General features: G+C 36.2%; 2 protein-coding genes and 1 long non-coding RNA gene across 5 annotated transcripts; 1 reads left to right on the top strand and 2 right to left on the bottom strand.

Annotated features, from left to right (window-relative positions):
* Positions 1-12,257: 12,257 nt before the first annotated feature.
* LOC139693722 (zinc finger protein 62-like) lies at positions 12,258-23,265 on the bottom strand. 3 transcript variants are annotated; one of them, XM_071591983.1, is made up of 4 exons: positions 23,071-23,265; positions 19,009-19,101; positions 17,557-18,899; positions 12,258-13,771 (listed from the first exon to the last, which is right to left on the bottom strand). In XM_071591983.1, exons 3-4 carry the CDS (start codon positions 18,875-18,877, stop codon positions 12,396-12,398), a joined length of 2,697 nt encoding a protein of 898 aa, XP_071448084.1. In that variant the 5' UTR covers positions 18,878-18,899; positions 19,009-19,101; positions 23,071-23,265; the 3' UTR covers positions 12,258-12,395. The 3 variants fall into 3 exon arrangements, with proteins under 3 accessions (XP_071448084.1, XP_071448085.1, XP_071448086.1); XM_071591984.1 differs by lacking the exon at positions 19,009-19,101; XM_071591985.1 differs by lacking the exon at positions 19,009-19,101 and having other exon boundaries at positions 17,557-18,889.
* Positions 23,266-23,326: 61 nt separating this feature from the next.
* Positions 23,327-32,842, top strand: LOC139694418 (uncharacterized). Its single transcript, XR_011702133.1, has 3 exons — positions 23,327-23,354; positions 32,438-32,522; positions 32,627-32,842. It is a non-coding gene; the product is annotated as an uncharacterized lncRNA (long non-coding RNA).
* On the bottom strand, positions 28,680-66,776 carry Top2 (topoisomerase 2). Its single transcript, XM_071592959.1, has 29 exons — positions 66,760-66,776; positions 66,546-66,634; positions 66,298-66,463; positions 64,073-64,253; positions 63,748-63,991; positions 60,396-60,608; positions 60,072-60,245; positions 57,419-57,658; positions 57,209-57,314; positions 55,928-56,118; positions 55,537-55,668; positions 55,029-55,239; positions 53,052-53,161; positions 51,763-51,993; positions 51,361-51,608; positions 50,114-50,345; positions 49,817-50,019; positions 48,042-48,177; positions 46,460-46,617; positions 44,587-44,728; positions 38,419-38,640; positions 37,002-37,223; positions 36,569-36,704; positions 34,436-34,579; positions 34,170-34,242; positions 33,582-33,682; positions 32,895-33,119; positions 30,891-31,033; positions 28,680-30,789 (listed from the first exon to the last, which is right to left on the bottom strand). Exons 3-29 carry the CDS (start codon positions 66,455-66,457, stop codon positions 30,631-30,633), a joined length of 4,737 nt encoding a protein of 1,578 aa, XP_071449060.1. The 5' UTR covers positions 66,458-66,463; positions 66,546-66,634; positions 66,760-66,776; the 3' UTR covers positions 28,680-30,630.
* Positions 66,777-72,089: the final 5,313 nt, after the last annotated feature.

Here is a 72,089-nt window from a genome sequence, read left to right as displayed (position 1 = left end):
TGCAAGAGTATCTGTGCAAGAGTATCTGTGCAAGAGTATCTGTGTGATTCTGGGGTTACTTCCGTTACGGAATGACTCTTATTCTGTAAATATTAATCAGTGGGAATATTACTCACTGGCTAAGGAAATTGAAATAAATTTGAAAGCATTCTGAGTCTCCCCTCATTATATTATGATAAGTTTAGGCACTAGACCTCAAACGTAAGTAAAGAAAATTATGATTGAAGGACAGTCTCTTAGATTACATATATGTGTATACCCTCTCTACTGTAATAACTATTTCTCTGATTTAAATCTACATTTATTTCTTGGCTTTCCAATTGACTCATTGGTTGATGCGGCTCCTCACAAAGTATCCGCATGTGATTGTACACTTGATACCATCCGAGGTGATCGATGAAGACGGGGGATGCAAGTCGATTGATTTAAAACTATGAGAACTTCTGGTCGAGTCCATGCAGTGAATGATGTGCTCACTGGAATTCTGATTGTCTCGTGGAGAGAATTATAAGTGAAAGAACGACGTTCCTTCACTTATAATTCTCTCCACGTCGGATGAAACTTTTGTAATCTCCTAGGTGCATTCTATTTACTAACCCGCACAACTCTTTTTCACCCACATGTATTTTTTGGTGAAAATAAGGAGTGCTATCGCTAAAGGAGAAAAATCCACTTAAAAAATTATCCATGCGCAATACTTCATAAGCTTTATGTGTTCCCTTGTCGATAGTAAATAAAACAGCAGGTATTCACTAAAACCGTTTAAATGCTGCCTTAAATTATGTTTTACCTTTTCGCTTTAAGTTTGACCTATTCAACATTTAGCAACAGGCTTAGGTAACAGAGGACGATATTAAGCCCTTTTGAAAGATTTTGCGGAATTTGGCTTTCCCATTTGCACCAAAACGCCTCAAATGAACTCGGCAAACAGTCGCCTCCAGACGTTTATCTAAGGCAACAATACTAAGTCGTTCCTGACACGTCGTTTTCGTCGTGGATTAGAAGGGGGATTTTTTCTTTATTTTCATTGCTTTTTAAAATGCTGTCGCCATATTTTTTAAATGGAACTTTATTCGAGATTATTTGGAATTATTTCCTTCGATTAAATTCACTGTTATTTCCTATGTCCAGTGCATTAGTCGGAAATAAAACAAAAACACCCAGATATAAACCTTAAATGTCTGCACAACACTGGTTTACCAAAAGATAATACCACCGCTCAGCATTCAAGTCGTTCAATTTTCACGCGGTTCACGGGAAAACAATTCATCTACATTCACACAGTACCCCGTATGCGACCAGGAGACGCGTGGCAGGGAATGTTTGGTCACTAGCCTTTAGTAACTTAAAGGATAAGTTTTAAAGGTAAGTGGTTCGCAGCTAGGTAGATTGGCCGAAGATTTTTCGTTGCTAACCTTTGTTTTTGTTGTTTTCGCAACTCGTACGATAAATGAAATGAGTCACTAAGTCGTTTGAAGCTGCAGTCTATAGCTGCTTCAATGATTCCTTCGGTGTCGTAAGTTAAATCGAGAACGCTTATGGGGGAAACGTTTTCCGACTCTGATAGTTGGACTTTATGGAAGCGTCTCTCGGAATTGTTTAAAAAACATTAAATCCATTAACGCACCTTCTGGGAGGGATGTGCCTCGCGAAGTGGAAATGGGGGAGAGGAGACCCTTGGTAGGCGGTGCAGACGACGAAACCCAGTGCCGCCTTTACGGGAGATACCGGATGGCACAGTGGCTGACATTCTCGTGCCCTTGAGGAGAGGGGGCGCAGGGTCGACGGGACGGCCTTGCCCTCGACGGTGGCGCCACCCCGCCTCCGCTCCTCCCGCCTTCCGCAAGCCATCCCCCGACTTCCAGGAGGTCGAAGCGTGAGGGGTCGTTTCCCGCTAACCGGAGATAAGAGGTGTGGGGCATAAGGAGAGGGAGGGGATCGACGCCGGGAGGTAGGGGGAGGGGCGCATAGCTCGCATTTAGCTGTTTCCTTAAGCGTTGAAAAGGTTCATAAAGCTGTTAAGTTTAATTTTATCTGATTAAGTCGTGTACGCCGATGAGCGCGGATCATGGTAGAATTAAGGCTTAAGCATCGCTATGAAAATGTATAATAATTAATTAGTTTAAAATTAAATGTAATAGAAACAGATACCGGTTAGCCAGTTGGTTTATCAATACCTAATCATGATATTGCCAACCCGGGAGCATTTTAAAATAATTCAAAATAAATACGATCGAAGAGCCCAGGAGTATGGCTCGGCGCGAATTCTCATCTCTTATCGAGGAGAAAATTTCCATTTGGCTTTATGATACCGATACATTCGCGGTCGCATAAATATACATTACATAACGTGATGTTTTCGTGCCCTTTCCAGATTGGGGGTTTCGCTTACAAGTTACCCCACAAAAATAACCGCAAATGAAACATTAAACATTGTATGGTATATTAACAGAAGGACAAGGCATTTTGTCTCGCTCGTCTTGCAAGAAATAAGGAGTAATGTTGACGTTTAAGGAAGAGGATTAGTAAGGGCCGACAATTCCATCCCGCCTATACCACCCACCCCCCGTCCCTCGCCCCAACCCGAGGGATGCGAAACTGGAACTGATTACGGTAAACACACACCGTCATCTAGGTGAGGGCTGCGATGTGAGCAACCCCTTTTGCCGGAGATGCGAGCGTGTATATGTACATACACACGGACGCAAGCATGCAAGGGATAAAAATGCAACGAGGCGGATGCCAGGTTGAGCAGATGATTCCACTCTTTTTTTACGCTTTTTCGGTGAATCTGCTGATAGGGACGAGGGGGGGACGGGAGAGAATACACGCCGTCGCGTGTGTGTGCCAAGTCGTCCACTAGTTCACTGGAGTAACGAGTAAAACGCGGAAAAAGTGAATCACTCGCCAAAGCCGACTTCTCCGGGGCGTGATGATAATTCATATATCCTCGCGGATGTAGTTATGTATGGTGGGAAGGGGGCGGTGGCACTGTGCTGCGCGCGGATTCTGACTGCAAAATCTTCTTGAAATTACGGGGTGAGATAGCCATGTGCCAAGAGTGGCTGCTGTTTGGATGTTTCACGAGAGCCTGCGATTAGCGATGTCAATTAAACTAAAGCAAAAGCGTAAATATTTTCTTTGATAATAATTACAAAAGTGCTTTCAAGCGATAATACATGATTTTAAAAAAAATGAATGTGGCACTTTTCAAGCGAAAAACAAAAGTTAAACTTCCTAACCTACCGGATTGAATCGTACTCGATTCCCCATTCAACCAAAAGGAACTTGTTTGCATACCTTAAAAATCAACACTAAAATAGCTATACTTTATCTTAACTTTTATCCTATTCTATACAGTACTCTCCAAGCCATCGCTAAGGTGTGTGGCACGGGGTGATTACACACTAGGCTTGCAACATTCAAACATACACGCATACGAGAAGAGCTGTTGGTAACAATAAGGTCAATGTCTAAAGCTAGATGAGATAAAGACAACATACTAGACTACTTAGAATGAAAAAAGAAAAATAATTTCCCTCCCTATTTCCCTCTCCCGATACTTTTATTCTGATACCTTCTCATTCGTGTGGATAATTTTCGCTTGGGTATTACCGAAATTTACCGAAAATAACATAAGTTGCGTAATATAATGCGAGAATGATTTGCTTAGTCTCTTTCAAACATAGCATTTTATTCCTTGTCCATATTTTTCTTAAGCGTTGGTACGGGATGTCCGTAAATGTCTTACAATAGGTGTCCACAAATGTCCACCGCAATTCAATTTAGCATCATCGAACCTATCCCAAAGTTCAACCCGAAAAGTGATTTTTGCGATCCCAACAAATAACCTATCCCATAAAGAAGAAAGGGGAAGAAAACTCCAATGGCCGTAAGGATTAGTTGCCAATCTCTCGTCAGACCAATTGTTGTGTTGGTGTGACGGGAATCACGTCAGGGACCAACCACAACCTCTCGACCAGAATACCCTCTGTGGTGGTTTACGGGAGATTAATCCGCGTCAGGGACCAACACACAGCCACACGCACACTATCCTGCCTGAAATCCTTCACGAGGCTGTGAGACCCTGTTAAAGAATTTCAGATGGAGATGGAATCCTTCACGAGGCTGTAGAGTAGACCCCGTTAAAGATTCCAGGATATTCTCAAGCACACACTCTGTGGCTGGCACAGACCAAACACACACACAAGCACTCGAGAAACGCACACACACTCAAAAGGGCCCAACTTCTGGGAGAATCTGGACACAGGTAAAAAAGCAACTAGGAAGTGCGTCGAACACGCGTGTTTCGGCCACAAAGTGGCCCTCTTCAGCGAACCGAAGGGAAAACACCTCCAACACAAGGTTGAAAGTAAACCTCCCGTAAACCACCACAGAGGGTATTCTGGTCGAGAGGTTGTGGTTGGTCCCTGATGTGATTCCCGTCACACCAACACAACAATTGGTCTGACGAGAGATTGGCAACTAATCCTTACGGCCATTGGAGTTTTCTTCCCCTTTCTTCTTTAATTGAGAGGCCGTAGAGCTCATTATTTCTTGCTAAACCTATCCCATAGTTCAACCCGAAAAGTGATTTTTGCGAAAATTAATGGTTATCCTTATTGTAGCGGGTATTTGCAGATATGCAAGAGCAAATTTAATGGCACATATTTCCTATTCACAAAATTAACGCCACTTAAAATTCATCCACACTTAATATAATTCCAAGAAAATCTTATATTCGACTGCAAGTCAGATGCGACACATTAATGTGTTGAGGAGAGGGAAATGATTTATCACACGATAAGTCTCTCTTATGAGTGCAAACTATTTTTAAAACACACGTATGAACGTAACCAAACTTTGATAAATCGGGGATCGAACGGTTTTTCGAGGGCGCTAATGGTATTGCCATTAACCAATGAGCGCAGTTATTTATGAATTTTAAAACTCTTCCGTTACACTTCACCAGTTTTACCTAATTATTACTTTTTGCTTGAAACTATATTCTGGAATAAAAAAGTAATATTTTAGAAATTTCTAGGTCGAAACTATTGCATAAACTGATTCCACACGAACACAATCCCTGTGGCACCCTTTTGGGCACAAATGCATGTCCTATTTACGCTGGCATACTAATTGTGCAGTTCCATTCCTTCACAACGTAGACTGTTTAAAGGGTCCTTCTAAAAACAAAATTCATAAATCCCAAGGCTTCTACGAACACCCCTTGAAAAGTGAGAATGCCTCTTCAGTAGCCGAGGGGCTATTATTTTATTTTCTATTCTAAATGCTATCCCGCGACCCAGTACTAGGGTGCGTGACAGGAGGTCATTGCACACCAGGCCTGCTACATCAAATATTACTCACTTTGTAGCAAATGATAACGCTACGAATCGATCATGTTCGCCTTCCACAACAACACGCATAAATATTCAAAATTGATCAAAAATTACGCTTTTCTTAATTGTTAGTTATTCAAATAATTCAAATAAGTATTGAATTGTATTAATATAATTATCGGATGCAGAATTTTTTTCAATCGGCACATTACTACCGTAAACATGGACCGATTAAAGAAAAGAACCGGTCTGATCTAGGATCAAAACGGAATCACGTCAATGCTACAATAGTCTTGAGAGAGAAAGTAGCAAGAGCCAGGTGAAAATAGCCGGCAGATAGCAAAAGGAGCTACCCCAACACCCCTCACTCCTGTAACACAAACATCAACAAACTTTCTCACCCAGATTTTTCTTCATTCGTAATAAGGAGATCTGAAGATAATCCAAAGCTGAAGACGAATTAAATTTTTGTGCCAATGATTTGGTACCGGACGAATTTTGTAAGGGTTATTCACGGGTAGGCTAGGTAATCTACTGGTTAAGGTAGGTTTTTGGATGGACGTAATTACTAATTAAATAATTTGTGACCCCTAGAAAAACACAATATCCTACTCTACATCAGGTCCCTCTTCATCTCTGAGTACTTTCTTCCCCCCTTCATCCCGTCCAACATCCCTATCCTGTTCCTTCCCTTTCCTCGTTTGCCAAACATTCTCCCCTCAATTACAGTCTTTAACATCCCGCTGCCGGTCAATACGCCCTTCATCCCTTTTTCCTGCTTCCATAGGATTTCTCCCAACAAATCCCTCTCTTCGCCCACCATACCAAGTACTTCCTCATTTGTTTTCTTCTCGGTCCATTTCACCCTCTCCATTCTTCTCCACACCCACATTTCAAAAGTCTCCAGTCTACATCCATCCTCCTGCTTCAATGACCACGTTTCCGCGCCGTACACAGCTATGCTCCATATCAAAGTTTTTACGAGCCTTTTCTGAACATCCTTACTCAACATCCCTGTCATCAACTCCCTCCTCCTTGTGAAAGCCTCTTTGCTTGGGACAATTCTTCTTACGTCCCTACTACTTTAACCTTGTTGGTCCAAAACACTACCAAGATACGTAAACTGTTCTACCTGCTCTAGTTTTTTCCCTCCTATTCTAATGTTAAATTTAGCCTTTGTCTTCCTGGAAAATCGTAAAATCTTCGTTTAATTGATTCAAAACAAGTAGGCTTGAAAAGAGTCCGAAGATACTTCCTTCCCAAAGAAAAACTCTATAGGCCTACTGCCGCCTAGTTCCTCTTAAAACGGGATGAAACTGAAAGAAAAACGATTTGCAAATTTCCTTAAGGAAAGTTTTGTGCAGCTTATCAAAGGGGCCAAGAAATTGCCAAGCAGCGGCAGAAGTAAGCGCAACGCTCAGAGAGGGTAGGGATAACTCTCCCAAGAGATTATTTTTTGCCTATTAGTGATGTTTTCGGCGCGGAATCCAAGCTAAAGGTTAAACCTTCAGGCAACTCTATTCACTAGACATGAGTTAACTAGAACTTCGCGCGAATCGAAATGTAGGCGCAGGGAGAGCAATTGCCTGCCCTGCCCTGAATGCGTGAATTTCAGCCGCCTTATGGCTTATTCTTTCAAAATTATTACGTCTATTAATTAAAAGAGACGGCCGACGCCTGAGGTCATTTGTGCGATTAATGAAAGTTGGGAGGGGTGGGCTGTTCAGGGATTGACGGAAGGTTGGAGAGAAACCCGAATCAGCATTAGCTTACTCTAATAACGAATCGCGCCAAGGGGTCCGCCGTTCAACGTCCCATCCGACATACGGCTTACAGAACTTGCTCTTGACTTGTGCTCTGCATAACACCGCAAGTAGGGATCGGGATACCACAGAAGAAACCTGCCACCTCCGGGATACCAGCTCGGGAAATCGGCGTGAAAAGCGGGTATATTGCCTTAGTCCGGCATGAACTCTTCTCTGACCTTACCAAACCAAGCTTTGGGTTGATCACTTAGGTTTTCAGCCTTATTTCGAGACCCTTCCTACCCGCGACCGAACGAATCGCTAGCTTTTGGAAAGGTTTATTTATGATGGAATACTTTATACATAATGCATTAATAATTTATTCTTGGTTCCAAAGACATGCATATCTGGTAAATACTGTAAGCAATAGGCTTGTCCTACTCATTTGCATGTTAGTGATCGTATATAATCTTCCAGTTACTCGTTAATCGATCCCTTCTGAAACAGCCAAACATTTCTACGCAGCATCACGTAAATACACATCATGTAAGTTAAAACATATTGGTACGTTTACAGTTGTTAACGCAACGGAAGACGACTACATAAACACAACTGAGTTCTGTAGTAGACAGTAGAACTTAAGTGAAATCATTGGCGTGTTGGTAACTTTTCAGGGCAGGGATTTTCAGCTTCTGTGGTATTGCAAAAAAGATATGTAGGGACAGTTTCTGGCATATTTTATTTATAAAGTCCTTTATTTCTTGCTACATTTATTTTAAAATAACGGTCTGTACGGAAAATATAATGTAACGATATCGGAAGGCAGGAGATAAGCCTAATATTGATGCTACAACTGTGAAAAAGACTGAAAAAATATTTTTCCCATATTTAACCGTAAAAACTGTTATAATATTATCAAAGGACAAAAGCAGGCGACCACTAGTATATATTAAATTGAACCGTATGGCTGGTGAATCAATTCTAAAGGGAGACAAGGACTAGGCACAAATTCAGGGGATATCGCTAGTTTTCCCGACACCAGCAGTCCTAAAAATCTGGAAATTGCTGATACAGGGGACTAGGAATTTTACTTTATCTATGAAATTCAAGGGTTATCAAATGGCAGTGGAAAAGAAACCAATTGATCCCTTTTCATTGATTCTAATTTTAAACAGATATTTAGAAACACCCTAATAGTTTCACAACATTAAGAGGAACGGAGTATTTTTTCCACATGATTTCTGTCGGTATAAATCGTTTTATTGTGATAGCACATCATCAGGTTCAAATATCAAAAAGCTTTGGGGTATACGTTTAAACATTTATAATACCAGGGTCGGCGGCAAGGTTGATTCCAAATTAAAATATTCTGCAGAATCCTTTTTAAATTATGTCGAAGAGTACGCAGTTCCTTTTTATGTTATGGATACACACAACTTACACAAAGTAAAATCTGAAACTATAGAGATTACCCTGATAGTTGTTCATATGTAGTAAATGGGAGTATTCTATATCATTGGGGACAGAAGTGACTTGAGCCTCATGATGATTTTCATCTGTCAACTTTCCATTGTAATCAATATTATTCCGACGGTGACGCGATATTTTAGCCAGTTTGTAATTCTCGCGCAGCTTTTAAACTCATAATCATAAAACTTAGATGGCGAGTGACCCTTTTCTTTCTAAGGCCCCGAGCCATCGCCCAATACCACTAGGTATCAATAAAGGCAGAACCCAAAACCCAACCCTGTACCTTCATAACTTATTCTAAAAATGAGTTTTCAAAAACACGCCACATAATAAATATTTTAAAAATATAATAAATCAGTCTGAGCTAAGTAAACTAACCAAAAGATTTGAAGTAGATTAGGTAGATTAAACTACCCATTCTGTTAACTTTTAACGCCAATAAAAGACAGTAGGTGAATATGATATTTTCCTAATTAAGTTATTCGCACATGACGTAGGGTTAACTACTTAATAACCTCATGTATTTGGCTTAAACATGCAGAGAACTTAAGGGGCAATATTTTAAATCATTGTGATAAAGGTATACTTGATGAACATGAAAGCAGGAGCGTAGCCAGTGGGACCACGACTGCCATTAAACTTGAAAAATATAAGGAATTTTGCAGATCTGGTATTAAAAAAACAGCCTCTGATTTTAGGGTTTTCCTTTATGAGTGTGTTTAAATCCCCCCCCCCTTTCACCCCAATAAAATCTGTCAACTAAAGTATAGAATGCCTAACAATACTATGGAATTTAATGAGGTACTTACATTTAATGAGGTATCCACAAAATCAGCAACGAAATTAATATGCTTCGGAAAATCGAATAAGCTGCCTCAAGATGATAAATTCACATGCAAAAAATGTAAATAAGCGCCCCACGTTCATAGACCCCAACGACCGTCCACCGACAGTTTGAACGAGCGGTAACTAAAAGCAGACCGCTGATTTTCAAGTTTTATGTCAAATGAAAAGCGCCCCAACGGAGTTCCAAGCAAGTTACAACACGCGGTGTGACTTCTACATAGCTTTATAGCGCCATCTTTTGATATATGAATCAACTTAGTCACCACATAGCTTGTTATTCAACTCATAAGTCAACAAAATGAAAATTGTATTGGGGTCCCAGAGTAAATAAATAGGGTAAAGAGGCATTGACACAGCACCAATAATTTCAACAAATAATGTGTAAAACATTCTGTACTATAAAAATGAATAGACGAATTAATTACATTAGGAAGGAATATGAACAAATACATCAAGCGAATTTGCGAATTTCCTTGTTGAAATTTGAGCGCCAACCTCCTATTAATGTTACCGAGCCAAGTATAATGGTATTCCAATATCGTGAGTGTCGACTATTCATTCAAAAACTCACAATGTATACTCAGAAAACATTAGGTTGCCAGATCCTATTTACATTTAGACAGCAAAATTTTCAAGACAAAATTAAAACCATAGTAATCACTTCAGAAGCAAATTAAAGGTAAAACTGGAAATAAACAACTCTTGAGGTAAAATATTGGCATTTAGACCCATAATATGTTACAGCACTAAAAATTAAACGAACTAGCGGCGAGTATGAATGCCTTACTGCCTTCTCGTTGTTTAAAAAGTTATAACGCCAAATAGTTCCCCCAACATTCAAAAAATAAAAGGATTCCCTCCAAGCGTTTTTGTTTTATCCATTTTCATACTTAATCTGGCCAGCGGCGTCGATAATTAATTTATTTTTGAGATTCAATTCTCCTTAAAGCTTACTAATAACTTGTAGAAAATGTTTATCAAGTCGCAATGTTGAGTACGTACTGCATCCCATGTAGTATACCCTTGATCTTGAAATATTCCTGAACTAGACTACAGTTTCTGTAACAATGTTAGGTTTGAATAAAAGTTGGAGCGAATGAAAACAAACAGTATGAAAGCAATGAAAAAATCATTGGCACTAAAATTGAATTTGCTCTATCACAATCTGTTTTCCCCTTCTATGAGTGAGTTATTTTAAAGAATCATAGGTGCTAACCTGAAAAGGGTGAATTGAGAGGAGTACTTAGCCATTTTGTTTTGAACATTACAATGCAACTGTTCATGAAGTGCAGTTCCTGATAGCATGCACTTCTCAAGACTTTGACACTTGCATATAAAGAGACTGAGCCATGAAGGTAAGAACACTATAGGGTGTCTGAATGCAGCTCATGCACAGGAATACAATTGGGATTTGGACGGGAGAAAGTACACAGACATGAAGAGGGGCTTTTGTAGTGAGTTGTGTAATGTTACGAAACAAAATATTTATTTAGTAGTTGTGTCCATCCAAAACCTTCCATAATCAGTAGATTACCTTATATAATCAGTGAACACAGTTTCTACACATATTTTTTTTGTGAAACCATGCTGTGACTGAGAAAGAACTTAATTTTTCATAAGGAATTTTAACTACCTTTCTTCCACCAATTTTTTAAGTATTTTTAACACACAAGCAATAAGCAAGATTGGCCTGCAATTATCTAGTTGGTCTTCGGCTCCCTTATTATGTCATGAATAACTTTGGTTATTTTTAATTCTTCAGGAAACTGTCCCGTTAGAAACAATTCATTAACTATATTTGCAATATGTAAGATACAGGAGCCAGTGAGCCATCATGCCCACTAGATATTTTGTTCTTTGGTTTGTTAATTACATTTCTAACTTGATTACCATGGAATAGGTAAATGAAAGAATCTGATTGATAGAAGTAAAAGACCCAATTAATTTTGTGGTAATTTATGTGAAAATGCCAACAAACACTCAACGGAAGAAAGAACAACATTGTGTATATGATCAGCAAAACAAAACTATGGCCAAGGCACCTAGAAGGGGCACCACTTGAGGAATGCAGAAGTAGGCTTAGGTTGAGATGGAAGTGAGTTAGGGAGTACAGTCCAGGAGAAAGGAATGACCATGGCATATACAAATAATATAGGATTTTTGAGGGATGAATTCAGCAGAAATATGTACTTCCATCGGGTACATATAAGTTCTCTAACCTAAAAAAGGGAAAAGAAGCTATATGCAAGAACTATAAGACAATAAGTTCGATTACTATGGAGCTAAGTTAGTCCTTTAGATCATCAATACAAGGACATAGAAGAGGGTATTGATTACTAAGTAGAGCAATGCAAGGGCTTCTGAGATGTGGGCATGGAGAATGGGAATAGCATAACAGATTAAAAGGAAAACAAACAGAGAAGCACCAGGTGATAGGGAGGGAATGAAGGTTGTTGGCTGAAATTCAACAGAGGCAGGAAAGTTGGATGCATTTAATTGCAATGTAATGTTGAAGACCCACAAGCACAATGGAATATGAAATGGAGAGGCATTTATAATTACATGTCAAGGGATGAGAAATTATTCCAAATTGGAAAATTATTTATTGTGGTGCAGGGAGTCATATTGTTTTAGGTGAGGTTTACAAATGTAAACCTCACCTAAAACAATATGTTCTATATGTTCAATATGCTCAAATCTCAGTCTGTTCACCCAATACTAACTTTTATTTGTACACTAACATATATAATAATAATGACGAGAAGCCATTCAAGACCAACTAGGGTTAACAGAGTATATGTTACTCATTGTACAGCTAATTAAAAAATATCATTTGAAAATTAAATAACTCATTTATTAAATTAGATTTTGTTCTTAATACATACTATTGCAAATGACTGCTGTTTATGCAAACATTTTCTAGCGCAATGAAGTATTATGAGAATGGAGATAAAAGATAAGACACTCCATGGCACATTGAACTATAGTCGCACTAAACAATATCCACCATACTTCCCATACCAATGTACTCCGAGTCATTAGTAATTGGCAACACAAACATCTCAGCACCATAACTATGGCAATCACCCTTAGACATGTGCTCCTCCAATTCATTGGGAGAGACCAAGCCCAGGCCACATCTTGGACAAAGGAAAATGCAAGGGCCAGAGGAATTACCGTCAATGTTCACCACCACCTTGTTAGCCACGCTCGAGACATCAGGAACCCACCTAACCTTTTGAACTTTCTTGCTAAGCTTGTTCTTCTTGTGCCTCTTGACATGAATCTTCATGATTTTTGCTGTCGCAAACCCCCTCCCACAGACTTCGCACACAAAGGGACGCTCACCAGTGTGCTGTCGCATGTGTCCCTCGAATATCAGCTTGGATGACAACGTCTTATGACATATGCTACATGTATACTTCACAACGGGCTTCTTGACCGCTTTGGCGGCCCGGATACCTCCGCCCTTACCATCATCTGCCCTGTGCTTCCGCTGGTGCACATACAGGGAAGTGGGCCCCGTGAAGTTCTTCCCACAAACCTCACACATGTACGGGCGCTCGCCAGTGTGCTGCCGGACATGAACTACGAGCGCCCTGCGTGTGATGAAGGACTTGGGGCAGCTGGTGCATGCATATGGCTTCACATCTTCGTGCCGCATTAGGTGATTATTGAGACCATCTCGCTTGGAGAATGTCTTCCCGCACTTCTCGCAGATATAGTTTGTGCTCACACACGGGATCTTGGCTCTACGCTCTGGTGGGCCGTGTGTAGGGTTTGCCCACAGATGCTTTGCATAAGCTCCCCCGTGCTGGAAAGTTCGGCTGCATGTTTTGCAGTCATACTTGAGCTTTTGGTGGGTCTGGTGCCTCTTCATGTGCCTCCTGAGGGCACCTGCGGAGTGGAATATCTTCCCACATGGATGGCACGTCTTCCAGCTCAGCTGCCTCCTGAACTCCCATTCAATACGCTTGTGTTGGCAGGATTTGATGTGCTCCACATAGACCAGCCAGTTGAATTTCTTACCACATAAGCAGCAGGGAAGGTAGCTCGCCGTATGATGTTCCGTCAGATGCGAGTTGAACTCTTCTTGGGATTGCAAGATACTCATACAGGGAATGCATTTGAACTGCTGAGTATGAGACTGACAATATTCATGGTCCGTCAGCGACATCTTCTTGAAATGGCTTCCAGAGCACATAATACAATTGTGACTTTCTTCACTGCTGATCAAATGATTCCGGTACTCATCTAATTTACTGCATGAGAATTTGCAATGAGGGCAAACATGATTGCAGTCCACTGTTGTTTCATCAAATTCAATGGACCCGCTAACTGGATGTTGTATATCATCTTCAAGTTGACCTAACAGGTGAACAGAAAAGAAATTATTTAAATTTCAAGTGGACTTGCAAATCTGGAACTCAGAATCAGGCATATAAAATTCTACTTTTGGCTGATTTGAGATTTATATTAATGATTATTTTGGGTCACATTTTCATCATCTACATTTGCTGATAAATTTTATTCAATAGTTTTAGACATGCATTCAAGCATCAAGACTAAAAATAATTAAAGTATTGGGGGTAGCACCAACATAGTTATTCTTGAAATCACAGTGAACATTTCAATGCTAAGAGGTCATGATCAGGTATAAAATAGCTTGCGCTTCTTACACTAATACCTAGGCATTGATATATGTACATATTTCAAGTTTGTAGGTATAAATACAACTATGTGCCCAGTGAAACTTGTGGTTTCATTCATTTTAACCCTTGCAGGCTAATATAAATCTCAAATAAAACCCTTTTGTAGCATCAAAATAACTATCCAACACATTTCATTTTTCATAAAATTAGGTCTATGCCAAATATTTAATCGAAATGCTTATTCCTACCAAACCTGTAAATATATATCATTTTCTGGAAACCAAAACATTTCAAAAGCTGAAATATTTATGAGATGTGTTCAGAAAGTTACAGGAATTTTGTAATTTCTCATAGTGCCCCATGAGGACTAGCTACAAGGTCAAACTATCAATGAAAAGTACTTCAAGTTCAATGCCATTTGTGTGTGTCAATACGAAAATATGCCCATATTTGTGCTGAAACAAACAATGGCTTTCGCACAGCCATGATAATGCAACTGCTCACACTTCACTGCTGGTTCATGTAAATTTTAGGCCAAAAACAGCACTGCAATGGTGCCCCAGCCTCTATATTTGCCAGACAGGGCCCCGTGCGTCTATTTTCTGCACCCAAAAATAAAGACAACCTTAAAAGGGCCGACGTTTCACAACCATGGATGAGATTGAAAATACATCACTGAAAAGGTACAAATATATAACAAAGATCGAGCTCTAGAAGTGTTTCAAGGATAGGACAAAGCACTGGCATAATATCTAATGGGGCTATTTCAAAGGGGATAACATTGATACAATTAAATAGATAAAATTCTTTCTCGAAAAACTCAAATTCCTATTATTTATTGAACACACCTCATACTTATTTATTGAGCCACTGGAATGGAATATCATGTGGTTAGATAAATGAAATAGAAAAACTTTGTTCCAATCCACCACTTTATTTCAGGTACTTGTGGTGGATTGGAACAAAGTTTTTCTTTTTCATTTATTAAAATGAACTTCCACTAAGTTGAGGCTGAAACTATTGAGATAATGTGGTTAGATGATTAGATAAGGCATTTTCCTGCATAAATGTAATCAACAGATTGGCATAAAGATGTGCAACAAAGGTTTTATTTATGTATGAAAGTTAAATCAACTAATTATTGCCAGTTGATTTAGCTAAGTTGATTGAAAACAGGATGCAAACTATTTTTTAAGGCTATGAGACAACAGTGTACCTCAAATCAAGGAGATAGGACAATGAAAATAAACCTCCAATTACCACGCAAGGAAAGTTAAACTAACCGCAATGTAATCAATGTGGTTCTATTATTTATTACTAAAAACTATTTGTTCACAAAAAATAGTTTGAAATTTAAGTGCTTAATCAAGCTATTGTATTTAAATATTAACTACTGATTAGAATTTCCCACTGTATTGGTACAGTAATGCCCTTTTCACGAAATCAGGATCTGGAGAAATCCTGAGAACTGTTCACTTGCAGTATGTCAATTATAGGTGTCCCACATAGGTAAAAATTCAGAAACAAGTGGAAAGTTGACCTAAAATCAAATACTAAATATTTACTTCTCCGTAAAGCTTTTCCAATACGTAATTTCACTTAGATTCTCAAACCAAAGCAATGGGCCAATGGACAATTGTTATCATTCTTAATTTTTCTCACCCATGGATACTTAAATATGTTTTAAATCCACCCCTGCCATGCCTTGTTGGCTTTTAAGCTATAAATGTTTTACAAATATAAGTCAAAGAGTTTAGGAGAAGGGTAGAGTAAAACAAGTACAATGACATTCCTAGGTCCACCTGTTTTGTGATAATTGTTTACATGACCTTTTTTTTAATTCAGAAAGTTTTGCTGGAGATTTAATGAAAAAATATTCCCAATAAGCTTTATAACAATGCAAAACTCATAAAATTGACAATATCTTTGATGTCAGCAAGGTGTTCCTGTTTCGATTTTGCTTATTTAATTTTTTTTATCAATCCTTCCAGGGAAACCAAGAATGGAGCCGACAAAGGAACGCTCCCATAGCCTAAATAAGTCAATTTTACACAACTTAACACTGACTACAAGGTGAATTTTACCCTCACCTATCAAACCAACCTCAAGGACTAATTCCCATGGTATCTTTACTCAATCAATACAGCAGCAATTTCAATTTAGCATAGGTTAGATGGCTTTGATGCTGTAAGAGAAGTGACTTATGCAACACAAAATATTCACTTACAAATATTTTACCCTGCACTTAATATGAAGTATTCTTTCAGTGGAAAAAGAGTCCCTAAATTCTAGGTTGTCAGGCAAGGTTGAATCAGAGAATTTTTCTTAAAATTTCCACCAATAAGTAGCACATAATCATTTCTTGATTTACTCAGCTACTCAAGTAGATGAAGGATTCTACTTGCTTGGGTTCTATCCCTTGAATTTTGTTATCTTCTTTCAGGAAAACATACCTGAAGGCAGAGAATTCAAGGAGTGAAACTGGAACAAGTGGAATATTTCATCTACCTGGGCAGCACAGTAACTTGGGACGAAAGGAGTCTAATTAACATCATGTGAAGCATGAGCTCAAGCTAAGAAGGCATTCATTAAGTAGAGGCAACTACTACGTACAAACGTACCTGAGATTGCAAGTTAGAAAGCAGTTGGCCAAAATTTTTGTGTGAAGCACGGCACTACTAATCAGAGAAATGGAATATTGGAAAAGAGGACCAGCAAAGAATACTTTTAAAATGATGCTGAAGGAGAAGAATAATTGCATAGAAGTGAGAAACGAGGCTCCACCCAAGCTATGAGATTTTTGGGTACCAAATCTTCCTGGGAAACCATAACCGCCACATGGAAAGGAACTGGCCCCCCTACCCTGATGTGTGAATGTCACACCCTGTCGAGCTTAGTACTGGGTGAACTCTGCCATCACCTATCAAACTGACCTTCAGGTTGATTACCGAGTTTATGGTTAATTTGTCCACACACACACATTATATAAGGAGATAAGGTGGGACAGGTAACACAGTCTTTGTCTACTAGGTTTCTGTTTTACCAATTAATCACAATTATTGATTCATGCCAATGCATTTTCATTCTCTGAGATGAGTAATTTCTAAAAAGCCAATAAATTTAATAATACAATAGATACTGAATTAATATGCAGGAGGATTTTATATTTAGACATCCCATCAAGTCTTACAGCTGTAGATCCTTCAAGCATGCTTATTTAAAAAGGGCAAATATTAAAAGATTTGCACATTTATTGTTGGTTAAAGGAAGCTCAATGAAATTACATAGAATTACTACCAAGGGAATATTGGCCACTACTGACTTCTGAGAAAATGCAAATCATGACTAGAGGTTTCACAATGTTTTAGTGGACAGATGCCAATGCCTACATTTTCATTGAATATAATTTTACTACCATATATGTTTCAGAAGGACTTCAAGTGAGACGTAGAGGGGTCAACAATAATATTAATACAGATTAAAATCTTGAATGGAAATTACCTGAAATATTTTCAATCCCACCTTTCGGTGCTATTGGTCTCAATCCTCCTATCTGCTTTACAGTCTTACTCTTACTGTCCGACTTTTTGAGAATATTTGAATATTCTTTAAGGTTCAATTCTGAATTTTCACTAGATGCGGTCATGTCCTGTACCTCACTTTTCCTGAGAAGGTTGGTTTTTGGAATTTCACACAAAGTACCCTTAGGACTTTTGTGCTGTGACACATCTGTGCCATTACTCTTTTCAACACCTCCAGGCATGACCCCAATCTTGATATCAGAGTGTTCCTCAGACAAATTTATACCCGAAACCCCAGATGTTTGAACACATGGTTTGCCATCCTGAATCTCAGTATGTTGCACAGACAGACCCTCGTCAAAGGTCTCAACTGACTTGATTAGTAGACTCCCTTCAGTATTTCTAAGATTAGCGCTCACAACGTTAACCTGATTTGCAGTTGGTTTCACCACTGAGTTCTCACTTTCAATGCCGGAGATATCCTCGGTTAAACTTCCACATGGAATTGTATTTACATTCTCCATCTCATTCTCATTTTGAATCTCTGTGAGATTTTCAACATAAGGTTCAACTTGATCAACAGCAGCATTTTCACCGGGGCACGAATTTAAATTCTCAGGTAGACTATTAATGGGGTCTACAACCTGACTATCAACAAGATTCACAACTGAGCTCGTCTTTGAGGTACCACTCAAACTCTCAGTCTTGATTGTGTCAATATTTTCACCTTGATCTCTACCAGAACTTTTCACGTTGGCAGTCAATCTATTCCTCTTTGTGGCTCCAAAACTGTTGCCACCCCGTCTTCGCTTGCCACCTGGGGGTGCTCTATGGAAGTAATAGTGGCGGTAGACATCTGAAATAGTGTCCAAGCCAACCTCGCATTCCTCACAGCCATGAGGTTTGCTGCCAACTGGGTAATCTACTGAACCCTCCAATCTTGCGTGACTCTTGCGCTCACCACACCTATCACAGCTTAGTACCTTTCCAAAGTGAAACATCTTGCGGTGAGCCACTAGGTTGGACCATGACTTGTATGTGTTGCTGCACAGCTGGCAAGCAAACATTTTTGCCTCCGGATGTTCGCTCATGTGGGCATCGAACTCATCCAGGTCATCGAATACGGTGCCAATGGGACAGAGGTCACAGGGGAGTGGAAGAGTGAGCGAAAGGCCATGGAGGCGCATGAGAGAATCCTCTGTCACTGTTAGCTCATACTCATCTGCATTTTCCACTTCCAATAAATCCTCTGCACACGCTACTCCCATTGCAACCTCAACCCCTTGCTTATCATCCATCATTCTGGTCAAATCCTGAAAAGGACTAGATGAGAAAAAGAAAACCAAGGGTCAAATCAAAAATCTGCAACAACAGTGATGAAATGAAACTGAGAAACTTTTATGCCAATTATAGAGTTTCAAGACATTGTTACCTATTTTCAAAAGGTGTTCTCCACTTGTTATTGGAGGGGAAGACCAAGCTGTTCAAATAATTGCATGCCTTATATATTGCTCATATTACTCACCTAATATTTAGAAAACACAGAAAAGGGAAGTTTCAACGGAACAGATTTTATACTGATCTTATTAACATAATAATGTACAGACGTTAGATTTTGGCAACTCAAAACAACAATATTTACATAAAAAACTCTACATTTAAACAAAAGAAAAAAGGTATCACGTGAAACCAATTTTGAACCAAATCAAGGAATTCCATCATTTACAGGCTAGGCAGGTTTCTAGGCTGACTATATGAAGTGAATATTATTTCATGTTTTCCAGCCCAAACAACACCACCAGAGGGTGATTCAGGCCAGACTGTTAAATCAAAATTAAGTTACTACTCTAAATCATGTAAAAAGCTATAATTCAAATTCAACCCTTTTTTCTCTTTTCACATTACATCAGAATTTATGCATCTTATTAAAATCTGGATTCTTACAATCATTGGAAAACAATAATTTTTATAAAAAAAAGAAAGTAACATCAGGAATTGGTAAAATTTTCAAGTACTATATCGAATACATAAATGAAAATTTACAGGAAATAAATGTTAAGTAAAAGCCAAGAATATTCATTATTAACTGACTCTTGAACTCCAACAATCCAATTTGCTCATACGTTATTATTTTAAGTAGGTTTGAGCAGATATATATATATATATATATATATATGTAACTAATAACATCTCAATTTGCCATTGGAGAGACCTTTTCTCTGGGAAAATATCTTATAGTACATTGAATCCATGAGTCAGATCATACTCCACTGATCTGTGTAGCCTGGATAAGAGGTAAAGAGGATAAACAAAGGAAGTATTACCGAAAATTATTGGGAAGCTCTTCAAATTCCCATTCCCTGATCAGATTTTCAAAAGGATGAATGCCAAGTTTCCTTGACAACACCTCATCCTGATCCTGCATTGAGTATTTTCTTCCCAATTCTTGTCATGGTCCAGGTCAGGTGGAGAAAATTTTAATTCCGGGGTATTGAAATATTTCAAAGGTCCAAGTGGAACTACTAGTATTATTGCAAACAGGGCCTAGGGAAGGTCAACATTTGAGACAAATTTCTAGGGAGAATGATATTCAATTTATAAGGATCCTGTACATTATCTCAAGACATATTTATATTAGGGGGACATCAACGAGTCAGAATCATTTCATTATTGATTGATCACCCATTCTACACATAACCAATTAATTTCACTCTCGATTTGATTTACCCTCCTTTTGGTTACAAATTGACTAATTCAATTAATCCTTACCCTTGTTATTTAACAATTATTATTTTAAATGCTGCTAAAATAATAAAACGAAGCTATTTTTTACTGACTTATTTCTTTACTTTTTTCTTGAATCTAAATTTGACTTGCTAACGATCTTCTTTCAAAAATTACGCATACATAGTTGCGCTATATAATACATAATTATAGGTAATTATTCTTCCATGGTTGTTTATTGGTTTATTTATATGGTAATTATTCTTCCAGGATTGTCTAAAGCCGCAAAAGACACTATTGGAACCGTTAACGCTAAACGGACTAGGATACCATGGATCACGGATGAGATGATTACAAAGATAGATGAGCGGAGAAAATGGAAGAATGTAAATACAGAGTTAGGCAAAATGAAGTACAAAGAGTTAATAAATGATGAAATAATGAAACAATAAATTGAGGAGGTCAACAAATAAAGCAAAAGAAGCATGGTGGAAGACGCAGTGCGAGGATATAGAAGGTCTGCAGAGGAAGGGTGGAATCGGTGCGCTGTACAGCAAAGTTAAATCTTTATCAGTAAGTAAGAAAGGGAGATCTATGCCGAGAGTTACAGATAAGGCGGGTAAGGTAATAGTTGACCCAGGAAAGATCCAGGAGAGATGGAAGGAGTATATAGAAGAACTGTATAACAAGGAACTTCGACCAACAAAGTTAGACATTAAAAAAGAATATGACGCAGAAGAAGATAGCTTAGGTCCAGGCATACTAGACAGTGAGATGGAAAGGGCATTAAGGGAGATGAAACTGAATAAGGACGTGGGGGTGGATAACATTCCCGCGGAACTATTAAAATGCTTAGGAAAATTTGGGAGGAAGAGGCTATATGGGCTGATCCGTCGCATCTATGAGGAAGGAATCTGGCTGGAAGACTTTGTGAGATCAGTATCAGTTCCTATTCCGAAAAAGGTGAAGGCTACATCATGTGAGGACGACAGAACAATAATTTGATATCCCACGCGGCTTAAGTTGTTCTCAGGATGATCAACAAAGGAATAAAGAGTAGGGCAATTGATTACTTAGGGGATGATCAGTTTAGGTTTAGGAAGGGGAGAGGTACTCATGATGCAATTGCAGTAATGAGATTATTAGTCAAGAGGATTATAGAAAACAATCAGGATGTATTTGCCTGTTTCATAGATATCAATAAAGCATTTGATAGAGTTAATTGGGAAAAACTAATTAATATTTTGGAGGAAATAGGAATAGATAGGAGGAAAGGAGGCTAATCCGCAACCTGTGCATGTCTCAGACTGCTCAGGTGCGAGTGGGGAATGGGGAGTCCAGATGGGCAGTGTTAGGAAGAGGTGTAAGGCAGGGTTGCCCATTATCACTGTTGCTGTTCAACCTGTATGCAAAGGAAATGATTAAGGAGGCATGGGAAGAACTCGAGGTGGGAATGAAAGTGGGCGGGGAATTGGTAAAATCAGTTAGGTTTGCTGATGACCAAGCTTTAGTTTGTCAGTCAGCCAAGGGTACTTGTACAGTGCGACCGGTATGGGATGAGAATCAATATTAATAAAACAAAGGTTATGCGATCTTCTAGAAAGAAAAAGGCTAAGCTTAACATTAAAATAGGAGGACAAAAACTAGAGCAGGTACAACAGTTTACGTATCTCGGTAATGTTTTGGACCAACACAGTCAAAGTAGTAGGGACGTGAGGAGAAGAATTGCGCTAGGCAAAGAGGCTTTCACAAGGAGGAGGGAGTTGATGACGGGGACGTTGAGTAAGGACATTAAGAAAAGACTCGTAAAAACTTTGATATAGAGCGTACGGCGCGGAAACGTGGTCAATGAAGCAGGAGGATGGACGTAGATTGGACGCTTTTGAAATGTGGGTGTGGAGAAGAATGGAGAAGGTGAAATGGACAGAGAAGAAAACAAACGAGGAAGTACTTGGTATGGTGGCCGAAGAGAGGGGTTTGTTGGGAGAAATCCTATGGAGGCAGGAAAAGTGGATGAAGGGGGTTTTGACCGGCAGTGAGATGTTGAAGACTGTAATTGAGGGGAGAATGTTAGGCAAACGAGGAAAGGGAAGGAACAGGATAGGGATGTTGGAAGGGAAGAAGAAAGTATTCAAGAGCTGAAGAGGGACCTGATGTAGAGTAGGATGTTGTGTTTTGCTAGGGGTCACAAATTATTTAATTAGTAATTGTCCATCCAAAAACCTACCTTAACCTGTAGATTACCTAATTAATTAATTCTTCCATGGTAGAGCGCTTCCAGCTTCACGCGCTCAGCCATTGGTATACATGTTTACCGAAAGATACAACTGGGTCAGCGAACTACAAAGTGGCAGCTGTTCATAACTCAAGAATACTATTTAGTGCCAGCAAAGCGACACTTTATCTGACATTAAGATATCATATCTCCTTTTTCTTCAACTGACAAGGGAGTAGCAACAATACAAGGAAATACCTAGAATTACGTCTCAATAAACCACAACTAACCAAATAATACGTTAAAATTCTTTCGCTAATAACTGCAAAACGGAGTAAAACCACATATGCATCTATTTACACAGAATTAGTGCAGACCTTTCTCACCCTTAATAAAATATTTTTCAATCAATGCGATGATTATTTCCTTGAATTTGTCCACTCTTGAGAGTTTCATTATTTCGTGCTTATTAGTAGGACATTCGAAATATAAATGATTTATTAGCAAAATATAAGAAAACTGGCCTTTTTTCATAGATATAGGTAACCTCCTTACCAAATGAGACTGCGTTCGGTGCTAATGAACAACAGGTATGTTCTCCAATGAACACCACAATTTCTAGCCTTAAATAAGGAAGCACATTAACACAAATTCATAATTCAACCATGTATAGCAAATAACGCCAAACATTTTAATTCAGCGTCAGTTGGACAAACTATGGTCTTCGCGAATTCACAACACTCCCTAGCCTCACACTATACGTGTTTAGCCATGTTAACAAACAAATCACTATCGAAATTTCACTTGGGGTCCTAAGTTGGCGAACTCTTCTCGAAGAAGTAAGCATAGACAGGACTCATTGCTTCCACTGCCAATTTCAATTAAATTTTTTAGTATACTTTAAATTTAGTATAATAATTAAATAAATAAAAATTGCAATAAAGAGCAGGTAAATTAAATAATTCATCTATTGAAGTTCTCACGGAAACTTAATTTCAATGATTGTGCAAAGCGTTATTAAACTTAATTTTTTAAGCCACCGATTTATATTTCACATTACACTGACATTATTTCAATAAGTCGTACTGCCAGATCTAGGATACGGATTAGGTTAATCTTCAGAGTCTACTCATAAATGACAGCTTTTCAGCAATAGAAAATTACATGAATTTACGGGAACTCATTTAACAAATCAATATTTCGAGTCCTTTTTAGAATATGAACAAATATTCCAGCTTTTGGTGTCCATCATTGCGAATTCCATCCCTGGAATTTTTTTGTGTGTGCATATTTTCGAATTATATTTTCTACGTTTTTTATATGGGTTGGTATTAATTTCTGAGCATAGGAACATAAAATGCAGCAATCTATTAATTTTGTGCTAATGGATTTGGTATTTCCTCTTACATGGATAGTGCCACAGTAAATGGAGAATATGAGGTGAGACAGCGAGATGGCCCGATACCACTGTTATTTCATATTTGAATCCTTTCCTTCTTTGAAGTTGTCTCAGAGTACTCCATTCTTAGTTATTGAGATGTTGTAGTCACTTAAATGTCTTTTTAGATATCTAGATACGATGGAAAACGTTTCATTTGATGAATGATAGCGTTCACCTCGACGGCAAGATAAACACCCTCAATTTTCATTTCTGAAAATGCTGTAGGTAATAAGTGGCATTTGCAGTTTAAAAATAAGTGCATTTACAAAATTGGGTTCAGAAAAACAAGAGAGAAATTTAGTGTTGCAATGGGTAACTTCCTATCTCCCCCTCAAGGTAATGATTTACCTGTTTTGAAAATTTATAAAGAGAGGTTTAAATATGAGTAAGCCGAATGCCTAAATTGCATTGACGACAGTCACCATTTTTGACACTGCCAGCTGTGACATTGAAGAATACTCGAGATTTAGAATTAGCTCTTTCAAAAATGACCACAACATTCAAATATGCAGTTGCTTCATTTTGATTATTAGAATACATTCAGAAGAGTCAGGAGTTTTTCAGGTTCTGGTGTTATATTGTATTACAGCCATTGGAGAATATTCTCCCATGCTTTTCTTTTCGGCCAAGCCTGTAAGAGCTTGCCAAATTCACCTGTCTGTTTTATGTTAATCATGAGATTTTCACATGGAAGTACATAAACCACTGTAAGTCTATGTGGTTCTGCAAATAAAGTATTTTGTTACATTGCCACTCAATATACTTCATGCTCATTCCTTAGCTTCTTTTATTATTTCTTACCATGTTGCTGAGAAGAGGCAGCATCCTTGTAAAACCTCCTTTAGGGGATTGTTTTATTTCATGAATGGTGACTTCACTTCTGTGATTCATACGTTACTCTAGATTTTGAAAAATCTTTAGAAAGTTTTTCACACACTTGCGACATCTTGTTTCACGAGACATTGTCAAAGGCCTTCCCAAATCCATTAATGATACACACCATGGCTTGCAGTTAAGTATGATTTTCCTTAATCGTCAGTAACCAGAATATTGTCTCCCTCTCATAACTGGTCAAATAATCTTATTCATTATTAGGTTATCTACCGGTTAAGGCAGGTTTTTAGATGGACAAAACAACCAAATAAATATTTTGTGACTCCTAACAAAACACAAAATCCAGCATCCTACTCTACATCAGGTCCCTCTTCATCTCAGAGTACTTCCTTCCTCCCTTCATCCCATCCAACATCCCTATCCTGTTCCTTCCCTTTCCTCTTTTGCCCAACATTCTCCCCTCTATCACAGTCTTCAACATCCCACTGCCGGTCATCACCCCCTTCATCCACTTTTCCTGCCTCCATAGGATTTCTCTCAACAAACCCCTCCCTTCGCCCACCATACCAAGTACTTCCTCGTTTGTTTTCTTCTCTGTCCATTTCACCTTCACCATTCTTCTCCACACCCACATTTCAAAAGCCTCCAATCTATGTCTATCCTCCTTCAATGACCACATATCCGTGCCGTACACAGCTATGATCCATATAAAAGTTTTTACGAGTCTTTTCTTAATATCCTTAATCAACGACCCTCTCATCAACTCCCTCCTCCTTGTGAAAGCCTCCTTGCCTAGCGCAATTCTTCTCCTTACGTCCCTACTACTTTGACCTTGTTGGTCCAAAACACTACCAAGATACGTAAACTGTTCTACCTGCTCTAGTTTTTGACCTCCTATTTTATTGATAAGTTAAGCCTTTTCCTCTCTAGAAAATCGCACAAGCTATGTTTATTAATATTGATTCTCATCCCATACCTTTCGCACTGAATTTCCAATTCACGCAGCAATGCTTGCAACCCATTGGCTGACTGACACACTAAAGATTGATCATCAGCAGAGTTAACTGATTTTACGAATTCCCCGCCCACTTTCATTCCTACCTCCAGTTCTTCCCATGCCTCTTTGATCATTTCCTCTGAATACAGGTTGAACAGCAATGGTGATAAAGGGCAACCCTGCCTTACACCCCTTCCTAAGACTGCCCATCTGGTCTCCCCGTTCCCCACTCACACCTGAGCAGTCTGAGATATGTACAGGTTGCAGATTAGCCTCCTTTCCCTCCAATCTATTCCTATTTTCTGCAGAATACTCATTAGTTTTTCCCAATTCACTCTATCAAATGCTTTTTCAAAATCTACGAAACAGGCATATACCTCCTGGTTGTGTTCTATATTTCTCTCAATTAATGATCTTATTACTGCAATGGCATCACGCGTACCTCTCCCCTTCCTAAACCCAAACTGACCATCCCCTAAGTAATCATTTGCCCTACTCTCTATCCTTTTGCTTATGATCCTAAGAACAACTTTAGCCGCGTGGTATATCAAACTTATTGTCCTATAGTCCTCACATGATGTAGCCTTTACCTTTTTCGGAATAGGAACTAAAACTGATTTCACAGTCTTCCGGCCAGATTCCTTCCTCATAAATACTACGGGTCAGTCCATATAGCCTCTTCCTCCCACATTTTCCTAAACCTTTCAGTAGTTTAAAGGAATGTTTTCCGACCCCACGGCCTTATTTAGTTTCATCTCCCTTAATACCCTTTCTATCTCATCAGTGAGTATTCCTGGACCTAAACTCTGTCATGTTCCTTTTCTATGTCTAACCGTTAGTCTAAGCTCTTTACCATCCAGTTCTTCTATATATTCCTTCCATCTCTCTTGGATCTTTCCTGTGTCAACTATTATCTTACCCACCTCATCTCTAACTGCTAGCATAGATCTTCCCTTCTTACTTCCCGATAAAGATTTAACTTTGCTGTACAGTGCACCAATTTCACCCTTCCTCTGCAAACTTTCCATATGCTCGCACTGGGTCTTCCACCATGCTTCTGTTGCATTATTTGTTGCCCACCTCTATTTATTATTTAACTCTTTGTACTTCATATTTCGTAACTCTGTGTTTACATTCTTTCATTTTCTCCTCTCATCAATCTTAGCAAGAACTTCATCCGTGATCCACGGCTTCCTGGTCCTTTTTCCATTGATGGTTCCTATAGTGTCATTTGTGGCTTTAGACAACCCTTTCTTGATACATTCCCATTTTTCTTTCATAGTACTTGGCTCTTTACCATCTCCCATGATTTCCTCTACAGCCTGTTGGTACTCCTTCCTTTTCAATCCATTTAATGCTTCTACATTCCATTTTCTAACCTGCTGCCCCTGCCTTATCTTTTTGAAACGGACGCTGCATTTCATAAAACTAAATGGTGGTCAGAGTCTGCATCCGCTCCAGGGAGGCTGTACGAATTTATCACACTGTTCCTAAACATGTGTCTAAACAGAATATAATCTAGCTGATACCTTTCTGAGTCACCTGGCATTCTCCATGTATAAGCGTGCCTTTTGTGGTGTCTGAACCAAATATTGGTGATGACTAACCCCTGTCTCCTGCAGAACTCAACTGCTTTCATCCCACAGCCATTCCTCGTGCCTAAACCATAATACCCCACCTCATCACAATCTCCCCCTTCGCCTACTGTTGCATTCCAATCCCCCATCACTATCAAATGTTTTCCTGCAGCAACACACTCGATTGTGTTCTCTAATTGATCATACGTCTTATTGACCTCTTCCTCCGCATAGTTGCTCAGTGGCATGTATACCTGAACAATGACCAAGTTCATCGGTTTTGCTTTTATCTCTAATAGTGACATTCTATCCGTTGCCTGTTCTATGTTCACTACACTTCTTCCTAACTCTTTATTTAATATTATGGCAACCCCTCGTTGGCTCTTGTCCCCACCACAGTATATTCTTCTATAGTTATCACTCCAGTTATCCCCACTATCCTTCCATCTCACCTCGCATATATCTAAGATATTTATATTTCCCCTTCCCATCTCTCACTTAATATTCTCTAATTTTCCTGCCCTCAACATTGTCCTAACATTCAACGTTCCTATTCTAACTACTTTGGTCTTCTTCTCCTGTGTCTTCTGTCCTGCTGCTGTCGGTTTTCCCTTGCAAGGGTTTCGTGGGATGATGACCGCAGAAGCCTTGCCTCCCCCACTGCCAGGCACGACACACAGCCGATTAGGCCGAGCCCCGTGGTTGCCAGGACTCAAAATATCTCTATTGTCCATCATATTTTTCTTGGGAATGATAATTGAGGTGGTTTCCCGTAGCCTTCCTTAATAGTGTTTTTAAAGTGACACCATCACTTACTGGCCGCCCCACTGGGGTCAGACGCCATTGCAGCCCCCTCACTGAGGAACAGATGCTGCGTGGACTACCTTTCGTCTGGCTCCTAACCTTCGACTTATCTGGCACGGGTGACTCTACCAGGAAGAATTACCATTACTCCCACCAGCACAGCTCTAGGGGTCATGGTAATGCACAAGCCCTTCCACCACGTTAAGGTTGTAGTCTGGGGAGGGAAATAATCTACACATAAGCAGTTTTCTATCTAGCTCATGTATGTCATCCCTTTTACTGACTGGCAATAAATGAATAGATGTCTAAAATGTATTTTACAATTACGACAATTGTTTGTCTCAATTTACAACAGTAAATTGAGACAAACCATTCTATATTGTACTATTGGACTAAAATATATTTAAGACATGCATGGATAGGCAAACATGCACTAACACAATGCTCACATATGCATATTGTTTTCACCCTTGGTAAAAAAATAACAAAATCAATGTGTATTTCTTTAATTGAGTCCTTTAAAACATCAATTTTTTTAGGTACCAAAAATTGTTTCTAGTTGAACACTGTAAAATTTAGACCATATCAGAATACAGTTGGAACAAAATAAAAATATATAATAATAGACAACAATCATCATATAAAATTTCATAAAATCCTTACTTTTAAATTACAAAAAGTGGAAAATGTTTGTTCTTGAAAATTATTTCAGTTCATTTTGCTTCTCAAGCCAGAGGGTTTTGCCTGTAGTGAGTGTTAATCGGCTACAAAAGCAATGAAAAAATACAATTTGTTTTACAATGCATACATGTATCTTAATACATGCTATTATGATTAAGAACTCATGATGAGTCAATATAACAATGTGAAGGTAACGAAAACTAAGTCAAAATGTACATTATTCGCCCAAATTTCAGCCACACATTTCTATTTAATGTATTAAGGTGCATAATAATTTTGCACCTAACTATAACCCCATTAAACCCTGCACCATTTTCTGTTAAGGTACATTCCATGATGATTTCAAGATTTGCACAAAATGTGTTTAAAGTGTGCACCGCATAGCTAAATTCCATTAAACGTGGTATCTATTCATTTTAATCCATATTATATTTACATCAATGAAAAACATCTATTTTGTTCTAAATTTTAAAAATATATCAACTAAATGCATGAGCATGACTTGTCACTGTAATTTAGGATACATAATACGACAATTTTTGGTACAGCAGTACCACTTGGAACACAAATGTTGTATTGCCCCAAATAATATGACTTATGCTGACATAACTTTTTTACCTGATGCATATTTAAAAAATAAAATGCATAAAAACACAATATTTGTCCTGTTTGAGATGACTTTTCATAGCTTAAAAGTATTGTTAAAACTGCATAATTAGAACAAAAAGATGTCAATAAGCACTAAAATTTTGAACTTTTAACACAATTGTTCCCATCATCCAATTTCTGAAGATAAAGACTTCAATTTGGTACAGAGAGAGAAGCACAAGGAGAATCATGGGCAACATGAAACATTGCTTTTCATAAACAGCCACAATAACCACCACCAAAAATGCTATATTACAAAATTTATCACAATTACAGATTACTTTGGTAATGTTTATAACCAATACTAATTGTTTACAACTACCAACTAAGCACTTTAACTGGAACACGTACTGATAGCAGACGATAAAGTAACAATGGTAGCAGTAAGGAAGTAACTACACTCAAAGTGGTTACCATGTGAACAAAAGACCCCCTCCATACTAGAATAGTTCTAGTCCCTGATTCCTGATAAACTAATGGTTTCAAGTGCAGCTTATTCTCAAGCCAATGTCTCATCATGCTCCTATAATGACTAATCTATACGTCCCTGTCCCTCCTGCATCAAGGGCAAGAACTGCAAATGAGAAATGAACTGAAATGATTTTTTTTCCTCCTCCCAAGCTGTCATTTGTAATTTTTTTTAAATAAAAAGACCACTTTATGAAAGATGAGTCAGTGGAATTTACTTTAATGAATAAGTGTGATGCTTAATACTAAATTATATTTTTAAAGAATACAGAACAAACAAGTACATAAAGAATGAATGATAAATATGTTAGTGACAGTCAGTCCTTTCTTCAAATAGAAAGGTTTTGATATTACACTGAAGAACATACACAGAGGCCTCTCGTGGGAGAGGGATGAAGTCTGATTCACGTTCACTATAAAAATCATCAATAAATTATACATGTATAAAATCACACCCCACCTAATAGTAAAGGATAAATTGGGAACATTGGAGTAACCTCTCGTCACACGCAATTAAAATTGGTGACCTTCTACATGGTCACTTGATATTCCTATCAGGACATATAAAAAGGCTCTTGCGTAAAAGTGCCTTTCGATGGACAACTCCTGAAACTGATAAAAATCCCTCACTGACAAATATCCATTAGCACAACACCATCTTCGAATCAATCTGAATCGTCGTCAGAAGAGAGTGCATACTTGACAGGCTTTCTGGTACGGCCAGAACCACCAGTTTTTGGAGGTGGTGGAGCATACTCATCCACATCACTGCCCATAAAATCATCATCAGCACTCGCTTTTGCCTTACTTTTGACTTTGGTCGGCTAGAAGAATTTGAAGAACAGAAAGAAGTGTTAAAAAGTTTGAAAATAAATCAAAAACAATAACTATACACATTCATTATTTCAAAATTTTCAGTTCCTACCTTTGTCAGCTCAAATTCTTCATCGGAATCAGAATTCATGGGTCTTTTCTTGGCAGCTGGCTTTCTTGCTGGCTTAGCCTTTGGTTTTGGTTCCTTGGGCTCTTTCGGTGCACGAGGAGCAGCCGGTTTTTTCTTGGGAGGAGCTGAGGAAAATAAATTAAATTGTGAAGAACTAGATGGTCTAAAATTTTGGGCCTGCATGTATCATTAAATTTCGATAAATAAAAATGATTGAAGTAAAACAAGTTTTGAGACCACATATGATAACCTGCTGATCAACAAACACTTCACTCGTAGAGAATTTTTCATCTGACATTTGCGAATAAATTATCAACACCCCTTTTCTAGGGCCCATTCGCCAGAATAGAATTATCCCATAATTTTCAAATGTTAAGAAAGATGAAATTATTTAGCCTTGAAACCTTGTTGATTGATTAGTGAATCAAGGTGAATTGATGATGGTTTTCCATTCACATTCTGGGAAGTAATAAAATCTCCGTTGTTCCCATTTGTTTACTCTTTATTTAAACACTGGAAACAATTTTGAAAAAGTTAATGCTTTAAAAATGAATAGGAAGGAGGAAATATGATAAACTTCATAATGATGAAGAATACCTGCCAGTATCTGATTGCAATTACAGGCATGGTTATATTTCCTTATTGGTATTTGTTGCTTTTCAGAACATTGCTAAAACTTGTGGATTGTCCCCCCTGCAAAAAGTACTGACCAAGTTCAACTGTAAATTGAAAATGAAAGTATACATCAAACCTTTTTGGATGACATAAATAATGAACACAATTAAAACAGTATTTATCGCACTAAGTTAACTTTCACAAAAACTTGCATATCCAATTAACCCTTGAGATGGCACACGATCAAAAAGACCTGACCACCCAAAAAATTACTACTGTTATTAACGTGGACTTAATTGTTTCATTATTGGCCTTTTGAGTACTTTTCAGTAGATTATATCATGTCAAATGGTGAATGATAATAGGCTCCTGCTAAAAGGTTATGAGATTATTTTGTTTCTTTCATAACATGCACACTTTTCTTTCAATTTAGGAGTAAGAGAGGGTGTGAATGGACTGAATAACCAACCAAATCCTGGACTCACCATCCACCACGTTATCTAATGCCGACTCACTATCTTACCATGAGCTATTGGGACCAGGCATGGCCCTTAATTAGTTTTCTTTTTATGCTTCAAGTTTATTTTACTGTACCATTATTTCTACATGCAAGCTGCACTTTGCTGACACCCCCCTCACTTACTATGTCCTCGCAATAAATGATATCCTTAGAAATGCACGTTCAGTCAATCTCATACATGATTGAGGAAGGTCATTTCCTATTCTTTTGAAGTTTTTTGCTTGGCATCTATTATTCTTGGGACTTTAATTCTTAGCATTCTTCCAATTAATAATTTACTCGTCCTCTGGAATTGGTTGTTACTTTAAATCTGATAAATACTCATAACAATGAATTACCTTTATGTTGTCATTATTCACACTTGTAATAACTTCCATGTTTTTTTCTTTTCCAGGTAGCATCTGAAGCAACCATGATTGCAATTTTTTATGAACATCAAAGTTATTCTTCATTCATTTGATTTCAAAATATACAAATTTGTAAGTGCTCTCAATTGCAAATTATATTTTAATTATTGAAGATAACTCTGCATTTCTGAATTGAGATAATTTTTTACATATATTTTTTCTATAATATTTCACAGTCAAGAAATACTCACCATGACTTACTTAAATGATAAGGAACTGAATGGGATAAGACTTCTTTTAGAAAATAAGTCAGAATATGAAGTGACAATTGTAATGGATGATATGAACGGAGATGACTGTAAGGAGGAGCAATATTGAAAAGATGTGCAAGAATCCTCTTTTACACAGCCCTGGTTAAAATGAGTACCTGCTTAATTTCTTAAAATATACATTTTAATTGATGCTACATGCGATGGTCATTTTTTTTCAGTGTGACTGGCTCACCTTTGGCTGGAGCACTGTCTTCATCTGAGGAATCCGTAAAATTTCTCTTGTTGGTCCCATTGCTAAAAGAAGTAGGAGCAGGTTCACTTACTACAGGAACACTTGCACTTACTACAGGAACACTTGGAGCTGGTGCAACAGGTACAGGTGGTGCCATAAGTTTCTCAGGACTACTCCCCACAAGTGAATCGAATAAGGAATCAGAGGTATCTTGTATGCGTAGTGCTAGTAAAAAAAAAAGAGAGAACAAGGAAGAAATCGTTAACATTTTTCAATTAGAGTATTATGTCAGCAATGTCTACCTTGAATAGTTCAATTAAGTCAACTAACTGGCTCCTCCAATACAGTTTAAAACATATTGAGGACCTGAACAGTCCCATTTTGGTATGAACACATGAAAAACTTAAATTATGGCTACCAAAGAGAAAACTTAAAATTAGATGACTAAATTCAAGTGTTCTTCTTATATGCAAAGAACTGAAGACATCAAACAGTGAGATACAGGTGAAAAAAGCTTGAATTCATTAATATAAGTTAACACTTACTTGATCCATGATCAAAAGGAAAAAAATTCCACATGATTCGCAGTTTAAGCTGAGATAGGCAGGCACTTGAGACGTTCCTCATAATAGACACGTAATATAAAATATACTATAAATAGCTATAAACAAATAAATCATACAGTACCTTTGGACTGAGATGACTTGGTGGTCTTCTTCTTTGAAACTTCAAACTCACTATCTGAGTCAGAGACAGAAATGTGTGCATCGGAAACTTGGCCCCCACCCCTGAAACAAAAATTTTAAAAAATAACCGAGGGTATGCTCAAGTTCTAGAATAGTATCTACTTATTTACATAGTTTAACTTGGTCAACTGAATAGTCTAATTGACCTTGAAGACTATTCCTAAGTTCCAATACACCTAAAATTATTTTTTACACCATTAGACCATCAATCTCCACCCTCAACCAAAGCTTATCGAGGTCAGCACAAGATTATTGAAACGTAACACAATATAGAGACATCGCATACCTCAAAATTATAATTTTCTTCAAACACTTAATGATTCAAGCCCCATGCTAATAACTTAATTGTCACATTAATATAAGTAAAAATGAGTTTTATCATGTCTTAACTGTTTTATAAAAGTATTTTTCTTCCACTCCCTATCAAAGGTGTTGTTTTGCAGTGAAGCCACTTGCACGAGTACAAGTTGCAAAAAATGGTCACTTTTTTCTATATATTTAAGCAGGAATGCAGGCAAAAATAACTCACCACTTTTCACTATCACTGCTAAATACTACTGCATCATCATCATCATCATCATATGATAACTTGGCCTTAGCAGCTGTAAAAAAATGAAAAACCACCATTTAAGATGCATTGTTATAGAATTTTATACCCATGCATTCACAAAATTCATGTGAATGACATACTCTGATAAGATTCAAACTTTTGAAGACACTGAAGTGTTAAGTAAGAAGGTATCTTGTACAAAGCATAATGCAGTAATTGTACACGTGAGCTGTAACTTGACTTACCAGCAGCTCGTTTGGGAACTTCACGAGCGACAGGACTAATTTCTTCCGCACCTACATCAGCCTCTTCATTTAATGGGCCACCATCTTCATCCGAGTCCATCTTTTTAGACTTCTTGCCGAAGTTCAATTTTGTTTGCTTCACAGCTGAAAGGTTGAAGAAAACTGTAGATCTCCACAAAATAGGATTTATTAAAACAATTTAAATTCAATTTTTCTCTTCTATTATCTCAATACAGGTGCAATGAAGTAGTTTCCCTCACAAAGAATAACATACCATTATACTTTGACTGAACAAGCTATGTTATTTGAAGCTAAGGAGAGTTCCTTGTCAAAAGCATAGGGCTTGACATGCTTTCTTAGTACAGATAAACCAAATATTTATACAGTAAAATAAAAATCAAATTCCCAGAAACTGCAGGAAATGCAGTGATAGTAACTATTAATGGAATCATCCCCTAAATGCACATTACAATTCAACAATTTCAGAGTCTAAAAATCAAGGTGAATAAATTTTTACACTCTGAAATTGTTGCATTAAAAATTAAAACAAATTATCAGGTTCTGTGACTCAATTGACCACATCATTCATTTAAAAATAATAGTCAATGGAAAAAGTTTTTATAGCAAAGAAATTAATGTATTGCAAAACTTGGTAGGAATTGGCACAGCAAAGTGTGATGCCAGGGAGGAAGAAGTTTGCACGGAAGGAATTGCCCGAGAGATCGAGGACGACTGGAAGGCAGCGCTGCTGAAATACTCACATTACCCTATTTACATTCAGCACTATAACCTAAAATCACAACAGGAGATTAACTACATTATAACTCACCAAAGTAATATTCATAAATACTTGGTATGTTTCAAAACTTGTTTTAAGCGCACATCAATGTTATTGCCTCTTGCTTGTTGTCTTAGTTTTCATTGACTACTGGAAATTAAATTGTAGTCATTTTGTACATGGAATTGACTTGGCTGATATTTGCCGGGGGGATAATTTGAGGAAAAATATTGTCAGATAGCAATAATCTTGAAACCATGTATTTTGCTTTTTTTAAAAATAAGACGCATTACCTGCACCAGAAATACCATTACTTATGAAGTGACTCTACTTCTCAAAAATCAACAGTAACGACCAACAAAACCACCTTTTGGTTTGAATAAACTATCCTTCCGATGAGTCATTTCTTTATAATGGAAACAAGGGAATGAGGAATGAATTAGAATCCCAACTCCATTTATTTTCAGACCACTGACGCAGAAGAGTGGACTGGTTTGTTGTCATGATGGAAGGAATTTTTTTGCAGACTGATAAAGAGCATTTTTCTGGCAGCTTGGTTTTCAAACAGTCCAATAATGATGCATGGTATGCCCCTGTAGCAATTTTAGCATTTTCCAAAGTATATACTTCACAGAAGCAGCTGCAAACCACCCTTGAAGCATGTCACATGATTTTGTTTTGATCAAATTTGAGCAGTCATAACATACATTTTGAAGGTAGTTTTCCTATGACCAAATGCTGATGCAAAATATTATGTACCCATTCACTCAAGATGCCAACAGCTTTAGCTATCTCATGTTCACCTTCAGTCTCCTATCATCCAACATAATATCATACATTTTACCAATGATTTCTGAAGCTGCAGGGCATTTTTTGTTAGTATATACTTTTTGTCTTTACTTAATCCTTCCACCAGAGAAATAAACTCGATCCAATAAACATACCCCATGTCAAGCAAGCTTTCATGCAATGAAGGCAACATTTTTATTCCCTTAAGATTTGGAGCACAAAAAATAATTAAAAATTGAAAAGGAGCAACTACAAGGAAATATTTCTAGGCATTAAAATAGTGATAGTGACTTATCTAACAATAAATTACAATTTATAACTTACGAGTTTCAATACATGAAGCACAGGTGACAAAATGCCATCTGTCTTAACCCATATTACCATCTGCCACCCTTATTTGTGCATGTTGAATCCTGCACAAGTATTGAATAAGATGCCCACTTCTTCTGTTTTCTCATACCTCTTCCCTTCCAGGATAAGGTTTATCAACATATCGAAAAAACTTGAGAAATGGAATGCTCATGCATATATATTTAGACCAATTAATTAAACACAGGGCTACCCACCTTTCTTAGCTTTTAACTTGCTCTCAACAGCTTCAGGGGAATTGCCCACTCTTTGTGCCAGGGTCGGAGTTTTTCCATCACACATTGCATCAAACTCATCCTTTTCTTCCTCCTTTTCCTTCTTGACCTTAGGCATCTGAGGGATGATTACAATACAAAGATCAAATCAATTAAACTTACTCCACACTCAGGAGCTGATATAATAATACTCCAGGAAACAAAACAATAACACGGTTTGGTGAATAGCTCACAAAAAAATGACATTTGTTAATTTTACTTCTCTGATAAGGAGTCATTTTTGAATAAGACAAAACTGAAATACATAATACTACCATGAGTAACTCTGAACAATCTTGAGAGGCATGGTACCTAGTACGTACATGCTTCCTTTAAAAGCTTCATATATTTGTAAGAATGAACACAACTAACTCACCCTTTTCCCTTTGTTCTCCTTTGCCCACACCGCTTTCTCAACTTTTTTCAGCAGCTCCTCACCAATTCGTGGGACTACTTTCTTGCCTATGGGTGACGGCATAGTTTCACTGGCCATTACACCACCCTTCCTTTTGCCAACTGGTTTGCCCTTTCCTGCTTTTGCCACTATTGTATTGCCAGCCTGAGCTACGGCCAATTCCTTTGCTTCCACCTGATCCAGCTGAGAAATAAAAATATAAACACAGGACATTTAAAAACGTGTAAGTTCCATTAAAAAATTGGTTAAGACAATCCTAGCATCACTTGCAAGAGCTGGCAAATGCTATATTAAGAAGCGACAGAAGGCACAACCCACATTACTAGTTCCTGAAACTATGACCCTAATGACCCTTTTCTCTACCTTTGATTTTTCTCTTTCAACTGTGCCGTCTTTTTTTTTATTTTACTGTCATACTGCCAAAACATACTGGATTCCAGAAAAATACAGGCAATTACGTAGCAAGAAGATGAAGCCCAAAGCATTTGGAAGGAAATGGGCTAAAATGAGTCAAGGAGGAAAAATTAAAAGCAAGAAATACGGCATGATCCTGTGCCTCATTTTCTTTCAATAGAATGAACCCTGGTAATCACTGAGATTCAGGAAGATGTTATAGCTGGCTCCTTTTTAGTTTCAGTGGAAAGGACTGCAGTATGCCATGACGTTTCATACAAATTTGCTTTAGATATCAGTCATGGAAAAAAATTTCCTACTGAATGGCAGCAAATAACAAGACAACACCACTGTTATTAAAGTTGGTATTATTATCATCATCACATCTGGTTACTAGAATACCTTAAAAACGCACAGAGAAATGTAGGATACCCACATAGAGCAACCACATAAGCTCTTAGCCAGTAGCTAACACACTTTAGTGTGTATACTGAATATCTGCAAGGTTTACAAACAGTGAAACCACAATTTGCACTAAGTGGCCTTAAGTTTATGGAGAAGAAGACTTGCCAATTTGATAATTAAAAAAAAATCATCTTGCTTAGCCACAATGTTCAACTTTGAAGCAAATCTGTGAGAGAGTTTAAAGTAATTACATTAAATAGGACATTTAATTTTCTAACCAGGATAACAACTATGTAATGTATGAAAGCTTCCAGCTTGCTGCTTGAGTGTCCACTATTTAATTAACCACTAACTACAAATGCTAAGGCAAAATGGAATACATTATGCAGACATATACAGACTATGTCAATGTGCAGAGGTTTGCAGTCAGAAAATCACATAAATTGGTCAGGATTGACTGGTTATCAGCGAGGCCCAATGTTCGCTGCAAATCAGTACTTCCATTGCAATGATATTACCAAAACTATAATATCACATCAATAAGCCACCAATTAACTCAATACTAATGTATAATACATACCATTTCAAGTAAATTATCAAGATCGGTTCGCCAAATCTGAGAAGGTGTGGTAGCTTGTAGGATCCTATATTCCTGCTGTTTATCCTCCTTTTTTTTCAGCAACTCATCCTTCCTTTCTTTTGTGAGAGACCACATGGTCATTCCAAGCAAATAGTCAAAATCTAACTCATCATCAACGTCGACCTCTTCCTGTGACAGCTCTCCAGATTCACCTATTTCTTGCTGGAAGTTACAAAAATTAATTGAAATTTGATTAGAACCACCCAAAACGATTATAAAAAACTTATCTAAAGATTAAAAAAATTGCCCATTCCTAAAGAAACACTTGCCCACAACATGCACAGAAATCCATGTTTTTCCAACAAAATATCCTAAGCGGGAGTGTTGTTACGAATTTATAAATGGCAAGGGATTTTAATGTTCTAACTTAAAAAATATGCAAATTCAAAATTAATGCTTGACAAATTTTCAAAGTAATCTTTTCAATCAAAATGACTCATTAGACTGTGGATGAAACTATACCAAGCCACATGGGATTGGATAAAATACAGGTCCCTTAATTTCATGGACGTTCAAATTTTACAAGCTATAATATAATCTCTTTTGGCACTATTTGAGAAAAAAACTAATAACCAATTTAAAATGACATTATCTCAACGATCTGGCTACATTGTCATTTTGTTCCCGAAATCACAAAATACCAAATCAATGTTCTAAAAAAGAAAGAAACAAGTGCTTTTTTATAACTACCAGCTACAATTGAAAATCCTACATAATTCATTTCCATCAAAATAATGCATCATGAAAAATACAAACAGACACTATCAATGATATCCATTGACCAATAGCTGAATAACTCCGTTAAGAACATTTATTCATAGAAGCCACATTATAATCTAATGGAATCCAAACACAGTGAACCAAATTTTCATGCGACACCACAGAACATCAGCTACAATATTCTTAAATAATTTTGCAACAACATACAATTATGCAAGAGAACATGCCTTAACGGTGGATGGTAAAATTTAAGCATGCCAGTGAACAGTGGGGACTATAAGTTGCTTCATTAATATTGAAAATTATGAAAGAAAACCAGTCCTTTTCTTTAAAGTAAAGGTCTCTTCAATTTAGATAAAAACTTAATTGATTATTTAGCTTAATAATTAAATTAATTTGAAAATTATATAATGTAAATTATACAACTCCATTAATCACTCATTATCATTGTTTTTTTAAAATACTTATGATTTGATTATGACTTTTAATGCATCATCATAATGGAGTTGTTAGAAGTCACCGGCGACAACGGTGCACAATATTAGAGGGGGAAAATGTTGATTAGGTTAAGGTACACCAAAACCATGGATAATAAAGATTTCATCTAATCTTGACAACCCCCGAGGAGTTTATTTTTTCCATTGCAATTTTTTAATTGGAAATGAGAACTTTCTTCATAAGGCCTGGTTTCACCAATTATTAATTCTTGATAGTTTATCATTTTTTAATTTTATTCATGATTACCTTGATTGTGTTCCACCAACAAAGATTAATATTAATTGAGCATAAAATCATTGTCTAGCTGATTTTGGATATAAGATGATAAAATGAAGGATCAACCAACATAGATAATTGCATTTTACCATCTGATGACGAACTGGAAGTCTTCCTTCATTACTTTCATTTAAGGAATCACAACAGGTTAATCACAACATGCATGCATATACAATGAAAATAAGTTTTATTATTATAAGTTATATAAACTATTATTCAGATAATCAAGGCCTATGATGCATACCATATTATGAAGAATTCGATATTATTTTAACAACTCAACAAAATAAATAATCACATTGTGGAATGTGATGGCAACTGTATTCACCATGTGATGGCAACTGTATTCACCATGTGATGGCAACTGTATTCACCTTGTGACAGAAAGCATTATAAAAAGCAATCAGATTCCTCAATTGAAAATGAATGAAATATTGTTAACCTAGAATTAACCTGTTTGAACGAATTCAAGATATGACCACCAGTCAATAAAAATGATGTCAATCCAAGGATAATACAGGGTCTACTCCGAAAATAAGAAGAATGATTTATTCCTGTCTACGCAGAAGGTGGCGGATTTGTGGCAGGAAAGATGGTGAGGTCTTGGGAAAACAATGAGAGCCACATCAGTTGTCTGTGGACCATTACAGAATGCGGATTGCTACTAGGCTGTACCCCTGTTTGAGGGTCACATCACCAAATCACAATGCCATATTCCATAAAGCAAAAATGAGAGATAAAATTTTCTGTTAAGCTCAGAAAAACAGGTTCGGGACATGCAGCAGTGTCCCAAGAAATGCGCAAGGTATGCCAAGAGGGAAGACAGGAGGTTGACGACAAGGAATGCCCTGGATGTCCGGCAACAACACAATATGACAAAATTGTACTAAAAGAGACATGCTCAATTCAGTTTGACACCTGGGAGTCAGAATGTAAGCAGAAGAATGCTTTATTCCGAAAACCACAGTGCAATGCATTTTATCAGAAGATCCTGCCATGAGAAAGTCATGCAAAGATGGTCCTTAAGGGGCGGTCAGAAGTTCAGGATGATGCTCGTGTGATCTCTTGGACCACTGTGAAAGCGACTGACAGCCCCATTGATGTGGCACTACTGGAGTCCTTTTTGCTCCCTTGAACAAAAATGAGATTGAAAGGCCACCCTTTTGGACTGCTATATAATGTCAAAGAGCCTATAACAAGGTACTTGAACAAGTTTTCTCTTTGACGCCTTTCAGGCATTGATGCGTTGATTTTGTACTATTTGGAAGCATTTTTGGGATTTGTTCTATGTTCTGCAGTATTTTTTTCCAGCGAATTTATTTCAATTATTATTAAGACACTGTAGATCAATTGAAGATTGACGAAACTGGTTTCTAAAGGTATCATATTGCTAGGAAGAAGAGGAATTATTTCCTACATCCTCATTTATCATCACCAAATTTTTAAGTTTTACAAAATTTGCTAATGATTAATGACTGCCACAAATACATTCAATACATTTTGGTTACGGTAATTCAAGAGACTTTTATTATGCATGACAATATTATAATAATAAGTTTAAGGGTTTATAAAATGCTGATTATACGTACCTCATCCATTTCCTATTGGAAGCATGTAAAATAATAAGAGTAATGTGAATGTAAAAAGTATTCAATCAAGTTACATACATCAAGAAGACATAGCTTCAGCTCCAGCGGTCCAGAAAATAATTGATCGCTTGACCACCTTCCGAAAAATTATTTTGTGTTGCTATTCCTAAGCATAGGTAGTTCACAAATACTTCCATTTCATTTTTATCTTTTGCACTTTGAGATTGGTTGCTATTTTCTTTGCAGATTTTGGTGGTTGGGCTCATTTAACTACAAGTTCATATCTAAGATTTGGTTAAGCCTAGGTCCTTGAAAGAATTCCCTTAGGCTCTTTTTTTCCATTTTTTGTCCAACGATCTTGCTCATGCACATTATTTTGCTATTATGCTTCCTAAAATGAGAATTTTTTTAGTGAATTTCACTATAACAATAGATATTAAATCTGCTATAACTCATAAGTTTCAAAATCTTTGCCTCAATCAGTGAAATGTCAAAGTTGAACATACCACTGTAGAATAAAGTTATGTCATCATTATTTGGTTTTATATTTTTTATTATTATATGAAGATATGTTGTTGTTCTTAAACATTTTTAAGTGTCCCAACAGAGATTGAAAAAGCAAAACTATTTTCACCTTTTATTTTTCCCTAATTAGAAACTATATATCATGTCTGCAAAGAATGTGAGCAGACAAGGTGATGTATTCCATACTTACTACAAACATGTCTTTTAGGAACCAATAAACATTACCATTATACAGTAAACCCCCTTATTTGCACTTTTCTAAGGACCAGAGAAAAAATTGTAAAATGTGAGAAAATGCAAATAGTGGGAAAAGGAGAATTTTCACAACTGGAAATGTTCTTTTCCTGCCTTTTCTTTCAGTTTCCAAGCATTCCAGAATAAAAGAGGAACACTTCACACCTGAGAATCTGAGCTACACTGTCATTCAATAAGTTCAAACAGTCACCCAAAATTAAAATTTTGTGAAAAAATAAAATCATTATTTTTGATTCAGCGTAATTTTAGTGAGATAGAGCAAGTTACAATACATTTTGCTGCATGGACACAGTACAAATGACCCCATTTATCACTCACCAGTTCTTAAATTTTTCACGCTTCAGTATGTTTGGGTCGAAGTCATTATCACTCCTCATAATTTCAACTTATTTTGGATGTAGATACTCTTTCTCAGGTGTTACATGGTATAAATTATGTAACTAACTCTTAGTTGTAAAATGTATTCATTCCAGAGCACAAATTTTTTCCTGGTGGACTGAGATTATGGGTTTAAGTAGTTCAACATTTCTATCAAAAGTGCCACTCTGTACTGACCCACTGTAGTAAAATTCTATGCTAAAACTATTCACATGACTGCTATGTCTAACATCTTTGTACAATTTATACAATACTCTGTCCAATAAATACACTTGTACCCTTCAAAGTACTCTCCATTCGGTGCTATGCACTTAATCCATCTTCTTTTTCACTGTTCAAAGCACCCTTGTAAGTCCTCGCCAGTTAGGCTTTTTAGTTTTCCCATTGTTTCTTGCTTTATTGTGTCCACATCTTCCCAGTGATGTCCCCTCATCACAGTTTTGTATTTTAGGGCATAGGAAAATGTCGCAGGGGGCGAGATCTGGCGAATAAGGAGGATGATCAAGGATGGTGATTGAATTTCTTGCCAGAAACTGGCGAATAATCAAAGCTGAATGTGCAGGTGCATTGTCATGGTGAAGGATCCATCCATCATGTTCGGTTAAAATAGTGTGTATTGTTGATTTTCCTAAATTCAGTTCCTCAGCTATTATTCAGACAGTTTTTCAATGATCGGCACGGCCAAGGGACTGCACACGACCAATGTTGTCATCAACACATGTGGTTGAAGGTCGTCCTGGCCTTGCATCATCCATGGCATATTGCCAACCATCTTTAAAACACTTAATCCACTTCAAAACAGATGTTTTCTTCAGAGCATTATCACCGTAAACAGCTGTCAACATTTCAGTAATTTCTTGATAACTTATACCACAGTTCACCCGAAAAACTTGATTTTTATTCGTTGCTCCGTGGTTTCGTCAATTTCTATTTTCGACATACAGTAAAAACAAGGACAAGAGAAACTAACAAACTGGCACCATAAGCACAGCTCAACAATCCGCCAAGCACAGACTTCTCATTGGGTCTCAGGCAACTAGCGCCGCTAGTGGGCAAGGCTATAAACCACGTCGCAGCCGCCAGATTACACCAGTTCGTCACATTTATTGCACAGAACACGTATGTACAAAACTAAGACAAAAAAGTTTATAATGTACATGAGTAACTGTTTTAGAATGTGAAACACTTTTTAATCTTGCACATAGTAATGCAAATAGCGGCAAAACTGAAAATGACATGGTGTTTATGAGGGGTTCCACAAACATTGAAAAAAATGAAAATTACACGGAACGTGATAACAATGTTGTTCATTGGAAATACTGGAAAACATTAATTCAGATAGTGCAAATATGTATGGAATTTGACTGTATATGTTTACATGAATATTAATAGACTTGATACATTATTCTTTTCCTGAGAATTTATACCCTAAAATGTGAACTACTTTCTTGCACAATGATGAAATTCGCAGAGTGAAATCTCAAATTAGGAAGCATATAAGCAAAATAATTTGCAATCTAAGATTTAAAGAAAAAATGTCAAAAAATCAAGGGCATTTTTTTCAAGGACATTAAAGCCTAATCTTAGGTATTAACATTTATTTCAATGCCCACCTGCTCCAAAATTGGCAATTCACATGAAACAAAAATCGACACCACCATGATTCACAAAAGGTAAAAATAAAATAAAGAGGTTTTAAACTCCTGCCCATAGGACAACAACACGTGAAATTGCTCTTTCAATGGTCTGGCGAACAGTTTTTGAAAACTTGAAATGGACTGACCATTCATGTCTTTTTGTTAAAAACATTTATCAACAAGCATAATCAGATAATTATCAGCTATATAAAAATCATTTGTCTACTGACCATGACATCATCCTTATTCTGCTTCAACTTGAAGGATTTCACAGGATCAGAATCATAGCCTCTTTTCACGAGTTCTTCAATCATTGCCTTCTTTTTCTTGTTTTCAATTACAAGAACACCATCACACTTCTCGCAGATGAACCTAACAATAAAATGTCATTCATTAGAAATGGTAATTAGAAGAATAGAGTGGGCATACAATGTATCAACATATCTACTGGTAATTATGCATGCTTACTTAAAAACATAATTATATATTCACATCTTTTACACATACACACTCCAACAAAGTTTCACAACCTTAAATCAATTTCGAAGCCTCGGAAAATTTGGAAAGTAAGTCAATTAACAAGCTTTTGGAAGTGATTGTAAGTGTAGTGTACATAAAAGCATTTCAATCTAAAAGTATTAATCCTATCACGGCCAAAGTATTTACTCGTATATTGAAATACCCCACAGTGTGACAGGCATTTTGTTATTTTGTATCACCTTTTTAATGCATCACTATTTCTTTATTCATATTCTTTCTTGATTTTTCTGAAAATTGAGGAACATAAAGCCTACGGCATATTTTAAATTAAACTTTAGGAGTAATATTATCATGCAAAATGTTACTGAGTTTTTGGTTTAAAAAATTAGTTAGAAATTTGCAATGCTTGTAAAAATGTATTCATCAATATTGTAATAGAATAATTATCAGGATTAGAATATATGTATGCCTGATTAATCAAGTCAATGGTGAAGGTATTCAGTATAAAACAAAAAGTTGTTAAAATTACATCAGGAATGATAACCTAATGTTTATGCCAGGTGTTTGAAGAAGTAAACAACTTTAGGAAATGTAGTTAAATTACAAGAGCTTTTATGGAGCCCCAGGTATATGATGAGGTGGGCAGCGTAAATTCTCTCCCAAACCAAGGAATTGAGAGAGTACTAGTTTACCAATAGGGGAAATTTGGATGATTAATCCTTGGTTCTCTTTTAATGTCTCTCTTTAACAAAATAATTAGGGAAAAAATTCTTTGGTTTTATTTTACCTTTTGGTTAGAAAGTTGAATTCTGAGAAGCCTCTCCCTCTTATTGACACCTTGCTATTTTAGGAGTTTCAGATGATAGAGATAAGTGAGGAAACAGTAGGACTATAGGACAAACCAAATGCACAATCCTACGGGTTAAAAGGACTCTTACAAAGGTGAGGAAGCAGACCCCACAGTTGTCTCCATAAACATGAGTGAAAGATAACCTAAGGCAGGACAAGTAGATGAGCCTCATAATCCCCCCCACCAACCCTGGTACCCCTTCCCAATTGGAATACATTTTTTGAAACACAATGTGTAGTCTCATTTTTGGTACACTATCTTTAGACAATCACTAGGCTTCTGCTATTCTTGCTAAGGTTACCCACTAACAGAATCACTATTTTGGTAACTTTTCATGTCAATTTTGTGAATTTCTGATTATGTATCTAAACATATTTTCAAAATTTTTGCATTGCAATATTTTATGAGCTGTTCCACAGGGATATGAGGTACAAACATGTTTGGCCTAAAAACATTCTCAAAATGCATCTGGACAAGAACATGTGAGATTATTTGCACATTAATTAATTAATAAGAGATTAATAATAACTACTGTCAAATATTAATCAAATAATGGAAAATGCAGTTTCTCCACTAGTATGGGAAATGGCATCAACTACTAACTTTGGCTAGGGGCAATTCTAGTGCAGTTTTAGTTTAGATGACCCCTGAGAAAAATCAAGGATAACCTTTTAATCAATGTCAGCTATCAATTTATTATTAAAGGTCTAATTTTCATGCCAACGTAAGTTAGTGTGGAATATAAGCAATAAGAATAGAATGCAGCCACTAACCTTGCCTGATTGGAGAGTTTAGATACTTCTGTCTGCAGGAGTCCTTCCAAATAGCTCTTTCTCTTTTCATAGAATTTCAGTCTCACTTCAAAGAATTCCTTCAAGATATCATCCACAGATTCATATTTTCTCAAGCAGCCCATGGCATCAAAGCAAACCTGTTATAATTTAAATTAAAACGAACTCAAATTCCACAAACTTTAATACCCAACAAAACATGAGCAGTAGAAACGATTTACTGTCACAAATGTAGCGGTAGGATGAGTATATATCTAATGGACATCTTGATATAATGTTCTTAAATAATAAGAAATAAATAATGTGTAATACCAAATGTAGAGTTTACTGCCCATTGGTTTACATGCAAACAGTAACAGTGAAGCCTAGACATGGTACCCACAGTGGTGATTCAGTATTACAAATGACCCATCTGTGTAAACATGGAATCATAAAATTACATCTTTATTTTATGGCAAAACAAACATATTTTCAACAGACTAGGCAGCCCATTTGTAATTTCTTCGTGAATGTACATTTATAACACATTTTTTCAACAGAACAACTTTTCAGACAGTTTCCACCTATCAGTGCTCACAAATGCATTTGGAATTAAATTCTGGGCATCACACAATCTACCCTTTTCAATTACTTTCAATTTTCCCATAGTAATAGGTACCTGGAAAATATTTTTAATATGCATCAGCTATTACACTATATAGCATAAATGGGCTTCTAAAAAGTGGGCACAACAGAGACAGACCAAATGTTCAGATGGCGCTAACTTGTATCAGAGAAAAAGCATGGTTTGGTTGCCCCTAGTCCGACCTCAATCTGAAGAATATACTTAAACAAGCAATGTTAATAATGTTTTTTTAATGGAGATGGTATGTAATTTTGCACTAGAAAAATTACTATATACAAATATTTAACTACCCTATATGTCCACCAATCAGAAATTTTTCAAACGAGTACTTGAAATCCATTATTGAAAAGTACTTGAAAGTTATAAAAAGACAATTAAATGTTTGAAGTCATTACACTTACAAAATAATTCTCAATTAACTCCAAGATGTGATTCTTAACCTCAATCCAATGATATGCCATGCTCATGGCATCTAATGAGATGGACAGCCAAAAATATTTAAACACTATGGCATTATACCAATGTATGCTATGAAAATACTACAAACTCGTACAAATGTATGTTAAATTAAAATTTTATAGTTCCCTATGACATAAAATACCTGCATTGATGGCTATAATATCCTAAAAAGTCATAGGATTTAGCTAATAATTAATTGTTAAATCATCAATGGCAATAAATAATTAAACATAGCATGCAATGTTGTTCGCTCTCAGTATATGGAGATTCAACCATACCTATTATGCCACTAAACTTAAGGAATAACAAAAGTGGTGGGACCCGTGTCTTTAAGAATGCAAATACATTAAATATAAATAAAAATAAAATACATTTCAATAAAATTAAGAATATTTATATTACATATGTACAATGAACCATTTTAATACATAAATATAATGGATGTGATGCCATCTTAGAGAAAAAAACTAATGAACAAACCATGGAAGTGAGGTTCTGAATCGTCTGCAGTTTGAACACCTTGTGTAAGCCCTCCTCTTCTGCTTTTACTAATTTATCTTCAGTCATATGAACCACAAACCTAACAGTTGTGTCAGAGTTATACTCCCTGTAGTCACTGTAAATTAAATAATCATGATATTAAAAATGTCATTACAGTCATCAAATGTGCTTTTCCTAAATGACTTCTACAAGTACCATATGCAAAATCATTTCAATTTTTTCTATCAAAACAGAGTATGCCAAAAATCTTCCCATGATAACAAATAAAGGGCTTGTGCAGTATGATTACTCCACGAAGACATATGGATAAAGACAGAACTTTATGCCTTTATTCTTCAATGAATAATTGTTTTCAAACAAGAGATCTCTCTATATTCATTTCCGTCAAAGAATTTACGTAGTAACCAGCTGAAATGACTTAACTTACTCTTTCCACACTTGTGACTTCATATTTAATGGAGGCTACATTTATTGAGTTAAATTTGATGAGAAATTCAAACAAGATTAAGGAACATTTTTGCATGCATGTGAATGTAAAATCATTGGCCACATTCAGAAAATATATTATTTAAACACTAGCAAGTGACAAAAAATGGAGAACTGTTGAGCTGCCACTGCTCTTAGGAATAATTTTACTGGCTCCACATCCCAGGACTGCAGATATTCAAGTAATTTTTGCTATGCCAGCTTGAATATTAAATAAATGCTGCTACACTGACTACTGCGGTCTCCATCTTCATTAACAAGGAGAACTGCTACTCCTTACTCTATTTTATTATTGGCATAGATTGATGCCAGTCATTCGGCAAGACTTTAATATAATTCTGTACATTATTTTGAAATCGAACTCAGGTATGATTACTGGGTGCCCCAAGAATTGCCATTTAGAATTCATGACTGTTGGTTCACATATAGTTCAATCATTTGACTAACCTCAACAATCAGAGATGGGCTAACCATTCAAAAGCCACCAGATGCAAACAAAGACTTCACATTCTTCTACAAGATAAATAATGGTATATAATACACATTGACCTGACCTCCCTTGAGATTATTCTATGAATCAAAGCAAGATTGTTAAGCTTAGTGTGACTGTAATTTATGTAGTTCCTAAATAAATTGCAGTAGAAATACTACATGCTTGTTTGCATACCATAGGTCATTGGCAATGAACAATAATGAATACCATTATGTGACTCCTTGAAAAAAATATGCAAAAATAAATTTTCAGTAAGCTGAGGCAAAAATTATTCTTTGGAAAACTGTGAAATTTTTTACGAAGCAGGGAATTTATTTGTTATTTCCCGTAAAATCATTTGATTTTTGACAATTTTTACTCAAAAAAATTAGGTAAGAATTTCTTAAGTATATGAAAACTTTTTAAATTCCCGACCAGTAAGTTCATACTTTTAGTTTCTAGCAATGGTAATGGTCTGATTCATGTTTGTGATCAATGATTTTTCTGAATTTGATATTGTATGTGCATGTTACAGCCGATGTTCATGGGTTTGTACCAAACACTTATGTAACTATGAGCATCTATTCTTTTATGTATCTTAACTGAGCCTGTGTCTTTGCTCCTCATTGACGTGCCTTATATCATGTACATACTTCACCCACCTGGTATTTTTGTATTGTGATCTCTGGGCAAATAAAAAGTAATAATAATAATAATAATAATAACTTCAGAAACTTTCCTTAACAAAAGGAATGCAGAGCATAGGAAAATTGTGAATTAAAAACATTAAACATACGTTATCAACGAAGGAACCTTTTCGGCCAAACCATGAAGCATGGGCTCCAAAACTGTCTCCTTGTACGCCTGGGTCCACGTGCCAACTGGAAGTTCTGTAATTTCAAAGGAGGTAGGCCCAAGCATTGATATTTCACCACAAACCAATGCACGTTGATGGGCTATATCAGTTACTGTGCCACGGAAATTCTTATACCAAGGTTTCTGAGGAGTAAATCACAATTTAGGTTAATAAACAAACATAATTACCAAATACAATGAGATGCAATAAAGGCAACCACAGAACACAAAATCCTACCATGCTCTCAGGTGCTTCCCCATCAAGAAGCCTCTTGATATTGGCTATTATTTCTCGTGGGTTGTAGTTTGGAATTTTTGTCATCCAACCAGTACCAATTCCATCAGCTCCATTTACTAATATCATTGGTATTACAGGAACATAGTACTCAGGCTCTATTTTCTGATTGTCTTCTTGCAAGTAATTGAGGAGTGCTTCATCATGAGGGTGGAAGATAAGCTTTGCCAAGGGGCTAAGCCACAAAAAAAAACATTAATTATTACAAATGATAAACACTGGAATACCAATTACATTTTCATTAAGCGGTCAAATTATTCCTCCACATTTAAGATGTTCTAAATTATTCTTAAGATATTCATAATACATTAATATTTTCTCTTTAATTATTTGCTAAGTTAAATGACTCAGCAACAACTAAGTCAGAAACATGAGAAATAAAAGGGCAAATACACTGAATAATTATTCATATTCCTTGGTAAGCATGAATTTTATGACCAACATAATAACTTCCAGGAAAACAGGCAAATGTCTAACATACTGATCTCATTTTTTTCTTATTTTCTTAAGGTGAATGGATCTGTATCACAGGATTCAAAAGACCAAAAAATAACTAGGCATAGCACCTTGGCAGCAAACCAATATTACTATTCCTGAACCTTGCTTCTTAATATTATTTTATGGCGCAAGTTACTAAATCACAGTTTAACGCTTTGAAATTGATTTCAAAAATTCACCATAATATCTTAAATTTTTTGAATAACTTGCTCTGACAATATTATTTTAAATAGCATACTGATATATTCTATTGTTTCAGGCTTCACTTCGTGGAAGTATTTAATATCCATACTAAAAAGAAAGACTCATACTTTTCCACAGATTTTATTATAATTTTATTATATAATAAAATCTGTGGAAAAGTACGAGTCTTTCTTTTTAGTATGGATAGCATACTGATGTTTGAAGGTAACAAGGAGGTAAAATGTTTAACAGTGACAGGTAAACAAATTCTTCTAACCATGGTAGCCAGTCATACACTCAATTGATTTCTACTCAGCTCTACTCTAGCCAACCATTGCTCTACCTCATGGCATAAAGAGTACTTGGTTGTTGACAAGAAAGAAGTTTAGAACAAGTTTAAATTCCTATATGGTTTGGTGGTGAAACAAAATAAGCATAAAATGAAAACCAACATTTTAATAAAATTTTTATCAATTAAAAAAATGCATCCGGTGCTTGGTAATGCTTACCTTAGCATGGTGAAAATATACCTAGGGCTGGCAGCATCTTTGCCACCCTGTAATCTGGAGCCAAATTGACCAATAGGCTGCAAAATATTTATATTATTGCTACCGACAAAGTTTTGGGCCAAATTAATGATTGTGGACATAAGAGAAACTTCACCATGGTGATAGGCTGAGTGTTCAGCCACTGAACCTGCCAATTGTGCAACTTTTATTTCACGTTTATCATTTCGCTTGAAGCAGGTAAAGACAACCTGAAAATTAACATTATGAAATTCAACTTAATTTTATTGTATATTTATAATTTTTTCAAAAATATTTTTAATATTTGTGATAGCAAGATTGCAAAAATTCAGTAATTTCATGAGACAATCCATGTTAATGCAATCAAATCCATTACTCACTCACCTTTCTTTGTCCAGGTTTTAAACCATCAACCAGACAAGGTAGGGAACGTTCATTATCAAGGTTGCTGAAAAGAACCAGCTCTTTGTTCACAAAATCTGAAAAGGTGACCACTTTTGTGTTAGTCTGGTAGAGGAACGTGGCTGTAAGGCCTAGTTCTCGCCTTCGTTTGGTATCCTCCATCCAGGTGGTCAGCCATTCCTTGCGCTGATCAACACACTTCTTGCTGAAGGCCTGAAATTGGAAAATTAATGACACACATTACAAAACTGTGCTGCTTCAACAAAGAAACCACTGACATTAAATAATGTAAGTGCAACCTACTTTCAGAAGTAAATGATAAATAATAATTCCAAGATTTTACCACTTGCATTTAAAAATTTTTGACCTTTTTCAAATAGTAATGTACAGTGAAAATACTAAATTGTCAGACTATTTCAAGTTTCAAAGTATAACCTATGTGACAATCGAATGGTCAAGCCCTTGGTCAACATACTATATTACACCACTGTACAATGCACAACTTAATACATATTAAAAACACACAACTCTAGTTTTTGGAACAAAGTGAAATGCATGGAAAGCTAAGATCAAATGAACTAATTACTTCCTTTTACTATGAAACTTTCATAGCTAATTGAAATATGTCTGGAATGAAAGAAACCCAATAGTCAGGAACCAAAAGATCTAAATGATTATGAAATGACATTTTCAGGGATGCATCTCAATTCCCACTAATGATTTTCAACAACTATGAGTAAGCATTTGTGTTTTTCTGTAATACTATCAAGGCATTTGAATCATCCTCTTGTTAAAACAAAAATGGCGACAGAATTATTTTCTCTTCTTCTACGATCACCAGAGTAAGCATTGCCATACTTGCCCATCTACCCAAAAGTGCATTTTTACTGCAGGAAATATTACATCATTATCTTTGTATTGTTATAATAGACCAAGAACTTTTACAATGTCAATACCAAAAGTGGTGGTGTTCATGGGAGGATTACTGTGAATAAATACAGTAATAGTGTAATAATAATACATGATACAGTTTATCCATGTGAGTACACTAATACATGCCAGTATTTTTGCATTAAATAGGAGTCCCGACAATGGTGATAGCAGAAAACTGAAACACAGTATAAAGTAATTATAATGGTAAACTCATCTTTGCCACTAAATAGTTCCACCTCAATGCTTGAAAAAGAGTACACTGTGCTTGGTTGATATCTGGTGTAACTAGGGTGCCAAAAGCCTTGCCTCTTTGAGATTTAATCCTGGAGATTACTCACCATGATGATGGAATGATCATCCTGTGGACCACCATGCTTGAAAAGAACACGATGCCGTCCCATGTCAGCAAAATATTCCCTAGCTTCCTCTGCTGTAGAGGTTCCCAAACCTGGCAGAAAACAGTCAAGTGAATGTTAACAAATCTGTGATGGGCTATGTAAGTCAAGAGTAAATTCAGGTGTGAACTACTTTTATAGAATTAAATTCAAGTAAAAATAATCCACAGATTACAACTAAATTGCTAAAAATAAATTTAATGAAATTAATAATAGGGCTCTAATCAGATAATAGACATTGAATATCCTCTGGCAATGAAGCTCAGTTATATTTTTCAGTTTACGATGCTTTAACACATTCATTTCCTAACTCCCGATGGTGGGGAAGGTAATTTGATGATTTTTATCATTTCCACTTGCATCATTCCAGTACAGAAATTATTAATTTATTTTGTGACAAATGTGACAAATCCTATGCAAATGCTAGTGTTGACTTAAAATCAAACAGATAGTTTTGCCATTAAAATATTTTTCAGGCCAGGATTATTATAGTTATGCTCAAACTGAATAAATAATTGAAACTAATAAGTTAAATAAGTACCAGAAATATTTAATTTTATTCAAGTTTTTAAATGCTAGAAGGTAAGCTAAAAAAGTCGAGGCTAAATTTATACATAGATTTTAAAACTTTAGAATGCATTTGGAAGGACGATGCCACAGTCTTATACAGATGATTAATAGAGCCTAAAACCTTCATCAGTACATTTTTAATTTGGTGGGCATTTAGCATATATTTAACATATTGGCAAAATTTTATGCACTAAATCTTCACCATTAGTACTTCGGGTTAACAATAGCACATGTACCACTTGTGCAACCTCTGGCACGATCCTCGTAATGCGATTCCTAAGTGAGTCATTAAAAAAAGTTTGTTTAAAATATGTAAAAATGCAATTAACACAGGGAACATTAACAATATTTCCCATTGGTATAAGTTCTGATTCTTAACTCTCACTGTTTTCATGTTTTCCGTAACACCCTGTTCCTATACCTTGCCTTATGGAGAATTGATTCTTCTAGTATTTAGCCTTCTTGCTTAACATATCTGAATAATTGCTAGTTCTCACTTCCACTCCCTCGTCTCACCCTTTTCCTCCAAACCTGACCAGCTGTGATAATACGCTCAGCTTGTAGCCTAATTATACTATCCTATACCAGATGCCCCATGATAGATAACAGGTTATTAATATGGAACTTGGATGGAAACTCCATGGTTTGGCTGCCCAAGTTATAAACATACTTGCCATTGGCTACATTTGTATCAGGATATTTACTAGTGACATCACTTTCTCACATATTACCGTTACAAATATAGTAATGCTTTCAGGGAAAAAAACCAGTAAAAGAAAAATCATGAAAAACATTTGGCTTCAAATACACCTACCCATGGCAGGTATAACTTGAAACAATTATTTTCCAAGTCAAAAGAATGACAACGCAACAATTTCAGAGTGTCAAAATCATTCGCCTAGGCCGGGATCCCAGTCGAAGCAAATAATTTTTACACTCGGATATTGTTTCATTATAATGCATATTAGCAGATGACTCCATCTTAAGTTATTGTTGCAGCATCTCCTGTAGTTTCTTGGAATTTATCTAAAGAATGACGCCAGAATAAACTCTCGTATCTGGAGCTCAAAGATCTCTCCACAAACCCTCTAAATTGTAAAGCACAAAGGGAGAATCAAAGACTTAGCGATTCCACTGGAAATGCAAAGTAAATAATATTTTCTTCAAGCTAAACAAATGCATTTCCACAAAGTATCGGCCTCAACCATCTCTCAAATTTCTAAATTGAATAGCTGGATAAAGAGAGTTGTGTTTAAGCTCACTCTTCCCATCAATCTCATTTTTTACACAAACAAATACATCCAAAATCTTGACTCAGTGCAAAATAATATTTTCCGTTAAAAAAAATACCTTTGTAGTACTTTATCTTGAAGCTATACCAGTTCCCTGTGTCTTTCTTCCAGTCCTCAAATTCAGGTAATGAGTAGAAACGTAACTGAGTGGAGCCCTTCGTAGCTTTGACGATTGGAGTGATGAATTCCTCCAAAAATGGCAGTTTTAACAGTGATGGCCAGTTGTGATGGATAAAGTTAATAAGAAGTCCCTTGATGTGGGAGCCATCCTGATTGAGAAAACAACATATTATACATTAACTTATTGGCTGACATAGGCAAGTTGCAAAATGCATTAATCCCAGCTTCTTAAGCAAAAAAATCAAGAAAATACACCCATCAGTACACAGACAGTATAAGTACACAATCTTAAAGCATTTATTAATAAAATCTTGACAGTTCCAAAAATCAAAGGGCTATTTCTGTTCTCTTGCAACTAATGAACAAGTGAACTTAAAAAAATTCTCAGTTGTTGAGCACAATTATACAGTGTTGGATAATGAAAGTATAATTCTAATTTAACATACCTGATCCTGATCAGTCATGATCATCATTCTGCCATATCTCAAGGTCTTCAGATCATCAACTGATTCATAAATCTTTTTGTACTGAAGACCCATTATTTTGATTATGTTGTTAATTTCTTGATTTTCAATAATCTAAAAGTAAACAAATGACAATGAAAGAGCAATAAAAATTTTGTTACTATACATCAGACAAACCATTCCTGATATTTGACAATTTATTTTTTAATTAAATGTGATTAACAACCACAAATGGAGTTCACAAAAACAGAAATACCACTACCACTTACTCATTACTGTTACTCAAAATATTTATGAAGTAATTAGAAGTCTATCTGAATTGGAATCATCTACATGTCTAAGGAGTTCGTAAATAAGCGATGCATTAATTCACCTGCTTGTGGGTAGCTTCACGAACGTTCAGTAGTTTACCCCTTAGAGGAAATACACCATATTTATCTCTTCCTACAACAGCAAGTCCAGTTACAGCCACAGTTTTGGCTGAATCTCCTTCAGTAAGAATGAGTGTACAGTCAAGAGAATTTCTGGTCCCTGCATCATTCGCATCCTCCAGCTTTGCAATTCCTATATTGAGTACCAAAATAAGGATGATGATATGGAATACAAGTTTATTACTTGAAGCAAAATGAGTGAAAATAAGTCTATTAAGATGAATAACCCTGATAGAGCTTGTGTATACACAGGGAAGTTTTTAATATCCATAAAAAAAAGAAACTTAGGAAAATTCCATTATTTATTATATTTTATTAAAAAACAATCAGCTCAGTAATCAACCCAAAGGCCAGTTTGGTAGGTGATGATAGAGTTCACCCAGTACTAAGCCCAACGGCATATGAAATTCACACGTCAAAGTAGGGGAGGGGCTAATTCCTTTCCCTGGGCCGGTTATGGTTTCCCAGGAAGATCTGGTACCCGAAAAATCACATAGCTTGGGTGGAGTTGCAGGTGCCCAGAGAGGCTTGCCCGGGAATCGAACCCAGGCCCTCCAGTCAGTAGTCCAACATTCTACCCCTGGACTACCACGACCGACATTTTATTAAATAGTTGCAAATTATCTAGTTCCTTTTCATTATATTTATCAAAAAGTTCAGCACCAGAAATAATAAGGGGGGACAATTTTATTGTTAGCCAACATTATTACATCATATTTAGCCAATCATTCATAGGTTAAAAACAAGTATTGACTCTCCTTGGGAGGTGAATATTTCAATTCTAATATAGTTAAAAACAACAGCATGAGACATTTAAAAAATTCTCACTAATAGCACTGGTTTAATGATTATTTTACTTACAACACTAACAGAATAGCTATGCCTAATGAGGATACCAATGAAATAGTTCCACTGACGCTATTGCTATCATATTTTATCACAAGAGCATTCCTGAAATTGGTAACATATTTTTATAATATTTTTCACATAAAAATTTCATGGCAAAATAATAACTTCTTAATTTTGAAGGTTGATCCTGGAAAAAAAACAACTTCTCAAGGAAATGAATTGAGTGAGAAAATTTACTTGAAAAGGGTAATTCCTCAAAAAGGGAAAGAATTAACAAAAAAGACGGACAACTTCAATGCACAAATTAGTACAAATGTAACATTCAAGTACATATGTTAGGACTGGTGAAACTGAATCAAAACTGCCACACATACCTTTCAATTTATTTTGTTTCTTGCCACTGCATTTCGTTTGAAGCTGATTCTCAGCCTTGTATTTTGCCCATCTGAGGATGGATTCAACGATTCCTAATTTAGAGACCTGAATCCAAAATATTACAAGAACAATCAAATTTCATTGCCACACAATGAAGAAAGAGCTTTACATACATAATTTCATGGAATTTAATCATAAGAGGCACTTACAGCAGTAAAGAACTTGTCAGAGAGCTTGCACTTTGAGCCAAAATTTTTGGACTGCAGAGTCATATTTTCCTTAGTTTGTGAGTCAAATGCTGGGTTAACAATGAGGCAGTTGACAAAAATCCACATGTAATTCTTTATTTGATGCGATTTCACTTGAATACCGATCTTATTCTTCTTCTTAAGTATCTCACTCACCTGCTTCACTATCATGTCGACAACATATTCTACATGACGGCCACCCTGGGAAAAGAATAAAGGTATTTTAAGAACTTTTGTAAGGCAATATATTTATGCTCATACATAATCATACAAAAGACATAACAACGTTTTCCATAGCAAACTTTTATGTAACATAGTATAACCAAATCTAACAATATTTTTTCTCAAAACTAGTGCTTCCAACTAACAAGAAAAATAATAATTCCATTGTATGATCAACCACAAATTTGGGTGACTAAAAGGTTCCTATTATAAAAATCAAGAAGCTTTTCAGGATTTTGTTTAATTTTCTGAGTCACCATAGATACTTGATTTTCAATGTTCTTTTTTTAAAACCATAATCTGTGATAGTTCCCTCCTTTTAGTTTGAAGACCTTTTTCCTTTAACCCTGAATGATACTTGCCTACTTTTCATTAACCTTTACTATCCGTTGATAGTTAAGACGTGACAATAATGACTCTCCTAGACTTTACGAAAGCCTTCGACCCTATTGAGTAAGATATTCTAGCAGTAAAACTTCAAATCCTGAATTTTTCTTCCTCGTCTTTACGATTCATTCGCTCATACTTAAGTAACCGGTTTCAAAGTGTCATCACACGTGATTCAACCTCCAGCTGGCTGAAAATACAAAGGGGTGTTCCATGAGGATCCATACTTGGACCGTTGCTTTTTTCCCTCCATAAGTTATAGTTGGGAGAAGTGAATGATGTCTGGTATGAAAGACTGCACAGAATCAAGGATTAAAAGAGTGTCTTACGAAGAAATAAGCCAAAGGATCCTGGAAAGTTGACAGGGTGTCAGAGGGACTTGTGTAAAAAATGGATTTGAAAAAGCTTTAGGCAATATTTCAACGCCAGTGCTAGAAGATGAGAGTTAACTTCGGAGAGTGAAACCAGTGATGTGCCTGAAGAGATAATAAATGCACTTTGCATTGCATTGCCTTGCATTCTTGTATTTTATTCTTTCTTCTATTAGTTCCCTTGTCTCCGTCGTGATCCATGGTTTCTTCATGTCGGCTCTCTTTCTCACTAGTTGCTCTTCTTCTGCGATTGTCCTCTTCAGTTCATCCCATCTCTCTTCAGGGATCCTTTCTCCTTCATCACCTAGTTTGCTGTCAATGGCCACGGAAAAACTTTCTATGTTGCCTTTTTATGCCAACAATTTTGAGTCCCACCTTGGTTCTTGTTCGGTCTTCTTAATTTTCTTGTAGCAAAGTTGGCTCTCCATAATTACTAGGTTGTGATCGCTATTTATTCCTGCCAATGCATATGTGTATACATGTATTTAATTGCATGCATGCGTATATATATTGTGTATGTCTGTACTTAGAAATTTTATGGCCTTTATAATATGTATATGATTATGGGTTAAATGGAAGGGACCATTTGATCTCAATTTCACCCATATTAAGACCTCTATCTATCTATCTAAAGATAATGTTTTTATCTCCCTCAATCAATTAAGATTAAATGTATTTCAAAACAAAACTTATCAATAAATTGCACTAGTACATTATCAAGTACCGAAACAAAATTAAACCATGAAATCTACACGGCATTTTAAATGAAAATAGATAATGCTTAAAGAGATAGTAACTCAAAAAATTGAATTTTTCCTGGGTTTTAAAATAATGATTGATATGCTTGATGCATAGTTTATCAGTGTACATAGAGAGTAAATACATCCCTTATTTGTTGCAAATTAAATTGTTAAGGGGCAAGCATACTTTCATTATCATACGATGTGGCACCAAGAGGCATATCTTTTTAAAAAGTCATTTACAGAATAATTTAGTTCAGCATCATAAAATACTTCAATATCATGTTTTCATTCACAGTGCATTTCCATGTTTTAAAATTACTTGGGAGTGACACTGACAAATCAAACTCAAAGCATCAAGAACAGCGCTCACATCATACGCCAATATGGTGGATAGCCCTTAGCACTGTGTTTGTTATTGTTTGCTGGGTCTAGCAAAGTTAATTAGCAATTATAATTTCATTTTAAAGCACAGCTATTTCCAGTAATACCAATTTTGTTACAATGGTACACTTCCGATATAAGTGTTGCACCCATATATTATATCCCACAATAGATATATGACATCATTTTAGTCCAAGCTAACCTTCACAACTATTATGTTAAAAATCAAACATCACAAACAAGAAGGAGAGGTGCTTAAAAAAATTATTTGTTTAAAAAATGTCCTTTTCATTATAAAAGCCAACTACTACATTTTCATCACTACACTGCAGCATCATCACTTTGAGTACACGTTTTCATCTTAATATGAATAGTTATATCCAATAAGCTAATTGGAAAACAGTGAGAGAGCAAATGGATTTTACAGAAAATTGCAAAATCATGCATCTCAATTATTAATATTTTTTACTTGTGCAGGAAGTGTTTGATATCCATGCACATAATACCTACCTTGGTGGTTGCAATACTGTTCACAAATGAAACTTGTTGGAAGCCTCTATCCGAAATTGTAACAGCAACCTCCCATCGATCATTTACAACTTCATGTATAGACTTCAGTGATTGACCTGTCTCATCTTTCTTATCTTTCAGATATAGTTCAACATAATCCTTGAAGGATTTTACCTAGAAAGTTAAAGATTGAGTAAATGTCTTCTCTTAATACAAACAGGAACTAGCAGTTTCCTGGTAATTTGAGCTCAACACAAATAGTTGACAATAAAAGATCATTTGTCATTTTAGTAGCCAAAACCAATGTATTGAAATGGTACTTACAGGAAGTTTTTTCCCATTTAGGTACACATTCACTCCACGTGTGGATGCAGCCACATCAAAGGCACGTCGGCTCATTAAGCTAACTATGTCTTTATCTAGAGTTTCCATTTGAAATTTCTGTAGATCTGGTGAGAATGCAATTCTAGTAAAATCTTCTTTGTGATAATCTAACAGCTTCACTTCCGAGGCCTTACCCATATTGCCATACCAAGTCTATAAGAGAAAGAGAGAGAGACAAGCAAAACCATTAAAAATTACAAGAACAGGGAATATATTAAATATCAATCAGCTCAAAGTTATGACAGTATAAATTCATAATATGTAAAAAAAAACTTCAAATCACTGCTAACATATTTATCAGCAGAATGCCTGCAAACTACTAAATATCTAAAATAAACACATCATTATAATGTATTTTCTTGAGTATGCATGAAGTTTCCATTCATATGACAACCAACTATGACCTTTCTTTTACGAAATTGAGACCTGCAGCCTTATTTCCTTAAATGTTAATATGCTATGCCATAATTCAAGACACTGACATGTGGTGTAATGGGAACAGCCCAATCCTTAACCATATCAAAAAAGACCTCGCACAATGTCACTTCACCAAGCATCTGTGGGAAGAAATCATGGAGCGATTTCAACCCGGAAATGATACACTAAATGGACAAAGAATGGAGGATGGACAAGTGGGAAGAGCTGGAAATCAAGAGGGAATTTGAAAAAGGGTCATTTGGTCAACGATTTATTGATTGAACACCTCTCCCTAATTCTGGAAGCATCCCTTTCCTTCATGGACCTAACTACCCTCACTGTGAACCCCTCTAAATGCCTTTCCTGATGCTTAACACCCCTCTCCTCCTTCCCATCAATGCTGATAACAAACCCCCCCTCTCTCACCCACCCCTTTCCCCACAAGAATATACAAGAATAAATGGACTGCAACTTGAGTGACTTTGTACCTAATGTTGATGCCTAAGCATTGAAACTAGGAGTACCTAAATAAAGAGCAGTGGAAAAATACATTGCGTTCTTCATTCCATGAACATGAACTTGCAAAAAGTTAGGCCAGAAACCATCAAATACAGAGACATTACTTTTTCTGCAAGAAAATATCAACTGGATGCAAGTCCTTCCTATTTAATGAAGAAAATTGGAGGTTACTGTACCTCTAAATTCAATGAAATACCTAAATATTTATATATATTAGTCAGTTAACGCTGTAAAAGGGAGAATAAAAGACTGGTTATTACACAGACTGGATTAGTGCTTGGAACAAAACATGACACAATATATGTGACTTTATAATTGCATACACTTTAAGCTCTCATTTTTGTTTACCTGGCACCTGCTGTCAAGCCAGAACTGCCTTGGCAGAACCAGGATGAGTATTCCATGTATAAATTTTTAATTTATATTACCTTTGTATGGTATATCGTGAAAAACTACATGTTTCTTGGGGGAGTAGTAGATTTAGGTGAAGCAACCAGCTACTGAGATCATTTGTGCAGTTAGGAATGGATGGGAAATGAGCAAGGGTGGAGAGAAACCCAACATCAGCATTAGCCTACTCTCAATGAAAGGCACCAAGGGGTTCACAATTGAACACCCCATTCGACGGATGGTATGTTCACTTGAAGTGCTCTTCACAAAGCACCGCAAGTAGAGATCGGGATACCACTAAAAAGTCACGCAAAAGAAAATGGTTAGGTCTATATGCTATGAACCCTATAGAGCCAATTTCAGACCACTTTTTAAGTCTTGCCATATTTACAGCCCCATCCATTAATTTATAATTCAGTAATGTTTAAAAAAAATAATGGTTATTTTTCCTTGATATAATGGTTTACACGCCCATGAGACCAAGATATGTGATATCTTTAATGTAATATCAGCTAATATGACATTGATTTTCAAAGGAACTCACTCAATGCATCAAATTACACCAAGTTACCCCCAGGGATTTAAAATATTAAATCTCTCAGCATTTTTACAAAGGAAGTTTTTATGTATACATGTAATTGAATGATAAATGTTGTTACCCTTATAATGGCTACATGAATTCATTTTACTACTCCAATGTACTATTGGTGTTTAAACATGTATTTGTGGAATTATTTTGCAGCAGTGTCCCCATCTATGGACATAACCTGTATAATTATGCATCATATCTGTATAATTATGCATCACAGTACTGTACTCTGCATATTTTCAATTGGGAAAAATAAATTGAAAAGGAAGAAAATTGGGACAATCACTTTTAGGAACTTAAGCAAAAATAAGGAAATTGTGCTTCAAAGCAACCTAAATTAATTTAAGAGTCTGGAATATTTGAAATAAGATGTACATTCAAATTAATGCTTTACTACAAAAATCTCAATGAACTCTGCTTCAGAAGAAATGTATCCCAGCATCACACTTGACCAAGATTACCCCATCTTCAACTCACAACTGGGTCCCAATAGGAATCACAGGATGAAAATGATTGCTTTTTACACATTTCATGACACATTAACAAATAAACTATTCAAAATGAGTGAAATAATACTCGAGCACTTCAGCAGAGTACTGAAGCCCAGATAACCAGCCTGCTGCAAAACATGTGTATGTAATGTTTATGATTTTATGCGAGAGGTGTTAAATTTTTAAGTTTGTACCGGCTAAATTACCCAGCACATAAATTACAACTAGTGGGGAGTAAATACACGATGACACAAATGCTACCTCAGCTCAGCATGGTCCAGGTGAAACTTGGACATGCCCACACTTATTAATATTCTACTCAGTCCAAACAAATGTCAATCACACTGCATAGATATCAAAGTTTTGTGATTAGGATAACAATCACATACATATTGTTATATATAACTTGGTTATGTAGAACAACAACACATGAATAGCACATTACAAAATTTTTGGGGATGGCTCAGTGATATACTCTCCTAATAGTTTACAGTTACAATTTTAGTTCTGCAATCACGTTTCTTCCACTTGTACTAAAATTATCATTTTTACTCTTGCAACATAAGATGAAAAACATTTTCCCATGAGCATTTCATGGGGCCCCTTGCCATTTCAACTTCCACCAGCTGTTTCAAGAGCACCATTAACCCAATGACTTACCAGTGGCTGGGAATTATATAAATGAATCAAAATTCTTTCGTCTGAACTATGAACATGCCATAGAAATTAATTAAAAAAACGCAAGAAAAAATAAATGAAAGGTCAAACCTATGTCAGTATATACTATAAAATTGACTTTTAAACACTATACTGTAATATATTTCACTTTAGTATTACGATTAAGACCCAATACACATTTAAGTAAAAATGGCATATCAATACTCACCTGCTTAAAATATTTCTTGAACTCCTTAGAAGCAGTTTCCACTGTGAATTTTGTACTAAATATATTGCAAAGTTTTGCTCCATAACCGTTTCTACCTCCTGTAAGCTTTGCTTCTTCATCATTGTAATTTGAAGATGTCAACAGATGGCCAAAAATCATTGTAGGAACATACATCTTCTCCTCTTTGTGCTCCACAACAGGAATTCCTCTTCCATTATTCCACACCGATATGAAATTCTTCTCCCTACACAGAAAATTGACAGCATATCAAAAACCACGACTAACTTGCGGTGAAAATACAGTATGAATGGCTGTTATTACTCACGCATCAATATCTATTTTAATGCAATCCATTGTTGAATCATGTTGCTTGTTGTCAGCAGCATTAACAAGAATTTCATCAAAAATCTTGTATAGCCCAGGTACATATGATATATTACGCTGCACCATTTTATTTTCTTCCTGATCATACACCCACATTAATTCATTTACCGGTAACACAGACCCTATGGTTAATAAGTATTAAAATTAATTTTAATACATACAAACAATAAAGAATTTGACAATAAAAATTAATGCTAAGACATTGATATATGATATAACTATGCGCTAAAATATTGACATAACAATGAGATTTAAACAAATCTGTAAGAATTGTTTAACTTGTGTTTGCAAACTGGAGTTGTATCAAAGAATTGGTAGGATTCAATAACTGTGCCTTCATGTACATGAAAGTAAAGTAAGAAGGAAAGTAATAACTTTAGAGCAATTAATCTTTTGAATATACCGTTGTTCACAGGGCATGGAAAGTAAAATTGTACAAATGAGGGGAATGTAATATGGTCTTTAGGCCAAGAAAATACATAAATAGATCACCTGTTGGCTCTTCAGCAAGTTCTTGCAAAATGCACTGATGTACATATGAAAGTGTATGGTGTATCTGTTGATTTGGTGAAAACATACGACTGAGTAAACAGGAAAATAGTGGAAGGTTTTGGGAGAATATGAAGTAAAAGATCAGTTAATGAATGCCACATAAGTCATGAACAATGCTGAAGAAATGAAAGTTATCATTTGAAAAGTAAATGGTTTGAGAATAAGGGATTAACTGAGAAAGTGAGGGTGACTGTTATCGAAAAGACTCATTATAAGGAATATTAGAAGTCTCAGGAACAATAAAGCATTGATGAAACTATGTACAAATTGAACTGGGTAAAAAACTGTATGAAGGACAGAGTTTTTTGGAGGGTGTTAGTAAATGGGAGTAATATTCCACAGATAATCTCAAATTAAGCTTCAATGACTTTCCCTGGCCCATAATGAAATGGTACAAGTGTTATGTATTCACATGATGACTAAGTAAACCAATTTAACTCATTCACATGCATGAAACACATTTAGTCTCACAATAGACTGAACAGTATCAATCTGGTGTTTTCACTCTTCACTCACAATTGAGGATTCCTTAATAATCAACTCAAAATATCTAAATTTATTATGATACGTAATGAGATCAGTGAAGGAAATCATAACTATTTTCACCACATTTTTTTAAAGATATACTTAAGATTTTTTTTAAATAAAGAGAACTCATTTATGCGACTAAAAAATCATCCTCCCATAAATTTTTCAACAATGTTATGGGAGCATGTGGAGCCTGTAATCAAATACATTGCAAACCTAGATTAGGTAACAATATTTCCCTCTAATTCATTCATGTTTGATACTTCCACCCTTCCTAGAGCATAAATGCATCAGCGATTTCATAAATAGATCAAACGCAATACTGCTACATCATTTCAGAGCCTGAGAGACAGTTTCAAACACTAATTGAAAAAGTTTCAAAGATTCAGAGTGTAAGGACGAAAGAGGAATAGAAATAAGAGTACATCATGGAAATTGCAAGTTAAAAACTTGAATATTAAACTATGTAAATTTTCATTATTAAATTATTCCAGCTGTTTCGATGGTTTCCATGGGTTAATTTAGAGATAAAACTTGATGTAGAGTTGACTTCATCTTATGGTATGACTACAATTGAACTTAAACAAAATTTGTAATAAACGAAGGAACACTAAAATCAACACTCTTTATCATGTAGCAAAAACTATCGACGGTATAAATCATACACCCATAACCATTATGCTCTTGAAAACATGATTGCCTAAAGAAAGAATTTCAGTTTGGAAGAACTTATAATATTATATCAAGAGGATAACTAACACACTGGAGTGATGGACATCCTTGCAAGGCTCTAAATTGATGGGATCTCCATAGTAAAATACAATAAATTGTTCGGCTAATATCATAACCTTCACAGAGTATTCAGGCATACTTTAGTAAGAGCCATTCCATTGCAGGCAATAAGTAGTGCTCACAAGGAACTTCAGAGAAATGGCCAAGAATTAATTACAAAACTAAGCTTTTCAAGGGCTAATACAGCGGCATAAAGCCTTTGAAATTAAGTGCTCACTCGGAACAGCAAAACATTAATGCAATTCTCACATTGGCAAGAATAGCTACACTTGCAAAACAACAGCATACACTTACCAATATAGGTATCAGGTCTAATTAAAATATGCTCAAGTTGCGATTTCTTCTGGTATATTTTTTCCACCGCCAGTTTCTTTCCCGGGGGCGGCTTTTTCGCTTCCGCATCTCCTCCATGATCACCGTTTATCATCGCTAATTCACCAGGAGGTCTCTCCATATTGTGCTGCAGATAATCACGTAAAAAAATATATATCTTTCCAAGTTTTACAATATCCATACTACAAATATTGCAACACGTTACTTACACAACAAAAGCAAGCATAAAGTGGTGAAAAACAAGTATACGTCAACCAACTTGGCGCGAAGCACAATGAATGGGTAAAACGGGAGCCAACTGTAACGGGATGAATTCACTAAGACCTACGATTTTGTTACATTCACATTCGAAATTACTCTATTATTTTAGGTAAATAGCGTGAAGTAATACAATTAAAACATAAGAGAAATGGCATCACAAACCCAGCTTAAAAGATATTGAGGCGCTGAGGTTACCGACCAATAGTGAAACAAGTATGGCCGGATAGCTTTGCTATTGGTTCATAAAATTTAAATTTGACAATTATGGTGATGACAGTTAGTCATTATTTTGATAAAGATAATAAAAATGAAACCACACACTCTTTAAAAAGGACTAATAAAGATTTGACGAATTTTTACATTTTCAAAAACGTCAAGTGCGGAATTTGTACCTTTGAGAAATATTTCCAGGCACTTGGTTTTTCTAGGCTAGACAACTGTTGGAATAAATAATGAGAAGTCGTGCACGTAAAATGTGTAAGTGTGTAAACAAAGAGTAGTTTTAAACTTCCCTAGGCAGTACTGACAGCAACTGACGAGATATCTGGGTAGTATTCGTAGCGTAAATTTGTTATCATGGCTTGTTAAATACTGGCACATTAACAAAACTTGGAAATTTAAGTGAGTCACATACTAAGTTTGGGCAGTGGTGAAAGATTTAAATGTAACTACTACAGATTTTCCATGCTATGTGGGTGAATCGCAAGGTAATGCTTACTTATGAAAGTAAATACGATATTTTACATTAAATTGCATCGCATTGTGCAAGTGATAGTCATGAGGCTGGTGTTCGAAGAATCCAATCAACGACTGATGATTGATAAGTATTAGGTCGTAGTAGTTATAATAATAATTCATCCACGCTCTTCTTCCATCTTCAAACAACGTTGATCAATGGAGATGTATATTGTATTGTATTCCTGTATTATTTATTCAAACCATTGCCGTACTAATTCTTCGCCCTTTAAAGTAATGGTACCGTGCCGGCATTTGCGAAACACTCACGAAAGTAGATCAATCGGAAAATCTATTGGAGATTACAAAATTTCTTTGTCAGTCACAAGTTACTGGTCCCATTGAATTCATACTTGACGTCACATTATTAATATTTGAACGACGTTGAGATATTCCTAATGCGATTTTCTCTTGATCTTCCTTTGTTGCAAATTGAAACTTATGCTGTAGTAATGAGAACGTGTGGAAAAGTAACATTGTGTAACTTTCGAACCATCTACCGGCGAAATTCAATTGAAATGCCCAGTTTCTATACAAGAGGTCTACCGTTCGTATTTAGTCACGTATGAGTTGGGAGTATTATTTCCAACAGTGATTATGACTAACACTCCGTTAATAAGCAGTGCATAGTTTTTTTATAAATTAGCGACTGTAGGGAGGGCAAGCAGAGCTCTTTTGGACAAGTCGGGTTTCACTTCGCTGTGCATGCACCAACCGATTTTCTCCCTTTTCATGTTGCTAAAAAATCTATACTAACTAATTTATTTGGCATTAGTTTTAATTTTTTACACAATCAACATTCATTCTTGTAGCAGTAAATTGTTACGTTGCGCAGTCAAGCGTCTTCAGTTATCATGCAATGAACAGGTGCATTAGGCTCGCAAGAGAGCCGACTGAAATGCTTGTCATCTTGACGACCGTGATAACGATCAGGAGGGAGAGCCTGTTAACCAAGTCTGAAGTCCACATCTAGAGTGCGAGTTTATATCAATTTTGCACCAAGAGCTGCAATTTCGAATCTGCATGGAATAGACAAATTGTTATCTTTTGGTTGTAATAGAATTGACCGAAAAAATTGATGACATTCTTATCCACCCATTCTTAATGCTAACCCGTCTCATCAGCACTCAACGCTTGACTCCGAGGTATCGTAACACAATTTAGATCTAATGGCTAACCGATTAGACAGAGTTGAAGCACAGAATATACTTTTTTATTTAAAAAATTTTGAGTTTATGCCTCAAACAGTTTTCTTTATTAAATTCAAATGTCAAAAATAACTTAGTCCAAGGATACTAAGTTATTTAACAAGGATACCTTCCTCTAATTTCTATAAGAAACACGGATGCAATATTTTCATTCATCTTTAACATTTTTATAACTATTTATTTAGCACCTTCCAATTTACTTTTCCCTAAATTTAATACTTTCATTGCTGTCTACCACCACTGAAACCCGTCACATTAGTAACATTCATCAGATTAAACCAAACCCACCTAGAATAGATCATTTCTCAAGTAACTGATCGAAAATGAAGTTTCTCCCTGAATTCCCTTAATCCATTTTTTTCAAAAAATTGATTCACTTTCCCTGCTCTAAATTTTTTCTGTTAAACCATACTACCGTTTCCTTTAACCTATAGATTTCTGACCTCAGTTTATTGTTTAATTCCCTGTACATTCTTCTTCATAACCCAATATTAATGAATAGCTGCCCACAAAATCCCAGGGAAAGAAACTGGAACAAAAAATGCATGGGTGACTTATGAAGAAATACTATAGCTCGTAGAGCATTAGAATCATTACCGCAAAGTAAAAAAGAAAGATAACACAAAAGGTGAAGAAAGTTAAGTTTGTTAGAACAGATGGGAAACTAAATAAGGTTAAGGAATATTTTAATATTGTTCTGTAAGCAAAAAACCTGAAGCAACAGATTTATGAGCATGATAAAACACACCTTATAAATGAGATGGTTGAAGTTTATTGTAAAGTGTATGTTGAAGATTGATATACCTGGAGAAGAGGCTTAAAATGAGGTGCCTAGAAAATGAGCAAACTGTAAATGAGGAAGGAAAAATACCACCCAAAATTAAAAGACGATGTTGTGATTTAGTACTTTAAGTAATAATAAAATACTATGAGGCTTTAGTACCATCATATGTTATAGCAAGTAAAATGGTTACAAAGCCAAAGAAAGGACTTGCAAATTATTTCCCTAATGACGGAACAAAAGCAACCTTCTCTACATCTACATCTACATAATACCCCGCAAGCCGCCGCAAGGGCGTGTGGCGGGGGGTGTTAGGTCACCAACCGTAAAAAGGAAAAATACCACGTGCAAAAAAACAACACGGAAAATTACACCCACAGCAGCGCGCACACTCATGCAAAAATCCTTTCATCCAATACTCATGCAAACACATATACCGCAAAACAACTTAAAAAACTGCACCCCGTGATGCAGCACGAAAGCCATCCTACAACACGGAAGCCAGGACACAACAAGCAAGAAATTGAAACATCACTACCACATGAAAATGCACCACGAAACACTCTACCCCCAAAGAGTCTGTAAAAGGCAACCCAACGTTGCAGGTAGCAGGAATTTCCCCCCGCGGAGAGGGACGAGGGATTGAAAGGAAAGATACTTAAAAACAGATGAACGGAACACGAATGAGGTAATTCGGAAAGAATGGGTTATTATAGCAAAACACATAAGGTTAGTGGAAGAGCATGCATTTAAATACAACTAATTATTTTTTAGACGCTGAGGGTGGCAAGTGGAATTTTTGCTATCTATAACCCTGCAGTTGCTATCCCGTATTGTCCGTGGGAACCTTATCACATACTTTCAAAATACATGCACAACTGAGCAGTTCCAAAGAGGAAAATGGTAGATACAATGAAACAAGGCAGATTTGGTTATTGTGCTGGAAGCAGAGAAGCTGTCTTTACATTACGCCAGAATCTGAGGAGAAGAATTAATATCAATATAGACAGGAAAACATTGTCTTATATTGACTTAAAAAATCATTTGGCATAGTAAAATAAAAACAATTTTAAACAATGAAGAATACACAACACAATTGAAAAGACGAAAGACTTCTTCAACATTTAAAATTGCATAATATACAGATATTAATAATTCTCTATGATGCTCCCAGGTGCAGCACTTAATTGCTCCTCCCATCCATCCTACCACTTCCCAATCCTGCATTTTATTTGATAAACTCCATAGGCTGTGGTACTTTGATTGGAGTAGGCTGTTACCTCTTCACATAGTTAATGAAAATATACTATCATTAGATGCTTAAACTCGGTCAAGAGCTTTGAACAACCAGCAATTCCATCTTTCAACCACTGTAGAATATGCCTTGTTAGGGTCGATTTAACAGATAAACTTAAAAAATGAGGTGTTCCAGAGGAAGTCATGTTACTACTCCAGGCTCATATATGATGCCATCAATGTCGCAAAACCACCTGCAAAAGTCAAAAGTGAGGACCATATCCAGTTCCACAACGCATGAAAACAAATTTCAAAAATATGATCACAGCATCACCATCAAGCTGCTTGTATATGCATAACTAAACCAAATCAAAGGAATGTGAAAGAGGACAATGGTGGTGGAATTGGTTGACTCATGCACCCAACATTTAATAAACTTAATCAAAAAAAACCTCTTTCCAGGGTATCAGATGCCTTCAGTGAAACCTCAAGAATAATTTTTATTCATACAAAACTAAACATTCACCCAACATTTTGTAAATTGCAAGTAAATTACCAACTCCAGGGGCAGATATACAGATCGGCTTGCTAACATAAACTTACCATTACTTTTTACAACTAGCCTTGTTAACAAAGACCAATGACATGATCTGTTCGCATAAAAAGGTATAAAATTAAAGCGGCCATAAATATCAAATTAACAAGGCCTTCCGCTGCTTGATCAGCAGTGCACTATCTGTGGATTATTAAAAAAAATAAAGCTTAAACCACTTTTTAACCAAAATTTCCTCTGCTGCCCAGGACAGAGGTAACCAGTCTTTGGGTGTAGCAACACAGTGAAAGCATTCTACTTTTCTTCACCATCAAAAATCTGCAACCACCAACTTTTCCATAATATTTGGCTTAAAAATACCCACCTATGCAGGAACCATGAAGATCTGTTGATTAGCCCTGATTATAAGGACTGGCCTTCATGACAACTACTTTATTTTTCTTCACCACTTCATGGAAGAAGGAACCCCATAGCAGATTATTGGACCACTTGGATTATTGGACCATTATTGGTTTTCACAATCTGAGTGCTGTTTTTGCGTTTCCTCTAATGGCATCAGCTGAGGCTTTAATAGTCCCTGAAAGCTGGATTTACCACAGCATTTTGAGCACAAAGGCGAAGAATGGCAGGTCAAGGTGTGTAGAATCTAAATAGGCTCCTGGGAAGCAGGCAATATAGCCCATTCTGAAGGTGTGTATGCTTCTTGAACACTGGGTGAGATAGCAAAGAACTGAATAAAGCAGCACCAAACACTAAAAAAGTTCTTTCAATGTTTTTTTTTTATTCGGGGATTCTGAAGCCCAAACTTCAAATTGCTCAAAGTTTGAATGGATAACCAGTATTAAAATACAAAAGAAGGTCACTCATGGGCAAAATAAGGTCTCAATTCAGAAGGCCTGAAGCTTGCCTTTCAAATTTTATGCACTAAATTCATGCCTTGAACAAGACTTATTTGTCATTGAGGGATCACTACATGTAT

Source organism: Hetaerina americana, unplaced genomic scaffold, assembly GCF_022747635.1.
Source record: "Hetaerina americana unplaced genomic scaffold, ioHetAmer1.1.p SCAF_5, whole genome shotgun sequence".
Lineage (NCBI taxonomy): Eukaryota > Metazoa > Arthropoda > Insecta > Odonata > Calopterygidae > Hetaerina > Hetaerina americana.
The sequence above is the reverse complement of the archived record's forward strand: the minus strand, read 5'-3'. Positions and strand labels throughout refer to the sequence as shown.

What these genes read in the sequence shown, in the direction of transcription:
- LOC139693722 (XM_071591983.1), bottom strand. Translation starts at nt 18,877, where the DNA reads ATGATGGATGATAAGCAAGGGGTTGAGGTTGCAATGGGAGTAGCGTGT. An exon ending in TGGGATTGAAAATATTTCAG is followed by an intron (nt 13,772 to 17,556) that starts GTAATTTCCATT and finishes TTCACCTGTTAG; the next exon opens with GTCAACTTGAAGATGATATA.
- Top2 (XM_071592959.1), bottom strand. Translation starts at nt 66,457, where the DNA reads ATGGAGAGACCTCCTGGTGAATTAGCGATGATAAACGGTGATCATGGA. An exon ending in CTGACAAGTTCTTTACTGCT is followed by an intron (nt 57,315 to 57,418) that starts GTAAGTGCCTCT and finishes TTTTGGATTCAG; the next exon opens with GTCTCTAAATTAGGAATCGT. An exon ending in AGAATAAGGATGATGTCATG is followed by an intron (nt 38,641 to 44,586) that starts GTCAGTAGACAA and finishes TGTAACTTCCAG; the next exon opens with CAAGAAATAGGTGAATCTGG.